The sequence below is a fragment of the Hydra vulgaris genome, chromosome 01, assembly GCF_038396675.1.
Source record: "Hydra vulgaris chromosome 01, alternate assembly HydraT2T_AEP".
Taxonomy (NCBI): domain Eukaryota; kingdom Metazoa; phylum Cnidaria; class Hydrozoa; order Anthoathecata; family Hydridae; genus Hydra; species Hydra vulgaris.
In genome coordinates this window covers 42110385-42182473 of record NC_088920.1, presented here as the reverse complement: position 1 = coordinate 42182473, position 72089 = coordinate 42110385, and the positions used below count along the sequence as shown (strand labels likewise).

Here is a 72089-nt window from a genome sequence, read left to right as displayed (position 1 = left end):
CACGCATTAAATGGTCAACCTATAGTCCAATATATAATCTTACTTATATTTGTAGATCTTTATTCTTTTATTTTCAGTTTTTATGCGTTTTCTCAGTTTGAGGTTTTTCAATATGCCGGCCAAAATTCCAAGAGAACCGCTTGAGCGTTTTATCTGAAATTTTTAACAAATTTTCCTTTTTATAAAAGCTGTGTTTTAAACGGAACAGAATTTTTAAATACTTATGAATAAAACAGTATGGCTAATTTAATTTTTCAAAAAATGTACTTTTTTTTATTGTCAACTTTAGAGCACAAGTCTTCAGGCCCAGAACCTTTTTTAAAAAATCTGTTCTGTTTAAAACACTCATAAACCTATTCTAATTGTGTTTCCAAAGTTTCATTCAGCCTTTTTTTATTAGTTTTTGCTAAAACTTGGCCAGCGCAAATCTTATTTTTTGCTTATTTTGGGGGTTTTTTACTGTTACTACAGCAACCGTTGACCAATTTTTTTAATTTTCTACATTTAGGCTATGGTTAATCATTTTATGTCAAAATTTGTTATTTATTGTCAATATTTTAAAATGGGGGAGTATACCCCTTAATACGACTTGGTTTTGGTTTGAATGTTGCACCGATGATCATGAAATCCGTTGTGAACGTTATCTTTGATCAAGACGAGTTGGTTAAGAAAATAACGTCCCCCTACGTGAATGACATATTTATCAATAAGATCGTGGTGAGTCTCAATTATGTCAAGAGACATTTTGAAAAATATGGTTTGGAGGGTGAACAGATTAACGATAACGGGGTCGGTGTTTTGGGATTATGTGTACGCAAAGCTGGTAACAAACTGACATGGTCAAGAGGAAATCGAGTTGAAAAAATCCCGAAAAAGTTAACCACACAGTAAATAAAAAAACCGTTTTATTTTTAAAAAACACAGCGGGAGTTTTCCTCGCACATAACGGTTAATTGCCGTCATGTTTAATACTTAATATGTATGAAAATAACATAACGGTTTTAGCGTTATGCTTTTTCATAGCAAAACTGCCTTGAACATAACGGTTACATAACGCCAATTAGCCGTTATGTGAGAGGAAAACTCCCGTTATATAACGCGTATTTTACCATTATGTTTAAAACCTGATATAACGGGTATATATCCGTAATGTTACCCGTTATGTCAAATTATAATTATTTATTTTAAAGTAGGTTTTTTGGAACGCATGATTAATAGCAGAAACTGCTAAATAAACAAACTAACCTTGAACATTTTTTACGTTTATAAAAGTTAAATTAAAAAATAAAACAAACTTATGCAGTTTAATTTCCTAATATATTTATTTTAAATTATGTTTCATTATCGTGAAAATTATTTACAAAATAATTGAAGAAATTAACTTATTAACATTTATTAATTCAAAAATACTTCACATTGCTGTGAAAAGATTGCAAAAGAAAAATGCATTTTTTAGATAGTAAAGCCGATTGTCCAAAGCCGCAAATATCTTGCAAACAACCCAGAAGCTGCCCAAAACAAGAAGGATATGTCAAATCTAGCAAATAATAAACGGTCATCAAAACAGCCACCATTTCACATGTACTGATCAAGGGCTGGACATCCATATCGAACACATTTAAATCAATGCTAAGTTTATATTTTATAGAACTGGCTTAATACCAAATAAAAAAACAAATAAAACATACATCAACTTTCATAAACAACTTATCAGTTGTCTTCTTAGAAATAAGTGATTTCTGGAGCAGCATTAAACTTTCAGTATGGGTTTGCGAATCAGGAGAAATCTAAACTAACATCTTTTGAATCTTAAGAGACGAGTCTTTAAAAATAGGGTACAAACGAATCGCTTCTTCCAGCATCAATCCTGGAGCATATGTAACTCTTTTTGGAAATACACTATAAGTCTCGTTATTAAAAAGATGTCTGTTTAGAATAGACAGTTTTGAAAGCGATGGCTTTTTCTTATTAAATTCATTCTAGGTGAAAGAAAGAATTATATACATTCTTTATTTTACAGCTATTTAATAAAATAAAGTAACGAGCTGACACTTAATATTAATTATAATATTTCTAAATTTTTTGCATCTAAGTTTACTTAATTAGACTATAATTTCTGATATTAGAAATCATTTTTATACAAAAATTAATAAACACTGAAAAAATCTTACTACAACATCTTATAATAGCTGTTCTTTATCTACAATCGGACAAATTTGGATTTACTGCTCGGCTGCTATTATTGATGGAAATATTTACAACAGAAAAATGAGGAATTCGCTTTACCTTTAAACTATGACCTTTACTAAATTGTCTTAGTCGATAATTATTAGGCAACTTTTTGAACAAGAAATCCTAATAGAAAATTAGAAAATTAAATAAATTGAATCAAACAACTTATGTATGCAGCAGCAAATTTGAAAATCTGAAGTAAAATATAGAAACGATGGAAAAGGAAGGAGATCAAAAAAGTATATTAAAATAATAAACATTACAAATTTTAATAAAAAAAATAAATTATAATATCAAAGACGCGATTCTTACCCATTTATGGCTGTAAGAAGGATATAAATAAATGCAAGTAGACTTTAACTTTGAAAAGAATATTTTTCGTAACAATATTCTATTTTTGATATTACTATGATAAGGCACATGCGAACAACAAAAAGCAAATAAATAAGACATTAGCTTTCTAGATATCACCTTATCTTCAATAGAAAACTTGCTGCTCAGAAATAGTTTTATGTAAGGTGGAAAAAAATCAATGAGAGTTTGTTTAATTTCACCATCAAAAGGGATTCTGTTAATCTAAAAATTTATTATTAAGGTCAATATTAAAAACATAAAAAGAATAATAAAAAAACATTTAGTTTCATCTTGTGAAACTAAATGTTTTTTTAAACTAAATGACTAAATAAAACATATACAACTACTAAAGCCTACTACTACATAAAAACTACTAAAGTGGTGTACACTGGATTTTTAGATGTTTGAGTTTTGATACTTACAGGAATTGTGCAAACTCCAAACTTTTGTATGTTTATGCTTATATAAAAAAAGAATGTTTTGCAAAGAATTGGGGTGAATTGAGCTTGGAAACAAAAAAACCTTAATTTTTAGGCCCACCCGGCCCTTAACGTGGGAGCAACGAGTTTATAAAACATTTTCTTCACAATTTTCATCTAAATTTATATTCATCAACAAATTTTAAATTTCATGCAATAATCTCTTATTTTTCAAAAACTACGACAATATAAAGTTTTATCCCCCAAAAATTTGAGGTGGCTGTAAACATTGCAGGGTTATAAAAACTGAACACTAAGAGATTATTGCATGAAATTTGAAATTTGTTGATGAATATGAATTTAGATAAAAATCGTAAAGAAAATATTTTATAAACTCATTGCTTCCACATTAAGGGTTGGGTGGGCCCAAAAATAGGGGTTTTTTGTTCCCAAGCTCCAATCACCTCAATTCTTTGGAAAACATTATTTTTGATATAAGCATAAACATACAAAAGTTTAGAGTTTGCAAAATGCCTGTAAGTGACAAAACTCAAACATCTAAAAATCCAGTGTACACCACTGGAAGTTGACAAAATAAATAAAACAAATTAGACTAAAGCAACCATATTTATTGCAAATAGTATAAACTTTTTATAAAATTAGTTTTCTTTCAATGTAACTATATGATAAGGACTGGCAATGCTGGGGGTACAACATAGAAAATATTCCCTTCTTTAAAATAAAATGTTGGCCAAGGAAAAGCTAAGCCTTCAGCTGCAATAGTTTTAAAAGGAACTGTGTTGTCCTCAACAGCAGTAAAAAAACCTCGTAACACATTGTAAGTAAGGCACTGAAGCTGGAAGGTAATAAATACTGTTTTTTCTCCTTTTACTTGTATTTCTTTAATAATATAAGCAGAAGATTGAAAACCATCATGAAACCATAAACACGATTCAGGACAATATTTAATACCATTAATCCGGATGCAGGTAACAATATTTTTTTTTAAAGTAACTTGATTTAATTCACAAAGAACTCCATTACTAATTTCTCCAAAAGAATTATAAAAAGATGTAACAGTGTTTAAAACCATACTCTTCATAGCACTATAAGGCATATTTTTGAAGTTAAAATGCCTAATATTTTTTATTACTTGGTGTTTCCTCTCAAAAGCCATACACATGTGGTATCGTAGTGGACCAAACTGTCTGGATTGCTGAGGATAATGAATAAGAAAATGAAGCTTTGGTATAAACTTATCTGGATATAAATTCATAAAAAGAGTACGATGGACTGCAATTACTTCTTCTAAAGAGATAAGTAAGCCTCAGTGGTAACTGGGGAGAGACACATTTGAAGAATATACAGCAGCTTAATAAAACACAAGAAATGACAATCAATAGTGATACTTCTTAAAAAATTGGTAAAATACAACAAATAGAAAGAACTTGAGCACTGCCAAATTTCCCCTTAATAACCAAATCTACTATTACAGGTGGTTTTTCACTGTCTTTTGGGTATTGAAACAATTTTACAAAATCGTTTAAGCTATCTATTGTAAAAAAACCTTTCAAAACCCCATGATTCAAGTAAAGTTCCAACTGCAAAGGTAATAACACCTTCTAACAAATCATGCATTGGATCAAAAAGAACTTACTTTGTCACATCAAATTCCTTAATTTCAAATAAAATACTGTTAGATTGAACGCCATATAGTTTTGACCATTTTTAACATTCAACTCTGGGAAGACTAGGATTTTCTAGTTTTTTGACTCTCATCTTGTGTTCCTCTAAACTCCTTACTTTACACTGAGAATGTTTATTATAAACTAACATTTTTGACTTGGTCGAATTACACACTCTAAACCCACTTTAAAACCAGCAATTGCATTGCAAGTTAATGAATCTCCAATAAAGTGTTTTAACTTTACAATGGATTTTTTACCATTAAATTTTTTAGCATTAGTTAAAGTTGAGCAATCAATCAATGATAGTTCATTAAGAGATTGTACCAAGTCAAGAAGAAGAGATTTCATAAAGCTTTTTACCTTAACAGATTTAGAACCAGTTATTGCTAAAGAGAATATTGAGAAAGATTTACTTAAACAGCATCGCGGAATGTTTAACAACTGAAAATATAAAACCCACAACTTGTGTTTTCCTCTAGATTTGCCTATTAGATTAGTTACACCTAAATCATCTGAATACAATGAGATAGATGTTTCTGAAAAATACTCTAGAAACTTATCATATTCATTTGATGTAAAAATAAACTGAAGTATTTCTTTAAATGGAATAAAACATCCATGTAAACTATTTTGGATACTAACTGAATTTGTGGCATTTTAAAAGCAGTTTGAAAATATCTTGTTCTAAGATGTTCCATTGATAGTTGTTTACAAATTGTAGAAATCTCTTCGTTTTGTGATTTATTATTAAAAATATTCTGCAAGTTTGAAAAAATAATGTTGACCACATTTTCAGAGCATCGATATTTTCCTCGCAAATGAAGAGCTAATGCAGCAAGTTGATTATTTCTATTCTCATTCAAAAATTGAAAATCCGGTTTTTCAATATTAAAATCAATATTATTATTAATTACTTCAATTTCAGTATCAAAAGGAGCAAAACAGTTTTTATTGTGAAGTTTAACTCTTTTAAATTTTGAAAAACAGTTTTCACACACAACTGAACCTTCCTGACCATGTAATTTAAGATGTGATATAATTACATATTGTTTACTTGTTTGAAAACTACAATTAGAACAAGATAAAATTACTTTTTGAGATGCAGGTGGTTCAGCACTTGATTTTGGTGGTTCAGCAACTTGTGCAGCAGTTGATAATAAACTTGAATTTTGCGATTTTGAAGACACATCTAAATCCTCAAATAAATCTTCTTCATAATTGGAGTCTTGGTATAATGTAGATTCAGTTGGAAGTTGAGGAATAATGGATTGTTGGTTGTGAAAATCAAATGAAACAGGATCAGAGCGACTATCTGCGGCAGAAAAAACAGCTTTAACAGGAGAAAATCCCTTTAAACTTTGAACAAAAGTGCTGAGCTCATTATTTTTTGCACTTTATCAACTTCCACTTCCAGATTTAAAATGGCAACAAATGTTTCAAAATTGACTTCACATCCATTCCTCATGATGCCACTTATATCACTGTCACCAAACTTTTTAGAAGCTAAAAAAGTATAATTTTGAATTAAATAGCTCAACCATTGATTTTGGCATATGTAATATTTTGAAAATTATGAAGACAAAAATGAACTGTGAAGAACTTGAAGATTGATTACAAAAAATGAAGATTGAATAAACAAAGAATGTGCATTAAAAAATAAGCTTACCATTAGTTAAAAAGTCTGCAATATTGCTATTACTAGCAAGAACAATTTTTGTTTCACCAAGATACTTGACAACAATAGCCTTTATCATTTTGAACTATTAATTATTGTAGAAATCAGTAATTATTACTTAGTAATAGTAATGGTAAAGTAATAATAACTTAGCAGTTATTATTACTTAGAAAACTTAAATTATACAAATAGTATATTTAACATTATTTAACACTTGAAATATAAAATAAAATTAATTTTAAGAATAGTAATATGCAACAAATAGTAAGTATTAAATAAATAGTAGTAAAGAACATTATTAAGCAACATACAAATACAGTGAACTCCCAATATCTTGAAGCCTCCAAGGGACCAAGAAAATAGTTGAAATAGCAATATTATTATATATATTTAATAATCGAAATACAATATCTATATCTATCTATCTATCTATCTATCTATCTATCTATCTATCTATATATATATATATATATATATATATATATATATATATATATATATATATATATATATATATATATATATATATATATATATATATATATATATATATATTTGTAAAAAACACTTATCTAACTTTTTTCTTCAACTTTAAATTCACTAAATCTCAAAAAAAATTCAATTTATAGAAAAAAATATTTTACAAGAAGTTATAAATTATTATAACTAAAAATAAAAATAAAAAAATTTTTCAATTACTATTTTTTAGATTTAGTAACTCTTCCTGATGATCCAGCAATGGTGAAACTTAAAGTTGAAGAAAAAAGTTAGATAAATTTTTTTTACTAATTTATTATTGCTCTGTTCTTTAAGAACATTGAGCACTCTATTTGTAAAATACACCAACATATATATATATATATATATATATATATATATATATATATATATATATATATATATATATATATATATATATATATATATATATATATATATATATATATATATATATATATATATATATATATATATATATATATATATATATATATATATATATATATATATATATATAGGAATCTTAGGAAATATAAGGAATCTTCCTTAATTAACATGTCCTTTAATACCAAGAAAACTGTATGTATGGTGTTTAATCCAACTCAAAAATCAAAAGTTATATCAAACTCCTTCCCAGAATTATGCATGTCAGGATGTGAAATTGCTTTTGTTGAATCTTTCAAATACCTTAGTCATATAATTAAAAATGACCTTACCGATGATCTTGATATAATCAAAGAGGTGAAGGGCCTTTACACACGTACAAATATCTTAATTAGACGCTTTCATTTATATTCCACCAGAGTGAAGATTAAACTGTTTAAAGCATATTGCATTTGTTTATATGGTGTTCCTTTGTGGCAAAATTATAATGATAAAACAATGGCACGCCTTCAGTGTTGCTACAACAAATGTGCTCAAATGTTTTTCGGATACAACAAATATGATAGTATATCTTACATGCTTTTAGAGTTCAGATTACCATCTTTTCATACATTTATCTTAAACTATAGACATGCTTTTCGTAAACAGTTGATGGCTTGTACCTTGGTGAACCACTCTATGAATTCAGTTAATCAAAGTTTAAAATAATACTTTTCTTTTTTAAAAAAAAAAAAAAAACTATGGACCTGGCACCTAATTTGTACATGCCTGTTGTCTGAAATATATTTCATTTATTTATTTATTTATTTATATATATATATATATATATATATATATATATATATATATATATATATATATATATATATATATATATATATATATATATATATATACGTGTTGATATATATGATATATATATATGATGATTCGAAGAAGAATAAGCGTACTGCAACAACAAGTATATATATACATATATATATATATATATATATATATATATATATATATATATATATATATATATATATATATATATATATATATATATATATATATATATATATATATATATATATATATATATATATATATATATATATATATATATATACAGGCCCTTTCAGAGACTGAGTAAGGCCACAAATTTTGAGGCCCTTACCATAAAATAACTTCCATTGCATAATAAATAAAAAAACAGCAAATTAGTAATAATTTTTATTTTAAAAATGCTTTTCTTGCTTTTGCTTTTGCAAATGCACTGACAACTGTTGAAAAATCGAGTTTTCTTGCAATATCACAGTTAATATTCAACATTGCAACTCCATTCAAGCGTTCTTGTCCCATGGTTGAACGGTGATAGTTCTTTACTTGTTTCAACACATTGAAAGACCTTTCTCCTGAAGCCACTGAGACAGGCAAACTGATAAAAATTCGCAAAGCAATTGATATGTTAGGAAAAACACCAGACAGTCCAAGTTCTAATATTTCTTGAAACAATTCTTTTGGTTTGCAATCTGATGTAAAGTTTGTGGAGTAAATTTGTTTCAGAAAGATTATCTTATCAGAAATATCAGACAGTATTTCCTTGTGGTACTTTTTTTGAAAGTTTGTTGTGGCACTGAGTAGTTCTTCATTGCTCATCTTGTTGAAGTGCCAAAGAAATCCAAAAATACTACAAATTTGTTGTTGTGACTCAAATCGACGTTTAAGACCTGCTAGAATAGAGCCAATTATTACATAAAATACATTGATTTTATAGTGCTGTTCTGAATCAAATTGTGTTTTCAACTTTCGAGTGGTAGAAAATTCTGGTGAAATGTCAATATTCATTGCAATTAATTTTGACTCACTCAGAACAGCATCCCATTTTTCACGAATCTGTTGAATGCTGTCCATGAGATTTTTAATGTTTTCCATTTCAACATCTAGAGTTGCATTTCTTGCCTCAATTATAAGATTGGTTTGGTGAATCATTGTGAGGAGCTTCATCCATAAAGATGACATTACAATGCATTCAAATTTTGACAAATACTTTTGAATGGACTGAAGTTCTGACTGAGCTGATACTGTGAGATTGAGAGATTGCAGCTCTTTTAAAGATGTTCTCAGTGAATTCAAGTGACGGGCAACTGGTTTTACTGCTTCAATCCTTGCTGACCATCGGGTCTTGGAAATACCATGTAGTGAAGCAGGTACATGTTGCTTGAGAATTTCCCACCTTTGTGGACTACTGCTGAAGAAATTGTACATTTGCTGCACAATTCCAAAGTAAAGAATTGCTTCTTTGCATGATTCAGCACAGTCAACACCAACAAGGTTTAAAGTGTGATTTCCACAGCTGGCAAACATACAGTTTGGGTTTTCTTCTTGCAAAACTGCTTGCACACCTTTGTATTTTCCAGCCATATTTGGACCATTGTCATATGCCTGACCAGTACACAGTTTAAAATCTATGTTCAACAAAGTTAGAACGTGAAGAATCCTTGCTGCAATTTCTTTTCCAGTATTTTTTGAGTAATCGTCAAAATAGAGAAACCATTCTTCAATGGAAAATTTAGATCCATCAATTTTAATATAACGGATAATGAAAGTTGTTTGCTCCTTGTGAGAGCAGTCTGGTGTTGCATCAACAACAATTGAAAAATATTTGGTGTTTTGAATCTCTTCAATAATTTTGGTTTGAACAAAAGATCCACAGAGTTCAATAAATTCATTTTGAATCCGGGTGGACAGATAATGAACTTGTAAGCGCTTTTTGTTCAGTTGAGATTCATGGACCTTTTTCACATGCTCTGATAAAATTGGATTATATTTGCTGAGGAGCTCAATTATTCCGAGAAAGTTTCCATTGTCAGGGTCATAAATGTGTTGACTGGAACCAAATAAAGCAAGCCCACGTTCAGAAAGAAAAAGAATGACGTTCAAAAGGCGCTCAAGAAGTTTTATCCAATTACTGGTTTCAGTTGACAATTCTGTTATTAGTAAATTATCAATAGAACTTTTTCTGATGGCTGCTCTACTGGCTGATTTCCATTTGACATTTGTGTAATGGCTGATTTCCATTTTGTTTGTGTAATACAGACATTTCATGTGCTGGTATTCGGTCTTTCAACTTTCTCCAACCCCTGGTAATATTCCAACCTAACTGTTCTGAAAAGGTGGATACCTTGGAATCACTATTGTTCAAAAGAAAGCAGGGTGCACAATAGAATGACTGTTGCACATCACTCCAGCAAAGCCAATCTCTTGTGCATATCTCACCATTGGGAAGAATTTTTGATCTCAGACGAGTAGGAAAGGCGTGATTATAAGAATCTCGTGGAATATTGTTTGGAATTAAAAAGTTTGTTTGGAAACTTTCTTGCATTTGAATAATATTTCGTTTGTCAACAGTGCCAATGTCAGACACAATCAATTTTGATATATTAGAACAATCTGATTCACATTTTTGGTCCAAACTTTCTGAATATGAAATTTCAGAATCAGAGATGCAATTATCATTTGAGATGGCTTGCAAATTTGTTTCCCTCTGCTGACTATTGCTTTGGTGAATCAATGAATTTTCACAATTTAATTCCAAGCTTTCCAAATCCGTAACTCCAGATTCAGAGACACAAGTTGTATTTGAGATGTCTTGCACATTTGTATCTATCTGGGGATTTTTGTTTTGTTGTAACATTGATTTTTCAGAAGATGTAGTTCCGGATATTTCAATATCTGATTTACCGTGTGTTGGATTGGCTTGATTTTCCAGTGGTCTTAGATATGATGTTATTGACTTTAGGCTCTTTGTTTCTTCTTCAATTTTTTGTCTTTTTCGCCTTTTGGATGCACCACTTTCAAATTTTCTCTTCATGTTTAAATTTAGCAATGACATTAGTTTAAAAAGTTTTCGATCTTGCTGCAAACAACGATTATTAATGACTGAATTAAAATAAATATCAGAACAAACTTAATACAACACAAATAATTTAATTAAAATAATAATTATGTGTATTAATAATCAACTAATTAAGTATATTAAAATATTGTCTCAACATTGATTAAAATTTTATGTAATTGCTCATGTTATCACAATTTAATAAAAATATATTAAATTTCCGAAAAAATTTAGAGGCCCCTATTTAGGTCGAGGCCTAGGCCAAATGGCCCGTGTGGCCCCCCCCCCCTCTGATAGGGCCTGTATATATATATATATATGTAATATTATATATATATATATATATATATATATATATTATATAATATATATATATATATATATAATATTATATATATATATATATATATATATATATATATATATATATATATATATAATATATATATATATATATATATATATATATATATATATATATATATATATAATATAATATATATATATATATATATATAAATATATATATATATATATATATATATATATATATATATATATATATATACACTTGTTGTTGTTTAAATGATTGAGTAAATAAAATAAGAAAACTAAAATAATAAAGACCTTTAAAACAAAAATTGCAAAGATTCTTTAGATTCGCGCTATTTTTCACTGTTAGAATAATCTGTTTAACATAATGGTTAAACATAAATTTACAAATGTATATATTACCATACTAATGATTTAGGCGTTATAACACTTATACAACAATTATAACATAATTTTAATTTAAAAACGGTTAACATAACGCCAAAATTTTCGTTTACCGTTATGTAATCGTGATTTTAGCGTTGTTTTTTGCTGTGCAGAAGAGTAGTGTTTTCAGTTTGTGGACAGTTGTGTGCTTGGTTACGAGTTGTTTGTAGTCTGTTAAAACGAAGAGTATTCAGTTTGACGAAGGGCTAGGACGATGAAAGTAGTGATGAAAATATGAAATGTGTACTTAGAGAAGTTTATGATGAGGTTGAAAGTTGGGAGCCAACTTGTGGGGATTGGGGTGTGGATGGAAATGAGAGAAAGGTGTGGGTTGATGCAAGTTCTTTAGCTATGGGTGCAATAGTTAAAATTGGTAATACGATTTCGGAAGAGGCAACATGGCTGCGAAAAAAAAAAGTCGGACAAGTTAGACGCAGTGCTACGAGGAATAAATATGACTTTGACATGGAAACTGAAAAAAATGACAGTTTTTACAGAATCTGCAGCAGTATTCCACTAGATTTCTGACGCACTTACTGGAAAATCAAAGTAGAAGTCAAAAGTCACTGGTGAAATGTTGATTCGAAGAAGAATAAGCGTACTGCAACAACAAATTGAAGAATACGATTTGAAAGTTAACTTAAATCTTGTTCCATCGGAAGATTGTTTAGGTGATGCATTAACGAAAGTTCGCAGCAGATGGTTAAATAAGTTGACACGAAATTAGCTTGTAAAAAATTGTATTGAAGTTGTAGTTGCGGAACCTGAATCCATCTTGAGTATACACAAGAAAACTGGACATTTTGGAGTGAGTAGAACATTGAACTTTGTTTGTGAAGTACTTCCAAATGCAACTAAAAACGAAGTTCAAGTGGTATTAAAAAATTGTGAGCCGTGTCAGTCAATAGATCCAGCACCTGAACAGTGGTCAAAAGGTATCTTAAATGTTAAAGAAAATTGGGAAAGATTGGCCATGGATATTACGTATTATGGAACTGACAAATTTCTGAATAATCGATTGCGGACCTTCAAGATATGCTTTGTGGCGACAACTGTAAAATTCATACGGAAGTGTTGCTATAGTTCGAATTCTCTGTCTTATCTTTTGTGAACGAGGAGCGCCATCCGAAATATTAATAGATAATGAGGCAACGTTTAAGACTGAAGAAATGAGGAGTTTTCTTGAAAGTTGGGAGTGCGTATCACGTTTCGGGTCGCTTATTAACCTTTGGGGAACGGAATTGTGGAAAGAAACCATAATACAATAAAAAAAATAGCTGAGCGATCTAAGATATCAATACCGGAAGCAGTATATTGCACCCAATGCAAAGTGCTATACCAAGTGGAAGCTAGCGACAGTAACCAAAGACGGGTGGGAACAAGTTGTTGAAGTGAATGGGGTTCCACGCCACGTGAAAAATATTAGATCTCGATGTGAAATTCAGCCCTAATGCTTCATTCTGGATGTGGAAAGAGATATGGGCAATAATTGCAAAGAAGTTGTTGAAAACAATGAGGACCAAGTTAAAGGAATTGCTGACGTGAACGAAGTGGACATCGAGGTTGAGGGTAGACCCCAGGAAATAGACATGCGTTTGCAAAGAAGTGCTTGAGAGCAATGCATGCCAAAAAAATTTATTGATTACTGTTTATATGACCCTTAAGGGTCAAGGAGGGGTTTAATTATATTACGTTATATGTTACAGTATTCCGTGACGTCAAGTGGTTTGTAATTAAAGTGCGTTAATATTGGATAATTGTTGTTAATATGTTTGTACGGTTTTGGTTGTAATTGCTAATGTGTTTACATGGTTAATTTGAAATTGTAAATATGTTTATGTGGGTTGTAATGGTAATATTTAAGGTATATGATTTAGTTTAAATTGTGATTATAATTTTGTTAAAGACAAGTTCTCATTGAGTAATGAAAAGAAATCATCTTGACTTAATGTTATATTTCTGAGAGAAAACTACACTCATCAACACCAGAGATTTTAAAAATAAAAGATGAAGTATTAAATAAAAAAAAGGAAAAAATTGTCCTTCCAAAATCAAAGAAAGTGAAGAAAACTTATTACGCAAATCAAGCAGTGACCTTGATGTAGATGTCAACAAAAAAACAAACAATGTTTCTGCTAACTGCTTCTAGAGTTTGAAGAAGAATTGGAAACGGTTTCTTTTGGCATTATTCAAAATGTGAGTGTCAGTGATTATGTTCTTTGTGAGGTTTTTAGTAAAAACAACATTTCTTATTATGTAGGCATAGTGCAGAAAGAAATAGACAAAAACTTTGATGTAGAGGTAAGCCTCCTTGAATGCCAAAATAAGAAAGCTTTTAAGTTTGTCAAACCTAAAATTAATGACATTCGTTGTGTGAATATTAATGATATAAAAGCAGTTCTGCCTCAACCGCTTGCTAGAACGACATCAAAAATAAAAGCTAAAATCATTTTCTATGTGAACTTTGACACATTAAATGTGAAATAACTTTTTCCTTTTTTTAACAAATAAATTTCAATTCCTAATATGTAATCTTAATTTAATGGAAAAGTGGGTTGATGCATTGACTTTTTTGTTTTTTTCGAATTAAACTTAACTTTAAAATCAAAATTTGCTCAAATTAATATCTAACTAGTATTTAAGTCGTTTTTATATAGCCACGTCTCCTCCAAATGCCCCACCTCTCCCGCTCACTTGTCGAGGTTAACCCATACTTTTCCCACTTTACCCCAATATCAGGGCTCCTCAAAAACAAAAAAAAATGCATATTTTATTAAAATATGCAATCAATCTTAGGAGGTGAAATCGGTGTCCCAAATACTGCTTTATTTGTTAAGACTTGTTTGGTTCACTTCATACATTAAAAAAAAAAATACGGACACCGTAAAAAAAATTTTCGTGTCCCACTTCTCCCTACTCTCCCATATATAGTTTTGTTTTTGGTATAAATTTTATATATTAACTTTAAGTTATTAAATTGGTTAACAAATTTAAAAAATAAAAAACTTCACTCAAATTTATAAACTTGACAAATTTTTACGCATTTAAAAATTGCAAATGTTTCTAAAAGTCTCTTTTATCTTTTGTTAACAGAAAACCTGCTAAAAATGAGCCCATTCGCATGCTAATATGTTACCATTACCTATTAGTAAAACTTACGACCACCTGTTTGGAACAATTAACATGATATTAACATTTGAGGTCTATCAAAAGATGATAAGTTGTTTTTTGGTAAAAAAAAAAAAGAGTTATTCCCCTTTTAATATAATATAATGAAAATGTTGCAAAAGTACTAAAAAATAATTAGATTTGTTTGATTTCTTTAAAATCAGTTTAACATGACTAAGCAAATTTGGAAAATTCACTCCTCGTTTGTTTTTATATATAGTTTACAGCAGACATTTTTTATTAAATGTGAGAAAAATAATTATTAAATGTGAGAAATAATATTTAATAATTATTAAATGTGAGAAAAATAATTAGTATGCAGAGTTAATATTGTTAAGAAGTTTTCCTAAATAAACTCTTGCCCATTCCATTACAGTAGATTCTTTTAATGCCTCAAAATTCATAGATAGCATAATTTTTTTAACTCCTTGTAGTGATGTGTTATCTAGTATAGAGCAAAGAAAAGGATTTTCTGATTCTATGCTTTGATTGTAGATTTGTTCATCGAATGCTAATAGAGAATCTAGCACAGATGCTCTACATCTAGCCTTGAATTTATCAAAGGCAGATAAAAATAGATATCCAGCTTCTTTATTGTAACAATCATTAGTGTCTATGTGATAGAATAAAGATCTTGTATAGCGGAGTAACTCCCAAATAGAAATATAGTTACGCTGTTTGTAGATATGTTTTAAGTTTAATTTTCCATTAGTTTTATCAATTTGTGGGTGGAATACTTTACTTTTAAATTGCAGCAGTGGTCTTGTTTCTGGATAACTATCTTGAAAAATAATACTGAAATGAAATATTCCTTCATCGTATGGTCCTTCTTTCACAAAAATTACACCAAACCATACTTGCAGAGACGTGTATGATGGTACTACATGGATTCCATCTTGTGAATTTAAAAAAGTTAGTTTAAGTTCGTCCTGTATAAGTTTGTCTCTATGATGTTTGTAAAAACACTCAAATGGATTTTTAGGAGATCTATCAAAATCTTTTTCCAAGATAGTATCATTTGGCGTTGTTACATCTTCAATTATTACTGTTGGAGGTATGAAGGTTCTTGCAACTAGTTCACGACTTTCGAGATTTAAATTAAGCCTTGACTTCATTGCTTTTAATTGAAGACTAATATTTGTAAATGAATTTTTTGTTGTAGCATTTTCCGAGGGATTTAGTGGTGTAGTGTTTGTCGATAAACTTGGCGACTTATTTGCCGATAAACTTAGTAACGTCGTGCTAGATGTCGAAAAAGACCGCGTAGTACTTGGCGATAAATTTTGCGGTTTAATATTATTCAATAAATTTTGCTTTGTATCACATGTTTCGTCGTTCCTAATTTTAACTTCGGATAAGTTTTTTATTTCTAAATCAAAAGACATCTTATTAAAAATCAGTAAAATGTGTTTTTTAAAGAAAATTTTTAAATATACACATTTTCAGCACATAACTAATGAAGCACAACATTTCAGCATTTTTAACTTCTAAACTTAATTAGTGTAAAATTAAAATTATCATTAAAACTAAGTTAAAATAAACTTTTATAAAATAAAATTTTATTCTCCAAATAAGAGAGCAATGAGCATATAACAAAAAAATTTTTATTAACTAAACTTATATTTATCAACACAATTCAAATTTCATACCTGAGTTGAAAATGTTTCAGGTAGTACAGTTAAAATCTGTGAAATATTTGGCGGGAGAATCTTTAAACTTCTGCCTCAATCAGTTGTTATCCTCGCTCCATTAGCGGCCGATCCCGGAATTTAACTTTCGATACAGAATGTTTTGAAAGCCGTAGATAATAAGAAGGCGGAAGCTGTTGGTGACCGCCGTCAGAAAATATTTTTGTGGCTACATGATTTAGAGGCCACCTCCAGTGGCTTTTGCTTCCTAACTTGTTATTGGCTTTTTTTAAAATCAATTTTACATAAAGTTGTTTCTTTAAATGTTAACAATTATCTCTTAACCTTTAAAGAATAATCAGTCCTTTTTTAAGATTACATTTTTAATTTTTAAATGCGTAAAAATTTGTCAAGTTTATAAATTTGAGTAAATAATTTATGCAAAAATACATTGTTTTTTAATTATATAAATATTTTAAAAACTATCGCCTTAAAACATTATCTCCCTAACTAATGATCCGTTTATACTGATGATAAAATACGTTTATTTTTAAAAGCGTTTTATATTTTAATTGCGTATTGTATTGCTAATCATTTGTAAAAAGCTGTATAAAAATACAATAAGATAATACTGCAAAGTTGTTTTCGTCAATATAAAAAGTTTATATTGATATAAAACAACTTTCTTATGTTGTTTCATTGCTGTTTTATAGATTTTATAACATTAAAAACATAAAACGCGTTTAAAATGAAGCGTTTTTTATTGTCACTATGAACGTTATATGTGAATATAAAAAAAGCAATTGCTTTGGTCGGGTGGCTAAAAAATTGGCCGGGTGAATAAAAAAAAGCAATTGCTTTTACTAAACGTTTTTGGAGTAACTGCTCAGCTTTACGTGAACAAAAATATTACCAAAATTGCTCAAGTTTTTGTTTACGTAAAACTGACTAATTACAATTAAAAAGCAATTGCTTGTTTTATTCACCCGGCCTATTAAGTTGTATACAGTGGCGGATCCAGCAATTTTTCATTTTTGAGATAGCTAACTTCCAGACATGGAGCAAACTCCAAACATTTATATGTTTATACTTATGTCAAATAAAGATGCTTTGCACAAAATTGCGATGATTGGAGCTTAGGAACAAAAAAGCCCCAAAAATTTAGCCCTACCTGCCCCAAACGTGAGAGCAACAAGTTGATGAAATATTTTTTGTATTATTTTCAACTAGACTTATATTCATCGATAAATTTTAAATATCATAGTAAAATATTTTAACGTTCAAAAATTATGACCATATAAAGTTTAAACCCCCCTCAATTTGAAGGGGTTGCAAATTTTATATTGTCATAATTTTTGAACGCTAAAATATTTTACTATGATATTTTAAATTTATCGATGAACAAAATTCTAGTTAAAAATAGTACAAAAAATATTTCATCAACTTGTTGCTCTCACGTTTGGGGCAGGTAGGGCTAAATTTTTAGGGCTTTTTTGTTCCTAAGCTCCAATCATCGCAATTTTTTGCAAAGCATCCTTATTTGACATAAGTATAAACATATAAATATTTGGAGTTTGCTCCATGTCTGGAAGTTAGCTATCTCAAAAATGAAAAATTGCTGGATCCGCCACTGGTTGTATATGCTGTTTTATCTACTGTTATGTATCAATTTTTTATATGCTATAGTTTACTCACATTTTTATATTAGTTCAGAAATTAGTTGATTTTGTTAATATACCAAAACGTGCAACAAAAGTTAAATTTTTAAAGAAGGTTCTTTACAGCGATTATAAATACTCTTTTGCAAGAAACGTTTTATGTTCTAATAGTGCTTTCAACAAGTAGTAACTGAAAGTACCTTTACTAGTTTAAGATCAAGTAATTTATGTAAAAAAGTACTAGTTTAAGACCAATGAATTCATGTAAAAAAGTGTATGTATTTCTTGAGATGAGTCTCGCATGTTGAAACTTTTCAGAACTACACTGGCAGGTACACTGGCAGGTACACTGACTAGGTATTATTCTTATTTAAAAAAAAAAAAAGAAAAAAGCCAACCCGTGATATATTAAATATATCCCTGGTTGGCTTATAGGATTATAATATATATACCTTTTTTTCCTTGATAATTAACAATATTATTATTCGAATGCCGTAATATAACTCATTTTCGACATTTTTTTACTTATTTTCCCTTTCCTTTTCAACACAGATTTCTATTTATCATTATTTGAAAAATTTTTACTTCGTCAAATTGATGTTTTTAATTTATATTTATATATTAAACGAGATACACCAATCCACATATAAATAAAATATATAAATATAAATAAATAAATTTTTTATGTATGTTTAGTTTAAATACATCGAGGATTCTCATTTTAAAAATATTGAAGAATGTTAGAACCGATCCGTAGAATTAATTAAACGGATTGCCTGTTTCTGATGCCGATAATTTATATATATATATATATATATATATATATATATATATATATATATATATATATATATATAAATTATGTCATGTAGTTTATATAAGAATATGGACGCCCACAACGTCCCAAACATCCGAATCGGCGCCTAATTAAGTCAAAAAGGGTCTTGAAAAGTCCCTGATTTTCTTTCTTTATCTCTTGGCTTTTAATATAAAATCATTGCTATATACCACACAACCGGGATCTTAATAAGAAAAAAAAGGAAATTTTGTTGTTAATAAAAATATTTTCTAAACAAAGTAGAAAGCATGAAACTGATACAATAACACAAAACATGATACAATAACACAATACATGATTTATACAATTTTTGCAAGAATCTTTAGACCGCGACTATAGTTAAAGTTGTGTGTAAAGTTGTGTGTACAGAGTAAATGAATCACTATTATGAGAACACCTTTTAACAATTCTTTTTTGAATTAGTTACAATGATTAACAATAAGTTAAATGATTACATCAACTGTTTTCTACTGAAAATACTGAATAATTAATAGTCAAAAAGTATTATTACCCTCTATATGTAAATAAATGTTTTTATTATTAATTTTATTTTTAGATAAGTGGAGAGAAAAGTTACAAGTAACTGTACATAGTTGTTTTATCAACACATAAAAGTTAAAAGAATTTTTTGATTTAACGAAATTTTTATTTTACATGTAATGCGTTCTACAAGTATTCTCAACGATGCTATTATTTAAATGCTCATGAATTCTTAAAGATGTTTTTTTTTCAGTACCATCTTTACTTAGCTGTAGCTTTTCGTTAAAAAAGATGGTATATTTAATTTAAAGTTTGTTGTTTGAAAAAAGTAATATGGCAAACCCATGATTTGCATAAAAATGAACCATTTTCATACCATTGTTAATTATAAAAGGAACTCGATTATACAACAATTTCTTTGTCAGAAATCCATTATGAAGTTGACTTATAAAAGTTATTCTAATAGTGAAATACCTATCTTTTATTAGTTACATGATGTAAGTGAAGACTAAAGAACTTTGCTGTCTACGTAATGAAGGTTTCTGATAAAAGAGTTCAGTGCAATCAGTAATGCATTTTGTTGAAAAAAATGTCATCACAAAGTTTTCTAGCATAAACTTATCAACTTGTTCCGGTGAAGGCTAATAAGATCACTTCCCAATAAAAGATATAAAATATTTGTCCGCGTTATTTAATAAAGCAAATTTTGTAATTTTTGTGTTTAGCCACACTAAAAAACATATATAACTGATCTTCTATGCCTAAATTTGCTTTCGGACCAGATTTTTCTTCATTTACTAAAATAAGTATATTTTTGGATAGTGCTGAATTGTGTTATTTAATATTTTCTTCATTTTTTTCTTGCCTTTAAAAAAACTTGCATAAATCAATAAGCTTTTCGTGTTCAATACCAGTATACTTTTGGAACATCTTTTTGTCTGTTGACTAAAGATGTGCCGGAACAAGTTTATGCCAAGTACCCGATTCCTGGAAGGAATAACCGGGTGTGAGTCCGGGTACCCGGAACCGACTCCATTTTAAAAAAGTTGGAATAAAAGCTTGTGAAATCTCTTGCGAATTGTTTTTACAAAATAATGCTGAATAATTTGCGCGAATTAAATTTGTCTGAATGTATCAAGTTTCTTTTTAATAAACATTAATAAATATTTACACTCGACGTCACAAATTAAAATTACGCAACTTAAGTGCAAACTCGATGTCCGTAAATATTCTTTCTTCCTTAGGGCTGTTAATATTTGGAATAACTAGTCTTCTGACATCGTTAATGCCAAAAACATCAAGAACTTTAAAATTAACTCAATCAACTTCGAAAAATACTCTTCCGGCTTACTAATTTTCGTTTTATAATTGTGGTTAAGATTATTATTATTTTTTAATTATTATTAAAGATAAGTATCGCATTAACGTATTATTATCGTGCAAAAATATTGATTTTATCGATTCATAACCGATTTAGACAATTAAATAACATTTTTTACTTTATCAATTTTATTCTCGTTAAAAAAGCATTTTAAAATACACGTAAATACAAAAATAAAAAATATTACTTAAAAGTAATGAATTTGGTCTTTTTTGGAATTTTGGTATTATAAGATCATCTTCTAAAAATTCATCTTCGTATTCATCGTAATCATCAACACCATTATCATAAACATCTTTGTCGTCATCAGAAGTGTTCTCTCACTTTGAGCAGTTACATAGTTCTGAACACTTTAAAGATTTTACACAAGAACAGCGTTTGATATCACAACCTGTCGTACAGTTACATTTTACGAAGTTCAGATTACTGTCTGGCGCTACTGGATTCATCAGCCATTCAATAGCAATTCCTGATTCACTAATTAACCATCCATGGTTTTGGAGATCTAATTTAGATTCTAGAATCTAAATTATGAATAGGCCTAGTTGTATTTCGCCATATGTATGATTGTTAATAAACTCGTTTTATATGACATCTAATAGAATCTAAAGTTGGTGGGAGCAGTTCTTCGTCATATATTCCGGATTTAAACAATTGAAACCTCATTTCGTTTACAGAATCACAAGTAGAATTCTTTTGATACATATTGCAGACAAACTTTTCCAGACAACTCATAACACTTTCTGAAATTATAAAGGAATCGCCTAATTGCCTAAATGTATCAAGAAATTTAGTATGCTCAAAGAGGACCTTAGGGGTTTCCCTTTATGGGTTTCCCTTTACCTTTTCTCATGAAAGAGCTTGTTGTGTCACAACCTAAAAATTTTATATATTGTAGAGAAATGCAAGTTATATACAATTTTATAACATATATCCTGTTGCATAACAAGGAAATAAAAAATCCGGTCATCTCATTGGCAAATGACCCCTAGGGTTCGAACCTGGAGAATTGCGTTTCAAACTCAAAGTACTAACCTACTAGTTCCTACTAATATATAATCAATCATAAGAAAACCAATATAAATACCAATAACTCGATTAATAAAAAATACCTGTAAATGTATTAATAAATAAATATCTGAAACGAATTACTTAAGCTTATTACAAACACATCAGTATTTGGACTTTGAATGATGATATTTTTAAATCCGTTGGTGATGGCATGTTCAACATGAGCTAAAAGGCGTGTATCTGGTTCTTCATGATTGCTGTGCAAAGCAGCTACTTCGTTCACAGCAACCGTTTTTAATAAAGGGACAAATTGATGACAAAATTGACTGTGTTTATGTGTACTGGAATTCCACGAAACAAACTAGGATCGCTCAACTTCCAGCTTTAATATAAAAAGTCTACCAAATCTTCTTTGTCGCTTCCAACACACATGTATTTTTTCCACTGCTTTGGAACTTTTTGATTTGGGTTTATAACCTTGATTGTCTGGCTTCCCAGTGAAGCTCTTTTGTCTCATTCGAGATCTTTTATACTAAATTCGGGATATCTGTCACAAAATCAATACGAGATGATCCAAAAGAGTTTCTCATAGAAATGACTGTACACAGAATAAAATCAGATAACTCTTTAAATGTCGGAGTGATAATTTTCAATGTTCGTAGTAAAACCATAGCATTAATCATCAAAGCACTACCTTTTTCAACAGCATCAACATCTGGAGATTCAATTAAACTGATTAATTTTTTTTTTGTGCTTTTACTAAGCCACCAGCTGTTGTAGCAAATGGGATTGGATATGGACGAAGAGGATACTTTAAAACTTCTCTCATCTCAACATTTCTGGATTTGGCAATTAGAATTAGTTTTGAAAACAAATTATTTGTGTTTTTTACAGTAATTAAGTCCCCATTTGAGGTTTTAACTGATTACTTTTTTACCACACTGGAAAATGTTACAATTTTTGATTTCGGTATGGATGAGTGTAAATCTTGTTCATTAGATAATATTCTAGTATTAATAAATGATATAACTTTCTCTTTGCCTGCATGCAACATGTTTCTCATATCTGCAGCCAATGGAACAGTTGTAACTACTGTAGATAAATAAATAAGGACAGTTATTTCTAAATCAAATGGGTTTGCCATGGCTTTAATTGTTGATAGAACATCAAGAACATTTTTTGTCCTTTTTGATCCTACTAACGTCAAAATCTTTCTTCTGCCTACATGAAATAATTGAATATATTGCTAACTAATACTCTAAACACAGTAAGCAATACAGTGTGAAGCTATGATAGTATAAAGAGCCTTGATTACTTTATTAAAATCAAGCAAAAAGTAAGAGAATAAAATTACCTTGTTTGAGATTTACTACCCAAAATAATTTTACATTGTTGAAATATAGCACAGCGTTGGTGTTGAGCCATGATCCAATGATGAACATTTGATCGTTTTGGAGTAAACCCAACAATACCTCCTTGTGTTTTCGAGTCTCTATTAAATGTTTGCTCAATTGTCTGGTCACATGCAATTCTAGAAAACCCAAATTGTTCTTGTGATTGAGAAGTCCAGTTATTGCGAATTTCATCATTAACAGCTAAAATATAATACATTCAAATTGGCTGGAGTAAAAGATATTTTTTCTGATATTGAAATTATACTATTTATATTAAATAATCTAAATTATATAGCTGCATTTTGCATTACCTATCAACACACTACACATTGTCTTAACACAAAGGAAGATTACCCATTATTTATTATAAAGCTGAATTTATTAAATATACCTGGATGAGTTATTGCTAATCTCTTCGTTTCCATCCAGTATGAAGAAGCATATCGCGCATGATTCACTCTATCTGTAATAAAAAACCATGGAAGCATTGACCTAACAGCTGATAAATGTAATGCCCAATCCCCAGTGCGTGTAGCTCATATGTGTAAAAGCAAAATTTGGATCATATCTATGTAATTATATCAAAAGTTGAATGTAGCATTTTTCTGGCACTGTACGTCAACAAAATCTTCGTACAGTAGACACAGATTCTCAAATTTTGGGCTCTCAATATAATCCTGAAAAAAAATTACCATATACATTTTGGTTGATTGGATTCATACTTATGTTTAACAAGATCCATTTAATTTCCTTTTATAAGAAATAATATACATATTTACAGTAAATATTGTATTTTGTATCACTATATATTTATGGCAGTAAAGTACTACCATAAATATATAGTGTTAAATAGTTTAAAAAGTTTAGTATACTATAATTTAAGAAAAAATTGTGCAAGATGTTTTTTGTTGTTTTTACCTTAAAGTGTTTTTTAAATAGCCTTAAAAGGAAAAAAAATTTTCATTAAAATACCTTATAATTATAACAAAAATAGTCATTATTTTCTCTGACACTAAATTCTCTCATAGCAGAAACAAACTCAATGATATCACAATTTTCATTATTCTCCAATGAATCCAAAAATGATTGAAAGCAGAGGCGTTGAAGCGCTTCATATAATGTTTTATGACAACGCACAGATCGATTGTACTGTTTTCCTGATAGAACCCCGTTAATGGAACCAGATGCCACACTTCCAGATTCAATAAATATATTCTATTAAATTTAATAACTATTTATGCCAAATTATAAAATTATTTCATTTATTTTGTTGTTACTGTGTTGTAAATAAATTTCAAACCAATATATAAAATAGTTACGTAAAATACATTAAATAATTACTTTTACAATAAGTTATGTTAATGTTTAAAAATTTTGAAAACATTACCTGCACTCCTGCATCATCATAAATCTTTGAGATTCCACTACAATATGACATTAACATATGGAAATCACCAAGACGTACTACAATACGACTTGAGTATTCTTCAGTCTTCCATCAAATAATTGTATTTTTGAGTACAACACAATATGCTTTAGCTCAAGCGTGTTTGCAATTGTAAGCGCTTGTTTCATTGATAGTTGATATTTCAGTTACAGGTGCATCAATAACTGGTAAGTAAGATATAGTAGTTAGCGTATTTTTGTCAGACATTATTGCGTTTAAACCTGTTCATGAAGGTAGAGTTTCTGAGCTTATAGTTGGTAACTTAATAAAACAGTAGGCAAGACCATATTTAATAGAAAGCCATTGTTCTTTGAGATTTGTGGAAGGTATCAAATCAAATAGATTATTTTGTGTAAAATAACTTTGGCTATCATTTAAAACACTAAAAGAAGGTTTTTTCTCTAAATGATATGTTTGAACCACTTGTTTTGGTTTTGGCACAGTTTTTAATCTTCTGCTAACTAGAATCGAGTTGCCAAAATTGCAATTGTACTTTTCTTGAATACAAATTCCATGAGTAACATGAGTTGTTCCAGATCCAGAGAGCGTTTTTTCAAAAAAATCAGCATTATCATATATTAGAGTTGTGAACTTTTTTTTTGCTACATTACATGGAACAATCGTATTATTCATCAAATTCAATGTTGCTAATGCAGATTCATGACGAATGACAGTCGAACTTGATACACAATGACCAAAAACATTTAAAATGTCAATGAGATTGTTGGACCCAGTAAGTTGCAACCCTCAAAATTAGGGTCGGCATTCGGCAATGCCAACCTGAAAGTATTTGAGATCGGCAAAAAATTGCCGACTTTGTTTCTATGTTTTATGGTTAGACCTTTGTATCAAATAATTTTTGCCGACGTGATGTCGACCTCAAAAAGATTGAGGTCGGCAAATTATTGCCAACCTCATTTTTCCTAATTCCGAGGGTTGAATTGTCTGACTGTCATACCAAGTGCAAGATGTTTGTATGTACTCGTTCACCCTTTTGACGAAACATAAATAAGATCTTGTGTAATTGAAATAGCTCTAAGCATAAGTGGTGTTTTTATAGAATGACGTTGATTATAAAGATAGGGTTCATCAGAAAAACTAAGAACAAGACATAAAAAGTTGTATAGTCCTATGGGGACACTTTCAACAGTAAACAAATGTGAAACCGGAGGCCAAATCCCAGCGAAATTAGCTATTCCTTTAATAACGTTTCTTAACTCTAATGCCAGCGTGTAAAAATGGACTAATTCTAAACTATTTTGATTAGAAATTTCTTTTGTGTTGTCATCATGACTACAACTATAACTTTCATCTGTATTTTCAGTTGAACTGTTATCAATAAAAGATTCTGCAGCAAATCCTACATTACAGTCCGATATATAAACAATTTCACTTTCAGATCTATTGCTTGGTTTATGAAATACTAAACTAGGGTATTTAGGAACAAATCTGTTCTTTATTCCTACTGCAACACAGTCTTTATCTTTTATCTGCAAGAGTATACGCTAGGGTGTCCTAAAAAATAAAATTTTTGAAAAATATATGAAGAGACCCCCTTAATGTGTTCTATCTAATACAAAAACACTAGATTAAAAATTTTTTTGAATAAAAAATATTTTAAGGGGTCCATTAAGACCCTCGAATATTTAATGGGTCCCGAATATTTTCAAAAAAAAAGTTTTTTAAAAGTATGTCAACCTGGTACTTAAATGAAGCAAAATTATATAAAAATTTCAAAAATAATATTTAATTTTGAATAATTTTAACTTATTTATCAAAATTGTCATAAAAATACATAAAAAATGCATTTTTTTGTTTTTTGTTAAAAAACGTAATTTTTCATGTAATAAAACCAAAAATAACAATTCCTTATTTGAAATCTATATTATTTTTGAAATTTTTATATAATTTCGCTTCATTTGAGTACCAGGTTAACATATTTTTGAAAAAATTTTTTTTGAAAATATTAGGGACCCATTCGAGGGTCTTGAGGGACCCCTTAAAATATTTTTTATTCAAAAAATTTTTAAATCTAGTGTTTTTGTATTAGATAGAACACATTAAAGTGGTCTCTGCATATATTTTTCAAAAATGTTGTTTTTTGGGACACCCTAGTATACGCTCATCATTTTTTTGCTCTGCAGATTCACGAAGTAACCCTGCATCTTTTGTTTCTGCTAGACTTAAATATTGCTAAGATCGCTTTAGCTGCACCTAATAAAAAATATTAAAATATTAGTATATCTATATATATATATATATATATATATATATATATATATATATATATATATATATATATATATATATATATATATATATATATATATATATAGTATATCTATCTATCTATATATATATATATAGTATATCTATCTATATATATATATATATATATATATATATATATATATATATATATATATATATATATATATATATATATATATATATATATATATATATCATATATATATATATATATATATATATATATATATATATATATATATATATATATATATATATATATATATATATATATATATATATATTAAAAACATTCTGGTCAATAAAATTGACGTACTTGTTGACAAAGAACTATTTTTTACCTTCCGTACTCCCAAATGCAACAATTTATAGAACTATATATATATATATATATATATATATATATATATATATATATATATATATATATATATATATATATATATATATATATAGTTCTATAAATTATTGCATTTGGGAGTACGGAAGGTAAAAAATAGTTCTTTTGTCAACAAGTACGTCAATTTTATTGACCAGAATGTTTTTAATATATATATATATATATATATATATATATATATATATATATATATATATTAAAAACTTGTTTGTACCTTGACTAATTCTTTGTCCATCAAAGCCCAAATAGTTCGATCAGATTTAAATCTTATGATCAAGCTGGGCAGGATAATAAGTCTACTTTGTTTTCTTTCATTCATGTTTCTACTGTTCGAGCTGTGTGGACAGGCTCCGAATCCTGTTGAAATTGCCACCATTCGTTTCAATCAATCAGTATGTCCACTGATGAAACCACGCAGTTCTCTAACGTCTCTATATATGTATGTTAGTTGATTCGGTGTGCATAAATGTTACACACATCTACTCCATTAAAATTAAAGCAGCCCTAAGTATCCTCACTCCCGCCGCCACTTTACAACAAAATAATTACTATACTTTTACAATTTGAATCTTTTTACATGACTTTTGCTTGATCTTGTGAGTTGATCTCTGGTCGTCAGTATAGATTTTCTAACAGCTGTATAAGCACCTTTTTTTTTCCTTAGTAAAATATTTCTAAATTTATTTGTGATACTTTTTTCATGGTTTTCGTTAAATGTGTTTGTAAGCTCACAACCACTTTACCTTGGATTGGCTCTTACTTGACAAAATATAAGACTATTTTACACGCTCAGTAGATCTTTTCAACCTTCCTGATTCTGCATGACGTAGGATCCCACATGTTGTTCTAAATTTCTTTAGAGCATATCTGACGCAATTCTCTGAAATTTTTCAATTTTTTTGCTATTTCTCTATTATTGATCATTGAGCCATTGTTTCATAGCTATTGTTTGCCACTTTCTTGCTTCGCTTACTGCTTTTCGACTCATTTCTATGTGTCTTATTTTTTAGGTCTAATTATAATATTTAAAAAAACTTTAAATGCGACTAAACAGGTCATCATAAGAAAATTTATCCAACTTTTTATACGAAATTGTCTAATTAACATATAAAATAATAAAATAGTTATGAATTACCGTCGGTTTGAGAAGAAACTTATAAATAACAGTTGTGTTGAGATTTTAGTGTGTAAGACTTTAGTATGTGTACTTCATTTTATCATTAAAGATATTAAATTATCAACAAATATTGGCAGAAAATCACTAAAATAGGAAACTATCTATTGATTCCCGTCTTTTTTTAAATTTATAAAGCTATAATTTTTTATTTATAAAATTGATGTAGAAAAAAAGGTTCTTCTAGAATTGAAACTTCTTGAAAATTTTGAGAACGTTTCAAAAATTAAAAAAGAAAAGACATTAAAAATAATAACAAACTACAATTAGTTGACTTTGAGGTTGACAGCAGTCTAAAAAGCAGCTGTAATGGTGTTGACATAACTACATAAAATTGATTTAATGAAAAAAGAAAAACAAAAACTTATAGCATTTCACTCAAAATAATAGAAAAATCATCTTAACCAATGTAAATTAAATATATTCAAAGTTATGAAAATGTCAACAGCTGTGATGTAACCTGTTCGGACCCGGAAACCCGGTAATTTGGCTGTTTTCCCATGGACCCAGAATCGGCCATTTTACTGCAATACCCGACACCGGGTATCTTATAAGAAATTTTTAAATAAAATTAACCTTAAGTGCTGTAACTATTTTTTTAAGTGGTACTTTAAATTCTGTCGAAATATTGTTAACAGGATTGCTTTTAGTTTAAACTTCAACCAATAAACTTGATATAAGTCTAAAAGTGTCATGGAGTTGATAACTACAAATCTGTATTTACCGTATTTAGGTAAGCCTAATGCTTTTACAACATCATTGAACAAAAAGTTTTTTTTAATTGATTAGATGGAATCAAGTGACTTAAAAGTGACTTGAGTGGCTTTAACTTACAAAATTATAATAAATTGCTACTGGTTCAAGAACTACTAATTGCAACTTCCATCAGTTAATAAAGTAAACTTTTACTATTCTGAACTTCCAATTGCAGAAGAACTATTTCTAACTAGAGCAACTGAGAAGAAATATTTCCGGTATATATATATGATGAAACCCATTTGCAAAATTTTAAACAGCAATTTTGAAAAATGTTGGGCGGCTGGGACACCCTAATATATATATATATATATATATATATATATATATATATATATATATATATATATATATATATATATATATATATATATATATATATATATATATATATATATTTATATATATATATATATATATATATATATATATATTGGTTTTAATTTCTAGACTCTCATTTTTTAAATTTTAATTTCTGCCAAAAAAACAACTTACCTAGCTAAAAAAAATAACAACATTGTTGGTAGATATAATTAAGACTGCTGTGTAAATTTTAAGATTCCGTTGAATGAAGCTTTTAATTATTATCAAATAATTTCAAATGTTTTAAACAACTATTTTTCTAATACTTTTATTATCAAAATCATAACAGAAAAGTTCTTTTAAATAATGTAAAAAAGTTTTATTTTGTATTGATGTAAATTTCCTTTTACTATAATGCATTTCAATAACCTGCAGCTTCCCCTTGTTTTCTCGGATCTGACTTTGCATAAATTTTACTATCTTTAACGTAAATCCCTTGAATCACAGAATGTCCGGTTGAATCTTTAAACTTATGTCCTTTTTTTTTCAGACCTTCCATCAGATTAATTGGTATTTTAAAATTTAAGGTTGTCTCTGATTGGATATAGCTCGGTGAAAAGGTGTGATACACCCGTACATCATTGACTGCATCCTCCAAGCTGTAACCAAGCCAAAGAACTTTCATAATGACCTAATAAAGTTTCAAGATTGTTTTATTTAATTCATTTGATAATTTGTTTTTTAAATTTTATTTTTTTTAAAAAAGGACATACCCACGCAGTTGATAGTGTTATCTTAGTTCCTCCAGATCCACCCACTATCATTACTACATTTCCTTCGTTGTTAACAATTATTGTCGGACAAGTTGATGATAAAGGACGTTTACCTGGTCCGGGAAAATTTGCTGCTGTAGTTGGATAATTCTCACTAACATTGGATTTAATAAAGAAATCAGCGAGTTCGTTGTTAAAGCAAATACCAGACGTCACCGAACAAAACTTCGCACCGAAACTGAAAATGAAAATAGTAATAAGATAAAAATTGTTCTTCAAAAATGTAGAATAATTTGTCAAGAGCATTATTAGAAACAGATGAGAAAAAATTCTAAACAAACTTATTGCATTTTTGTTGTTCTTAAAATAGTTAAGGTTATAGGTTCCTATAAATTCATTGACGCCCACAGGATTTTTTGATGTTTCAGATATGACACTTTCACGTATTGTGCTAACTCCAAAATTAAGAGGTTTTGCAAAAAATTGAGGCGATGAAGGCCTGGGAACAAAAATACCCTAATATTTTAGTCCTCCCTGGCCCAAAGGTGAGGGCTAAATTTAAATTTATTGACAGATTTTAAATTTCATTTTAAAATATTCTAAATTACAAAAGTTATAACCATGCAAACTTTTTGACCCTCCCAAAATGAGGGGGTTGTAATTTTTGCATGGTAATAACTTTTGTAATTTAGATTATTTTTAAATAAAATTTAAAAACTGTTAATGAATTTAAATTTAGTATAAAGTAAAAAAGTTTAAACTTTTACTACATAATTGCTTTCACCTTTGGGTAAGGGGGCTAAAATTTAAGAGCTGTTTGTTCCTAGGCCTCTATAATCGCAATTTTTGAAAAACCTCCTCATTTGGCATAGGCATGAACATACTTAAGTTTGGAGTTTGCATAATACGTCAAAGTGTCATATCTGAAACATCAAAAAATCCTGTGGGCCGCCCTGTATAAACTGCGTTTTATTTTCCAATCTTGATTGGCAAATTTGCAAAATATAGATAACTAAGTTACTGTTAATTATACAAATGATTTAAAAAAAAAATAAAACATAACAGCTCCTAATCATAATAACTTATTTATGTATTTAAATTTAAAAAAATCTAAATACATAAAATAAACAAATTTAAGTACATAAATAAATTTTACATGCAAAGTTCTTTTATGTTTGAATTCATTTAATTATATGCATACATACGTGAAAAAGCTTTATTCATACTTTACTTACGCATAATTTATTGTATCTGTAGCCGAAACTGCATTTCCTTCTTTATCTATGACTGAAACATGTGTAGTTCCCGAATCTTGAGTTTTTGTAAAAAACTGACTGTAAAACTTATTTTCTCGTGTGACGGAATCATTAATTTTTAATCGTTTTTGTTCTGCATAATTATCATCCAAAATATCAGCAATTAACTAAAAACAAGTATTTTAAACAATTAACATTTGTTTAGAGTTCTTCCACAAAATAAGTCATGCAATGAATAAAGAAGAGGGGTTAGTGATTTTGTGATGATTTATTCATCATACATTATACATTATTTTATTATTACACGGGGGAAGAATTATCTTAATTTTTGACACAACTTATTTTTTTATAGTTTTAAAACTAGAAAAACTTTCTTTTGATTAAAAGAATGTCCAGCAAAATATAAACCTTCAGTTGATGTACGTACACTCTGTTTCCAATTATTATTCCAATATTTAATTATTACAAAATTAAAACATCAACCTTCATTTTTTAAACCCGGATTCTCCGAATTCGCTGGATTGATCCACGGCAATTCAATAACTCAATAGTTATATAAATCAAATATCTTGAGAGGTTATTTGTCCGTTTGAGTCATTGTTACTTTACAAAACTTTATATGGAACTATACAGAGGCGTAGAAAGAATTTTTTGGTGTTCGAGATAGGTAACTTCCAGACATGGAGCAAACTCCAAACATTTATATGTTTATACTTATGTCAAATAATGAGGGTTTGCAAAAAATTGCGATGATTGGAGGCTGGGAACAAAAAAGCCCCAACATTTTCGCCCCCCCTGCCCCAAACGTGAGAGCAACAAGTTGATGAAGTATTTTTTGTACTATTCTTAACTAGACTTATATTCATCGATAAATTTTAAGTTTCATAGTATTATCTATTAGCGTTTAAAAATTATTACTATATAAAATGTGCAACCCCCTCAAATTGAGGGGGGTTTAAACTTTATATGGTCATAATTTTTGAACGCTAAAATATTTTTAAATGAAATCTAAAATTTATCGATGAATATAAGTCTAGTTAAGAATAGTACAAATAATACTTCATCAACTTGTTGCTCTCACGTTTGGGGCAGGGGGGCGAAAATTTTGATGCATTTTTGTTCCCAGCCTCCAATCATCGCAATTTTTTGCAAACACTCATTATTTGACATAAGTATAAACATATAAATGTTTGGAGTTTGCTCCATGTCTGGAAGTTACCTATCTGGAACACCAAAAAATTCTTTCTACGCCTCTGGAACTATAGAAGTACAAAAAATAGTATTAAATAATAATAATTAAAACTATATGCATTAAAATGTATAAGTTAATCTATTTTTTGTTTTATAAGAATAAGCCAAAGTTTTTAAATATCAAAATGTATTGGTTAAGGTAGTACAACACCAAATTTAAAAAAATTAATAAGTTATTAGGTTCTATCCGGATTTTAATAATTTTTTGACGTTTTAATTAAAGATGTAAAAATTATCAACAAAAGTTCATCTGTTAAATGTTTTTTTTAAGATACAAGAACACTAATTCTTGCACCAAGATAGATTTTTATTAAAAAAAACTAATGATCTTCATCAAAAGATCCAATGTCTGTAGGATGAAAACCTTTTTCGTTACATAAAACTAATAATTGCTTTCTGTGGCTGATCAGAAAATTAATGTATTAAATGAACAACTGGTTTTTCCCGGTTCAGTAAGAATTTATGAATTTTTCAGTGTTCAGTACAAATGTATGAATTAACTAAACAAGTGAGTCAGTATGAGCAATACAACTTGGTATTCAGTATATTTTAAGATTTTATTGTTTCATAATATTGTTTGATAATAATATTTAGTATAATGATAATAACAAAGAAAAATATTTTAATTTATTTAGTAAAAAAAAAAAAAGAGTTTGTCAAAAAATATGATCATCAAAAAAATTTTGTTAAAATTTTGATGCAATTAATTTTCTTTGAAACCTAAAAGTTTAACATTTTAGTTAAACAATGTTAGCTACTTTTGAAATTAGTTGTGATTTGAATCAAAAATTTTTTTTATTTAATCAAAACAGAAAAAAAAGAAAAGAAACTAAAATATTTTCACTTCTTACCTTGTTAAAAGCAGTTCGATTAACTGAAGGAATTTTATCTGGATCGCCTAAGAATGGTCGCGCTGCGTAACTGAACTTAAAAGCTTCCACCATACGATGGTAGTTTAAAACCTTTTTATCAAATGTTGTAAAATCTTCTTTTGTCCAATTGAAACCTGCAAATTTAAATCTGCACTTCTAAGGTTTTGCTTTCTCAAATCAAAAATAATTTAACGCAACGAGTTAATTCATAAGTTTTTTTTTTAACTTGTTTGTTAAACAAAATGTTGTAAGTAATGATAACCTCCACCCTTACCAGTGCATACATTAACTGATAAAGTGATGAGTGTAAATAAATGTACACACATCGACTGACATGTTAAAATAGGCACAACTAAATGTACATAAACTTAAAGTTATATTTAGGGTTAGGGTTCGAGAGCTGTTAGACACTAATGGGTGTTAGAATAACAAAGTTTAATTTGAAACTGTTTATAATTATAAATGAGTGTTAAAAAAAAAGGAAGCACATAAAATAGTTAAAACAGCGCGGATTGATGTTTAGTGTCGTGGATGGACAAAAAAAATTAGTAGGGGGCGACAAGGGTTAGAAGGAGCTTATTAATTCCCAAAAAGACCCTGGTTTGAGTTTACTAAGTTTTTTTTAGTTCACAATTATAGTTAATAAAAAAAGAAACATTTATATCATCTAAATGGTTTTGTTATTTGAAATGTATTTAGATTAGGCATGTTACTAAAAACAAGAATTAAGAAATTTACTTTTTTAATAGCTTATACAATTTTTTTCTAAAGCAAAACAATTTATTGGCAATTCAAAATCAATGCTCTCAGCACGTTCAGTTCAGTTCACGTTCACGTTCAGTTGAACTTGGTGCCAATCCAGAATGGACTTTGTCTGTCATTATTGATCGCAGGTATTTTTTGATAGCCTTTAGTCTACTGAAACTTTTCTCATAGTTAGCAGATGCAACAAGAAGAGTCAACTAGGTTTTGCAGAATATAGACAAATTAGGATCACATGGTGTCATCTGTCTCTAAATTAAAATTAGAAGTACCTCTTTCATTTGTAGTTTCATGGAGATATTGACGAAAAGACATCTTTGAAAGTACCATAAAATACGACTGCTTTTTCAATATTTATGTCGTTACTGTAAATTTTACAGAAATTATACAGAAGTTTCTAAATGAATTTAGAAGCTATTAAAATCAGCTAATAGATTTAAGCCATTTGTCCAATTTAAATCGAAATATTGAAGGAGGTTTCGAATTCAAATATTGAACGAGGTTTCGAATTTAAAACGTGTAGTTAAACATAACAAAGTTCTCTTGTCGTGCATTTTTTTTAATTAAAATTAAATGATGCCAACAGTTGCATTATATATATTACCTAGGGTATTCTCAAAATTTAAAAATATTTTTAACACAAAAAAAAAACTACTGCACAATGTTGACAGTAGTTAATTATAAATTTTAATTTAAAAAAAAAAAAAAAAGATAATCCCCATTTTCGAAGTCATTGTAGTTTTATGAACCGTCACGATATCCGTCGCTGTACAGTTACAGGTAGTTCTGATAAATCAAACTATGTTAAAAATGCATTTACTGTGTCCATTATAATTATATGAGATATTTTCTTAAAAACTAACATCGTTTTGTGTGTCCATTTACCGTGTCCATTATAATTATATGAGATATTTTCTTAAAAACTAACCGTTTTGTTTTCTGTTGTAAATGTGGGCACATTTGCAATGCAGGCATTCATAATAAATGCAGGCATTCATAATAAATGTAATGCAGAAATTAAACAATTGTTTGTTGTTGCCTAGTTTACTATTACCGTTTAAAAATTTTGTAATGAAAAACTTACATAAAAAGTGAAATTGAATAACTTATGGGGGGGGGGGGGGGGAGGGCAGTTGACTGTTTTAGGAAACGTGTGTGTGTGTGGGGAGGGGACGAAAACCTTGCTCCCCACGTTGCTGAAATTGCCACTGGTTATCAAGATATTGAAAAAAAGTAATTTTTAGAAATTTTAACATCAGAGAACTTTCCTTAAATTTTTAGATTTATGTTTTATAAGCTTCTTAAAATTCTCTATCATGATAATCAATCGTAGCGCAGTGGTTAGAGTTTAGAACTAAAAGGTCCAAGGTTTAAAACCAAAAGGTCTGAGGTGTTAAAAATTGTTTTTTTGCAAAATGATACTTTGAGCGCTCATTTTGCAAGATCCGACAACCGAAAAGTTACTCTAGATATTTGTGAGATCTCAAGCATTTTTATGTTATTTGAAAGAATTAAAGAAAAAACCATGGTTAATATGTTTCACAATGTGTGTGAAAGTTTTCTACTTTTTTGATTATGTCCATTAACTAAAAATTATCAAGAAGAACTAGATAAAAAAATCCAGAGTTACAATTTAAAAGTGACCAAATTATGATAGCTAAGTAGAGTGACTTTAAATGTGTCCTTGATTTTGATAAAGATCAGCTATTTAATAAAACTAAATTTTTTAGCAATACATCCACCTAGTGGACATGCGTCATCCGGGTATGTTCGTAAGACGTTTGACGGTCGTCCCCCGGACAACGCATGCCCACTGGGCAAAACTCATAGACAAAAAGTCTTATAAAACGATTATGTCCATTAACTAAAAATTATCAAGAAGAACTAGATAAAAAAATCCAGAGTTACAATTTAAAAGTGACCAAATTATGATAGCTAAGTAGAGTGACTTTAAATGTGTCCTTGATTTTGATAAAGATCAGCTATTTAATAAAACTAAATTTTTTAGCAATACATCCACCTAGTGGACATGCGTCATCCGGGTATGTTCGTAAGACGTTTGACGGTCGTCCCCCGGACAACGCATGCCCACTGGGCAAAACTCATAGACAAAAAGTCTTATAAAACGAGTTCTGAACCATCTTGTTCTGTGTGTTCCAGACCCCAATAGAAAAAAAATATCGTAAAAAAAAAGTGAATTAAAAAACAAAATCTCTATAAAAACAGTATGCATTTGAATTTAAAAAGTTGCAATATTTATGCCGACATAAACCAGGTTGTCTAATAAAAAAAAAAGATTTTTTCTAAACTTTTCATTTTTTAAGTACAAGTTTTTAAGTATTTTCAGGTACATTTTAAAAAGACGCAAAAAACAGTTTATCATGAATCAAGTCAAGGGTTCTTAAGGGTTCAATTCCAGGGCCATTTGTTTTTAAATTATATCAATGATATGTATAGGTTGTCATCTATAGTGTTTTTTATAATGTATGCTCATAATACGACTTTTATTTACAACCATAATAATTTAAAATTGATGTTTGCCGCAATGAATACTGAACTGAAAAACTTTAACTTATGATTAACCCTTTAACAGCCCCCCCCCCCCCCACCGTGTTTTTTTTTTTTAATATGGTTGCTATTAGTTCAGCTTTTTTTTTTGAAGTGGTTTCTAAATGTCCGGTGTTTTTTAAAAACATCGTGATTTTTTACTAATAGAATAAATCAAGTTTTTTAATATTTTTAACATTATTAAACACTAAAAAATGTTATTATTCAAGTTTAAGAATATATAAATCTACATAAACACAAAATTTTAAAATTTTTTAGAATCTACACATTCATATTTTGAATCTTTTCGAATTTTGTGTTTGTAACATACCTCGCACCTTTTTTTTCCAGCATTAATCTTTTATTTTCATTTTCAATAATCATTCATCAAATATATATTTTCATTATTGATTCATTAAATGCATAACTTTCTATCTTTTCGTGAGTAATATTTAGTTTTTGATAATCATTTTTGCACTGAAAGAACTTCCTTAATTGTCATATTTAAAATTAAAGTGAACACGTGTAAACGTGAATTAATGAAATAAAAGCTCTGTAATTGTGTAGTAATAAATTTTGTGACAAGTAGACCTATAATTACTGAGGAACAAGAATAAAGTATAAGGAGATGTATAAAACCATAATATTACGATATGGACAATTGGAAACCACTTTAAGTTTGCGTAATAATACGGCATAGACTGTTAACGGGTTAAGACCCAATAAACTATTTTTAAACTTTTAAATAACAAGTTGCATTTTTTTCGTAAATCTTAAAAAATTCCCGAGTTGCTCATTAATCATCAAACAATAAAACGAGAAAAATATACAAAGTTTCTTAGTGTGCAAATAGATAAACAATTTTCATGGAGAAATATTATAGGCCAAATTAAGTAAAAAATATCGTCTACAATAGGCAGGCGATATTTTTCTCGATCACTTTTTGATTTTAGTTTACGATGAAAACATTATTTTAGTCTAATCCATAATCATCTTTTATATGCTAATATGTTATAGGAAAATACACACAAAAAAAGAAAAATTAATTAAATTACCAAGTTTGTAAAACCATGCGTGAACGAGCTTAAAAAATCAAACTTTAAAAGATTTAAATGGGCTATCATCGTTTACAAGGCAAACGAAGTTACATATTCTTAATTTTTTTAAAAAAAGCTCTAAAAAATAAAAACATAAAATAAAAAATGCAACACTTAAATCTAAGCTAAAAGTCATATTACGTTAATTGGTGAATTTACGAAAAGATTTTTTTTGGAGTTACCAAAAATGCTAACTCTTCTTTGGTTTCCTTCTATAAATATTATCACAAGTCTAGTTATTTTTGAAAAAAATAAATTCAACATTGTATTAAAAATTTCTGATTGAAATATTATTATAATCAAAATATCGAAATATTATATGTATAAGTTAAATTATATACATATATTTTGTTGATATAAATTTCATGATAAAATCAATCATAAATAAAAAAAAAAGAGCAAAGAGGGAGAAAAAAGTTCATCTTGCGCCCAGCAAACATATTCAGTTAGCATAAAATGAATTTGATTGAATGTGCAAACTGCAATTATAACAAAAAATGTTAAAAGATAAGCAAAGTTATGATATAGTAAATATCTTAATTCTTCACAAACGTAAACATGTCGCTTTTTAAATGTTATGACAAGTCATCACACTTTTTATATATGATAAAGGTCAACACTTAGGTAGTGATCCTTGCTTTTAAAGATTGAGTTGATACCACACTAAAAGGAATGTTGCGAAAAATCAAACTAGGTTCTGTTTCTGTTTTCCTATTGACTTTATTTTATAAAATATATGTTTAAAAATATTCTTTAGGGAAATATGTTTTTAAATAAATTAGATACATTTCTGTAAAGATTTTACAAAAAAAAGTTATTTGACTAACCATTTTTTTTCTTAATTGTAGCAAAGCTTAAAAACATTCCCTTTTAGTGTCATAGTTTTCTGTGCATCTAGGAATACAAAAATACGGCTGAAGTAAAATTTAATTTTCAAATGTCCGCCCCCAGTCAAAAATACGGATTCACGAAGGGTAAACTTAGTGGTGGATTGAGGTTTAGCGTCGGTGAGGGGCTAGGGGAATGAGTAAAAAAAAAAAGAAACGTTTAATATAATTGCAATGGTTTGGTTATTTAAAAAAATATTCACACTGTATATGTATTACGGAAAGCAAGCATTAAGAAAGAAATTTCCTGTTAGTTTATCAAAAAAATTTTTTTGCGAGATTTTATTTCCAGCGGATACAGAGCGTTCGTTGGATGTCTTAAGAACATCATATGGGCTCGTGACGTCTATAAATGCTTTGTATAAACGTCTTACGGACGTCTGTGTCCGCTGGGTTGAAGCAAAATGATTTATTGATAATTCAAAGTCAATGCTCTCAGCAAGCTCACATTCGAATAAAATTAATGTCGATCCAAAAAGATATTGTTGGTCACAGACAATTTTTAATCTTTAGTCTACTGAAACTACTCTCATCATAAACAGTTGTAAAGGGAAGAGTCAATTTTGTAGAGTATAGACAAGTTAGGAAAACATGATGTCATTATTTCTCTTTTAAAAATGGATGTACATCTGTCATTTGATGTTCCGTTGACATTGCTGGAGATATTAATGCATATACATCTTCGAATGTAGGGCCGGCGCGAGCATGTTTTAAGTAGGGAGTGGGTGCCATACGATTTTTTGCCGAAAAACATTTTAACACATAAATACAAACCTAAATTTCTCCACAATGTTGAAATCAGTTAACTTATTTTTTTGTTTTTCTACTTTAAAAAAAAAGTCGTTTACCGTTTGCAAAGCCATTGTAGTTTTGTTGAAAATCTGTCACTTTACAGTCACAGTAGTTTTAATACACCGAACTATGTTTAAAATCTGTTGATCGTACATTATGATTATAAGAGATATTTTCTTTAAACAAAACGTTTCAGTTTTTTTTTCTGCCAAAAATGCAGAAAACAAAACTGAGACGTTTTATAGAAAACTACAGACAGTCCTGTGTTACACGCCTTGATAGTAAAAGTTGCAAACACCAAATATTTTATGAAACGCCACTAATATTTCGTAAAAGCCGGATATCTGGCAACTCTAATTTTAGTAGGATTTCAAAACCTTAACTTAATTTGTGAAACAAAAATTGTTATAAAACTTTTAACAAAAATTTAATTTTTTTTAACAAAAATTTTTAAAAAGCATTGAGACCCATTATCCCCTTTTAATATCAATTTAACTATCAACCATGGATTACCATATGCAAAAATCAATCAAACTATAATATAACTAAGGCCATTAAGACATTAAAGCCATAAAGTTTTTATACAAACAAAAAATCTAAAAACTACTTGTTTACTAAACCTTTCAGAATCTTTAAAATAGACAGCAACACGGTGCCTCCACCTGGTAAAGGTGTTGTGTACAAAGTGTAATTTCCAAGCTTCATTTCAATTGGAGTTTCTTCTTTAACTTCATAGGATTTTAGATCATTAAGAGTCATATTCCCATTATGTGCAACTATATCATTTATAAACCCTTGCGAGAGCTCACCAGTATAAAGTGCGTCTGGATTGTCACGAACCTTGCGAAGTGTCTCTGCTAACTTCTTAAGAACAATAATCTCGCCTTCTTTTTTCCACAAACCATTTTTGTTCATGAGAATCTCTCTAAAAATCAAGTAAATTTACGAATATGTGTATATTTAATATATAAAAATATTTGATATATACAAATTAAAAAATCTAAACTTTAAGTAAATTTTCTTGAAAAAAAGTTAACACCACAGTTAATAACAATTAAAAATATATTGATAATAAAGTATAATCAAACCTATATCCTGGATCCAATTCTAAGTATTTTTTAGTTTCTATATCAATCATATTTTTATACATATGATTACCCATTGAAAAACCTTTTTCAGCTAACTCAATTGAAGGTGTTACAAGTCTTTTCCAGTTTAATCTTCCAAATTTTTGGTGTGCTTTGCGGAGACCACGAAGTTCACCTGGCACACCAACAGCTAAACCGCCTATAATAAAAGGTTATATAATTGAAATAATTAGTATAGATAATATAATTACAATAATAAATATCAATAAAATTTATAGACAAATAATGACTCATTTTGCTACTTAACATTTATAAGTATTTTTAATAAATAATTTTTAGCGATAAATATTTTTTAAATAACACAACATAACTATGTTTTTTAAAGTAACATTTTTGTCAAAAGCGTCAGCGCGAAGTGATCCAGGTGCTGCTTCTCTGTAGTTGTAGACGAAACTTTGTTTAAGCTTTCGATTGTAAACGCTCATAAAACCTCCACCACTTATACCAGTAGAATGTAAGTTGACTACTCCAGTACACAACAAACTGGCAATAGCAGCATCAACTGCGTGGCCTCCTTCAATAAGAACATCTCGACCAATCTATAATGTTAAAATATATGCAAATATAAATATCTTTTTTTTTTTTTTAAAGTCAACTTTCATATGCGATAGTTATGATATTACCTGCCATATAGATAAAAAAAGTACCTAATAACCCTTTTTAATAAAAATAATTTTATATTTCAAAATAAAATCTATTTAGTTCAAAGAACTTGAAACCTTTTTTTGACGCGTCTATATAAAAACCTCTCGTTAGCTAAAAACTCGGATAAGTAGAACGTTCTTTATTTTGAATGATTTTATTCTAATCGGATGTCTCAATTTTTATTTAGGAACAAAAGACATTTCTTTATATAAATTCTGCATTTTAATATAAACGGCATTTATTAAAAGAATTCTTTTATCCATCCAGTATTTTATTATTATTTATTATTATTATTTTGCAATTCCTAATGAATAACATTTATCTTTTGCAATTTGTGATAAATTTAGAAAAGTTCTTCTTATAAAATGTAAAGAGAAATAAAAAATATATTTGTGCTTTAATCTTATTTGTATAGTTGCTTTTTTAAAACAATTCGGTCAAGGGTCAACTAAACCTTGTTCTTTTCCTTTAGGAAGACTTTCAGTAGCAGCGCAAAGTATTATTAAAAAAAAAGAAAAAAACTGTTTGAACCTCTGAACACTTTAATGCGTCTGTCGCAACGGCGCCGTTTTCATAGTAATTCTTTTTCTGATGGATTTTCTTTTTTTTTCTTAACCCAAATTCAAGACCTAAGATAATTGCAAAAACAACAATGACCAAAAACGCGAAGACAGGAAGAAATCTGAAAATCAATGTTCAAAATAAAAAATAAAACAATAAATGCATAATTAATTACAAGATAGTTAAAAGTATAGTTTATGGCAATAAATACAATGATATAATTAAAGTATGTATTACATCTTAACTTTTACCATGATTTTATGTAAACTAACCTCAAAAATACATGTTAAATATAAAATGTTTAGCTATTTGTAAAATCAAAAGAATCGATAATCCAAATAATTGTTGATTAAAATAAAAACGTGAATTTAAATATTTGCTAATGACAGCAGTAATAATACTTAAGAAGACCGTAAGCTTAATGTTTCCAATCTTAAAACCTACAGTCAGATATGTTGGTTTAAAGATATTTCCTAAATTATCGTTGTTATCTTTAGTTATAATTCCGTAGTTATTTTTTAAAAAAAGATATTTGTATAATATTTTAGAAGTCAACTTTTCAGAATAGCAATTCATAATAGTTAAAATTCGAAAATTTTCTCGCGTTGAAAATTGTACTCGACTCCTGATATTGTCGAGTAAACTTTAATAGATTGTACAAGATCATGCTTAAAAATACGAGATTATGTTTATAAATACGAGATCATGTTTATAAATTCGAGATCATGTTTATAAATACGAGATCATGTTTATAAATACAACAAGGCGACAAATTGTTGCGAAGTTCAAATATTGACATCGTATTATTTTTTTGTTTACCTATTTTTATATAAGACTTTGAGTGCGTTATTGAACAGTTCGTTTTACTGAAAATATTTTAAATATTTGAATACACAATTATGATTGTCATTACCATAAATACACGTTTATTTGTCACTTTCTTTGCAAGACTTTTTGAAATTAAAATTTTTTTAAATTCAATCTTAAAAATTTTTGTATTTATATTTGTGATATAACTGTTTCATTTTAGGTATATTTTTTTAAAAAAAGTTTCGTAATTATTCTTTATGCAACTTTTGTTTATTTTTCATTTTAGCAACAGGGCCGATGACACGAGTTTCGAAGTGGAGCACATCGTCAATTTCTAAAACAATCCTTTTGAAAAAAAAAGGAGGAAGTGGAGGTCAGATCTCCCCTGGCCCCCTGCTGTCGTCGCGAAATAGCAAATGGTTGGCTAAGTAGCTTAATAAATATAAATGTTTAATAATGCGGCTTATTCAAATAAATATCGAATATTAAAAATAATCTCTAGTAGAGTACAATATAATAACAATAAATGTTTTAAGATGTAATTTATTTAAATTAATATTGAAGAATAAAAATAACTAATATTTGTAATAGCAAAAGTAAAAGAAGGAGGCATGTTATGTATTTAATATGCAGTATAAAGTAAATAGAGAAAAAACGTTATAAATATGTTTTGGTGGAAGTGCTTTGTAATATAAGTATATATTCTTATTAATATAACATGCACGATGTCAACACTAAAGTATACATACACTAAGAAGTGGATTTCTTTTATTTTTTAAAAACTATTTCAAATAATATTATACTTACCAATATTTTTGAGGGGGTTAGCTTAAAAATCAACATGGAAAAATTATTTTCAATATTAACAGCTTAAAATTTACAAACAACTCTTTAAAATCATAAGAATTTTAAAAATCGATTCTCATTTTAATTAAACTAAAGCTATAAAAGCGATTTAAAACAATCGTTATTAAATTACACGTATCGTATACGTGTAATGATTACGTTCAAAAGTGTGATTAACACATTTGAGAGTGTGTATGTGGTTGTTGTTTTTGTTTCTTTGTTTTGCTTAAATTAAAAGGTTTTTATGTCCTCGTAAAAAGAAATTCGTAAAAGCTTGGCTGAAAACAGCTTGTAAATAATAAAGATGTAAGTTATTTTTAATAAATATGTTAACGTATCTTGGTAAATTAGTGTTTAAAATTTTTTTTTTATATAAGAATATTGTTTCATAAATTGTAATTATTTCAAGTAAATAAAAAAAAAACCTTATTGTAAAAAGGTCTTTAAATAAAAAAACATTGCTGAATAAGTTAAAAACAGTTTTGCAGCAATCCCAGTGTAAGCACAAGACTTTTAATTTTAAACGTATAAAAAGCGGACTAATACGTTTTATTATATTTTTTACACGACTAAAACGCGTCTTGAATTCATTGGGATCGTAATGGGTATGCCAATAACAACTATGCAAACACATTTTTTACTTTTAAGTCTTTGTTACATTTAAAAAACAACATTCTGTTATAAATTATAAAATTTACTAGATAATGCATAAAAATCTAATTAAAAAAAAAGTAAAGACCATTAATAAAAAATTAAAGAACGCAAAAACTCGTAGAAGAACGCAAGGACTCGTAGTAGACTGTATGATTTTGCCGTCGAGAACCACTTAAAAAAAAACAAACGATTTTTCGTTTTTTTTTTTTAAGTGGTTCTCGACGTAAAATACTTGAAAGTAATTAACTATTATGTTATATATAATAGTTATATATATATATATATATATATATATATATATATATATATATATATATATATATATATATATAATGTGTTTGCATAGTTGTTATTGGCATACCCATTACGATCCCAATGAATTCAAGACGCGTTTTAGTCGTGTAAAAAATATAATAAAACGTATTAGTCCGCTCCTTAAAATCGCTGACCACCCCCTACATTAGTAAGCGACCGGGGCTATGGCCGGGGCTAGGTTTGATAACCCATGGCCGCGACCGGGGCCAGGTTTATGACCAGGGCTGCATAAATATTATTAGATCCTATAAAAATGCTATTTTTAATTAAAATGTATGATATGAGTTATAATTAAAAACAATACTTTTATAGGATCTATAAATATTAATGCAGCCCCGGTCATAAACCCGGCCGGGGCGGCATAAAAAAAATTAAATAAAAAATTAAAATTGATAAATCCTACAGAATATTGTTTTTAAATAAAATTTATGTCGTAAATTTTAATTAAAAATAACATTTTTATAGGTTCTATCAATATTTATGCAGTTCTGGTCATAAACCTGGCCCCGGTCGCGGCTATGTGTTATCAATCCTAGCCCCGGCCATAGCCCCGGTCGCTTACTACCCCCACATACTTATTTTTATAGTTATTTGGGAAAAAGACTATAAAAGTAAGTGAGGTCAAATAATAACTATATTAAATCCTCTCCCCCCATCCTCCCTATAAAAATATTTTTATATAAATGCAGAAGTAATCAATTGCAAAGAATTCATTTTATAAAAGTGTCAGCATATTTCACAAATGTGTTGAAATTTACAGTAGCTAAGACATTTATGACTTCCTGCAATTTAGTTTTTGGTATTGAAATATTTTTGTTAATTGATTTTCTACTAATTAATTATTGCTCTGTTCTTTTTGCACTCACACACATAGAGCACTCTATTTTGTTGAATACATTTTATTAAATTGTATATAAACATCCCTTTTTAAAAATAAACTTCTTGTAACCGTCATTGTAAACCAACCGACCCGTTTTGTAAACCAACCCTTTTACTTCATATAAACTGTATGCTTATATAGCAGATATGCATTAATGATTTCGCTAAATATTCGTAACGAAAGCCCATATAAAAAAAAAGTTAACTCATCCGCTTGGTGTGACGTCACTCCGTATTAAAAAGTTTTGTTTTAAAATTAGCCATCTTGAATTGGAGAAAAAAGGGTTTGTTGAGTTAATTAAAAAAAAAAAAAATGCTAAAAAGTTGTTGTGCAGTAGGTTGCACTAACAAAATAAAAAAAAAATCAAGAACTTAAGTCTTCCTAAAGGCGAAGTATTTCGATGGAAGTGGTTGAATACGATAAATCCTGCGGTAGATAGTAGTGCATGTTGCAAGTAATGTTTTTCTAAATCTTCTAAAGTTTATCTTTGTTTGGTGCACTTTATTACTGGTAGGTCACATTTAATTTACATCTTAATTTAGTATTGATAGATAAATATTGAAATATCAGTACTTTTTATACCCTAAAATAACAAAAATTATATGTAGACAGCAATGTTAGGCATCATTTTATTTAAACAGAGATTTAAAAGTATGTAAAAATAAAGTGAAATTATCTTAAATACTTATGTTATTCAGACATCTTTCCGCTGTTTATTTTGATTAACTTTCAAAGTAATTGTAGGACATAAATTTTCTTTTTAAACAACTTTTTCTTGACTTCGCTTATAAGCAAGAATAATTTTTTCTCCAACTTAATATGGTTACTTTTGATTTCGCGATATAATCGCGTGATTACGACTCGATGGATAGAATTTAAAAATTGGAATATTAAGCATAATCAGTTTTTAATTTTGACACAAAATACTTTATGAAGTTTTGATATTAAATCATATTTATATCTTTAATTAGTTAAAACAATTTCTGAACAATGTTGTTCATTAAAAATACAAAAGTTTATGCCAAAATTTTACTCATGTATACTCATTTATACCTTGGTATAGATGAGTAAAATTTTGGTGCAGTAAACTGGTGAAGTAAACTTTTAAATTTCTTATAAGTAACATTGTGGTTCTTATTAGTAGCTTTAAGATGTGAAAAATAAGAATATAGTAGTTAGAAAACTAGCGTCGAGTTTTCACTCTAACAGATCGCTCAAAAATGTACACAAGGAATAATATATTTTGTACCTCGTTATACAAGTATGCGTTAGAATAAAGTTTGTCCATATAATATAACAAACAAAATTATATGACGAACAAAATTTTTAAATACCAAATATTATTAGGTACTAAAAAATTTTATTTTTTAGATTTCGAAGGCTCGCGAGCCTTGTAAATCAAATCTAAAAGTCCACCGCGGTGGACTTTTAACACGTGCATACGTCATATTTTGTTCAAACGTTTGTAAACAGAAACGATCGCGGTTAAAAAGGAATTTCATACTAAAGTTGTATACACCTCAAACTTTAATTATCTGTCAATAATGCTAAATTATCTCTAAGAAATTATTTCGAAACAATATTTTAGGTATGGTAGGTTTTACCAAAGCTATCATTTAAATAATTTTAGGAGGAGAAAAGATGTGGAACTAAAGTGAAACTTTGTTATTTTTCTGGGAAAGTTTAACCTGTGCTTACATTATGGTCTATATTTTAAAGTTGTAAATTTTTTAGTCACTACTTTAGTTTTTTTTGAAAATATAGTAGTGTGTGAATCATTTAAAACTAAAATTATAACTAGGTTACTGTTTTTTGTTATAATTTAATGCTTTTAAAAATTGATAAGTTTTTATTTTTATTTGAAGGTTTAAAAATACTGACAGAAGTAATATTTACGCCATAACACTGCCATTTATATTCTGAAAACCCATTTGCAATGTCTGAAAACCCTTTTGCAATGTTTCATAAAATTATTTTTAAGTATCTGCAATTTTTCTCTTATACACGGAGCTTTCTGTTCATAGTTTTTCACAGAAATGTTAATCCATTATACTTTTGAGTTTACGTGTTCCTTTTATGTGCCAGTAGGTACACTTTATGCTGTTGAATTCAGCATGAATACTCTCTGCACCTTGTTTTCCATAAGTACTAAGTTTTACTCCCCATTTTCTAATGAAAGATGTATGACATTCAAGCATATGAAGCTTAGGTGTAATTGAATCATTTGGACAATTATCACGGAAGTAATTCATAAAATCTTCAATTTAATTTTCTGTAAATATATAAAAATAATAATAACAATAATGCATATACGATAATAATAATAACAACAATAATAACAATAATAACAATAATAATAATAATAATAATAATAAAAATAATAATAATAAATGTCATACCAAGATTTTGAATGTTTTCTTTTTTGAACTGCTTGCAGGAGTTAATAAGCTTGTGGCAAACCCCAAACTTATCAAATAGTTTTTAATTTGGAATGATTAGTTTACCTTTAGTATTTTGTTAACATGGTTATCAACAAAACTTTTCCCATGGTATGCTTGTCTTTGCACTCCTAATAAATTAAATACCTCGTCGAGTTTATTTACTTGTGAACCAAATGACATCTTTACATGATCAGTTTTTTTTATTATTTTCAATTCTGAGATCTATGAATATAAATGTGGTGATTGATTCTCATATAAATACAAAGTACAGATACAAATACAAAATACCAAAACATAAAAAATTAGAAGTAACATATCTATTAGGATCCGAACAAAATGTATTATTTATAATTTATATTTTTAGTGACAATAAAATTTAAAATGTTTACCTTTTCTTTTTTTTTTCTCTTTAAATTGAATTATGTGTGGTTAAAATACTAACTTCATATATCTTCATATATTCTTCATTTTCAGGGTGAGATAAAATGTGAGTTTCAAGTGCTTCTGTTATGATACATGTTTTATCTTCAAGATCCTGAGTACTTATCTGAAGTTGTTTTATTTGACGTTGCTTCTCGATACATTTGTTAAACTCTTCACAGTCAAGAGTTTGGTTGTTTACTGCCAAATTTTGCAATATTTTTTGTTTAATAACATGAAGTGCAACAGCATCATTATCCTATGTGATAACACTTTTTGAATTTAATGCAAGTATATCTGAAAGACTTATTTGTGATGATGATATTGACAAGGTTGAGGAAATTGGTATTGGAGTCTGATAAATATTTTGATAATTCATACGTTCTGACAGCTGTGGCACTTTAAATAATCTACCACAACGTTGCTTACATTCTTCTTGATTATTATTTATCATTTCAGTAACATTGCTAGAGGAGGTTAATTCATCAATTGAAATTGAAAAGGAGCATTTAGGGGATTTTGTTTTAGATAATAGTTTATTATTGATAAGCGGTAATATACATGGTGCATAAAACGAATGCCGACAGTTTTTTAAAATAACTGGTTTATACATAATACCATTAAAAATATAACAGACACAAAGATGCACATGTAGGTGAAAGTTTTGGTTAATGTCTTGCAGTTTCAGATTTAAAGTTTGTAGAGATGAAAGTTTAGCTTGTATGTTATTTATTGCTTTTCGAGTCCAAATTTTTTCATTGACAATACTTAAGGGCCTTCCCTTAACAGTTTTCTTTGGTTTCCTTCCTTTATTTGCTTTGAAGCAAACGCACTCACATTTCTTGCAATTGCTAATCCAGGTTCTTAATTTAAGATTAGTATTGGAATCTATTTCAATGTTTCTCTTTATTGAATAGCATCTGTAACACATCTTCTGTGGGTGCATCTTTGGGTCGTCCTTGTCGATTCGAATAAAAAAATGCATTTCTATTCTAATTACATGATTCGTTAAAAGAACACTATGTCCGAGATTTTCTCCACATATTTAACATAATTTTCTTAGTTTTGTTATATGAGACTCATATCTCTATTTACAGCCAAATAATAGGATTTGATGTACACTGTTTTTAAACTTAAAAAAGTAACCCAACTCTAATTTTTTTTAGTATAAAGCTAAACTCTTCTAGCTTTAAAATATTTTTGGTTTTAAAGCCCCAAAATTTGAATAAGGGCTTAATTATCCAGTTTTATTAGTATACATAGCCATAAAATCAAGTCTGAGTTTCCCGCGTATTTAGAGATACTAAAATTTAAAAACTTAAATATTGTGAAAAAACGTATTTTCCATGGTCATATTTAAATCAATTTAAATAATGGGATATCAATTAAACATCTTTATAGCAAAGCTATAAGCTATTTTTTTAGGATATGGTTGAAAAGTAATTACTAAATAAAAGCAAAATAACGATATCTTTTTTTAATAAAAGTTGCGCATGCGCATTATAAAATGTCGCGATTGTTCGATATTAAACCACCGTGAAGGCGGCATGTTTCCTCTACCAGTCAGTTTTTCCGCGCGCACTCTTGTTGTATGCCACATTAATATTTAATTTATGCATCAAGCTTAGGGGTCGTCCATAAATTACGTCAGGCAATTTTTGACCGTTTTTGACTCCCTCCCCCTTGTCACAAAATTGTAACACTCAAGAAGCAAGTTTCGTAAGAGTCGTCACAAAACCACCAAACCCCCTCCCCCTTTATAGCGTGACGTAGTTTTTGTACGACTTCTTATACAAAAGATATTTAAGCTGATATTCAGAATACTACTATCTTTTTATTTTAAATGTTTTTGTTAAAAAAATACTAAATATACTCAACACTATTTTATCCGTCTTTACGACCTTTTATAACGTATTGTGTTTTAAACTACAACAGAGACAACTAATTATAAAACAATAAATGTGCAATCAATTAAGGATTTAATAATCAGTTACGCTTTCGACAATTTATAAAGGAGTTATGAATATTTTACAAGCGCAGTGTTAATGCTAAGTATTGCAATTTAATTGCATAAATATCTTATTTGAAAAAATTAATCCACTATTTTTTGCTTAGTTCTTTGAAGAAGTATTTATTAAGATTCTGTAAAATAATAAACGTTTAAAAAATGTTGAAAACAATATTTATGAGATTGAATAATTAGAAATTTACCTGATGGCATAAAAATTATCTGAAAAGTGGAGAATCGTTAAAATATTTGAAAAAATGAAGTATAATGTCTAAAAAAAATGTTCTAAATTATTTACAAAAAGAATAGTTTTTTTTGAATTGCTTGAATAATAAGCAAATAAAATATTTTTTCTCGCACTAAAATACTGTTAATCACCTGAGTATTGAATCAAAAAATAAATCTTATAACTTGATGTATTCTTTATTGATCTTAAATTTACTTTGAGCTTGTTTTGAGAATTTTTATAAAAAAAACTTTCTTAATTTGTGCATTTTATAACACGAAACTGTGAAAATACTGATTATTTTTATTTAACTTATGTATGATTTATAGCTTTTCTATGTCTGAATCAAACAGAATTTCTTGTGGCACGTTAAAATCACTTAATACGCATTCGTTCCTGAAAGGTAATATAATATTTAAGATTATATTTTAAATAAATCTGCATTTGATTTTGCAAATATATGTGGTATTAATAATAAACTGTGTTTATATAAATATACTCTTTTATTTTACTGCAAATTATAATAGAAAAACTTTAAGCAGATTAAGAATCGTATGAAAAAAAAAAAACAGTTTAACGGAGAAGTTTTCATTAAATTCATTTTAAAATCTTAACTTTACTTTTTAATGCTTCATTAGGATAAACTTTAAAAACATTTTAAAAATTTTATAGCCATATTTTTACTGCTTAATAATGTGCCAAATAAAGTTATTATTTACTTCTAATCCAAATGTACTAACACTTGTTTTGGTATATGTTTTTAATCAGAGTTATTGTTTTACCATCTGCAATAAAGTAAAAATATTAGCACAACTCCTATATATACATATATGTAAATACACACACACACACGCACGCACGCACACACGTACACACACATATATATTTATATATACTATTGTGATGTTTAATAGATCGCCTAAATGCTATACCTAAAGTAATATACACTTCAGTCGGCTGCATTCAAAGAAATGACAAATATATTCGTCTAAAGACACTAGTCCATTATGTCAGTCTAGATCTTTACTACAATTTGTTTCATAACCCACAATATGGCGGTTTTCCTACCAAAAAGACGGAGCTTTATAAATCGTTAAAAAAATTTGAAAATAAACTTCGCCATTCTCAAGAGACTTCTATTACAGAAAATGACTGGGTAAAGTTATTTCCGGAAAATAAAAAATCAAATTCTCTAGAATTTACTATTGAACTATTTCAATTTCTAATTAAGAACTGCGTTTCGCGATTTCCTGAGATTGCAAACGTTGAAAACAACGTCAAGTTTGAAGCAAACACTTATATGATGTTAATAGAAAAGCTTCACGATACAGTAAGTAATCCTAAACTTGTTCAAACTGTAAATAGCTCACACGATACCTTTGTTTCTTTGTGGAATATTCTTCATGAAATTCTTCTGAAGTTAAATTACGATGTTAACCTTATTAAAGATTTTGAAAGTGGTGACATGGATAAGTTAACAAGTTGTCGCCACTCTCTTCTCACTATACAACTGCAGGTGCTTTTAGATGAATGTAAGGAACTTGACAAATCAACGAGTATGAATGGTCTGGCTGTCTCAAAACTGATTTCAGATTATAATGAAACAATATCCAAGCAGGAGAATGGCTTCTCTGATGATCAATTTTCTATAAAAGCAAAATCCCTTCAAGATAATATAACTTTAGTAATGCAGCTTTTATCATTAATAAAATCGAGCATCTCTGAATTAACATCGGACATTCCGTTTTGGAGGGAAAATAATATCGAAGGTGATATTATAATTTATGAAGAAAAACTTTCTAAATTAAGAAACCAAATCAATGAACAAACAAGAGAACTTGGCGAAATTTTCCATTCAACTTCTTTAGATATTGTAAAGATTAAGGAGAGGCTTCACTTTCAAGAAGATAACATTCATGTTATTCACCGACAACGGTCAACAAGTTCTCAATCATTAAAGGACACAGTAAGTTAACAAATGAGACACAGTACACAGTTAATTCTTTAATTAAATTAAAAACTTTTTAGAAACTGGTGTTGTTAAAAACTATACCTGTAAATAGATAAATGTTTTTTATTAAAAAGTTGGACTATATAAATAAATATAAATGATAAATAAATGGTTATTAGTATTATTATTTTCAAGTTTCTTTTTCGACTATATGCAAATGCGCCCTAATGATTGCTCGTTTTCGTAGATTTTTTTCTAATATATGTTTTATATGGTATAAATATTCTCAAAATGTTATAAATAATATTATTATGTTATCATTGGATATATAATGAATATAATAATATAAAACGTGTAGTAATTTATACAAGAAAATCTCAAATATACCGATGCCAATTTTAAAGATTTTTAAACGTTTCAATTTTTAACGTGTTAACAAAACCTTCAGGAAAATTATATTCTTGAATATTTTCAATGCAACGTTTTCAGGTGTTTTTCTAACGGTCAGTAAAAATAAATAGGAAAAAAGAAAAGGTATTTAATCTAAACTGAATAAAGTAAAGAAATAATTTGATAAACAAATACAAAAATGAATTAGAAAAAAGAAAAAAAAAGAAAAGGAAAAAAGAATGGGAAAAAGATCTTTTAAATTATTAATTTAAATACAACTTTCGATAAAGAAACTAAAAATATAGAAAAAAACGTTTACTAGTTTACAAAAGAATCTCGAATTCGAACCATTCAAAGAATTAATAAAAATCATAAAGAAAAAAAAAGTAAAAAAAAGAAAAAGAAGTAAAAATTGTATATTAAAATAGAAAGATTTGATTAAATATGATTTTTATTTCACTTGATTTTTTTATAACTTATTTTAATTATTTTAATTTATTTCCATTATACATTATTATAAATATATTATTGTTAGATATATTACTACTATTTTTAATTTAGTTATTAAGATATTATTTTTACTTTTATTTATTTTTATTTTATATTGTTTTTGTTTTTGTTTATAGTATATTTATAATATTAGATAAAATATTTATTTAATTTATAATTAGTTATATATTCTTATTTTTGGTTAGTGATATAATATTACTAATTATTCTATTGTTTTATTATTATAACTACTATTCATATTGTTCATTAATACTGCTTAATTTACGGCAAATATTATTATTACTATTATAATTGTTGCTATTACAATTACTATTTATAATATTGTGTCGTTATTATTTTTCATTGTTATTTTCATTATTTTTACTTTTTTATTTTCTTTTAAAACTTAACAACTTCAAGCTTTTTTCTAAGTTTTGCAAATTTTCTTCTTTTATCTTCCTCATTAGTTTTACTATGACCTCTAATTTTAGGGGAGTATAGACTGCATGTACAAAAAAAGTTAGTGTAAGTTGCCGTGCAACTTAATGTGATGTATGTTTGTTTTGGACTCATTCAAAGTGTAGCAGGCTTTATGATAATGGGTTCAATTTAACACATTCAAAACACTCACCATGGCTGTGTGTAAATTGTATCAAAGGTGTCTTTCCATTGACTGGTGTATCTGATAATGAATTTAAACTACTCTTCTCTTCAAATAAAATTATTATAACTGATGACTTGCCTTTATCAACTAAACTCTTTCCAGCATCGGGATTGAATAAAATCTATATTCAATTTAATAAATTTATTACGCCACATGCTTCAGTCTCTGATGAGGAAAACTGTTCATCTTTTGATGTAGATTGTCAATATTATGACATTAATAAATTTTGTTCTTATAACTTTGACATCACAAACTCTATGTCCTTTTTACGCTTCTTCTTGTGGTGGAATCATGTACACACCAAACTATTTAGAATCTACTTTTGTTGAAATAATTTTTCCCCAAAAGTCAAATATTATTGTTGGTTACATATAGAGACACCCTAGCATAGATGTAAACAATTTTAATAATAGAATGTCTGTCCTTCTCCAAAAAATATCTTCTGAAAATAAATCTGTCTTTCTACTTGGCGATTTTAACATGGATCTGATACAGCCAAACTCTGACTTTGCAACTTCTGAGTTTTTAAACTTACTTACTTCTTATAATATTCGCTAAGTTTATTACGCTACCGACGGGAGTTACTGACCATTCTGCTACAATCATTGACAATATTTTTTTAAATATAACCACTAACCAAATTATTTCAGGAAATGTAACAACTTCAATTTCTGACCACCTACCTAAATTTTTTGTTAAATTATTTATACCACGCAATCATAATTTATACCGCAGGAACTTTAAAAATTATAATAAAGAATTATTTAAATCTGAATTGTTAAAATTTGATTGGAGTGACATTAGCAATAAAAACAATTTTAATCCCAGTTTTGAAGCATTTATTTCTCAAACAACATTGTAGTTAGATTGTCATTTGCCACTCAAAAAAATTAGTATTAAGAGCTACAAGCGTCAATTCAAGCCATGGATTACTAAAGGAATAATAAATTTGAGTTCGAAATCTTATTCAAGAGAAAACCCAGTGGGCACAGGACCTAAATAAGACGTCTTTTGAACGTTCAAAAGACGTCCGAAACGTTTAAAAAACGTTTAAAAGACGTCTTTTTTACGCCCTGTGTCCACTGGGAATGTTAAGGATAAAAGATCCAACAAATATAGTTAAACTAAAAACTAACTTTAAACGCTATAAATATACTATAATTAACCTAATAAAACTGAGTAAAAAAATACATTTCAAAAAATTCTTTTCATAAAATATAAAAATCTTCGTGAGACCTGGAAAGGCATAAAAAGTCAAATAAATATCGAAAATGTCAATAATGTACCTCCATATTGCTTACAAGTTAGCGAAATATACATAACTAAACCAACTCTAATCTGCGAAGAATTCAACAACTTTTTCACAAATGTAGCTCATAAACTTTATTCTAAAATTCACTCATCTTATATTAGCTATAAAAAACATCTAAATCTTCACAGTTTACTGATATCTCCAACAAACCATTCTAAAACCTCATTACTTATATCTAAGTTAAAACCTTGAAAATTAATAGGTCCTAACACCATCCCCACAAACATTCTTATTGATTTTAATTCTAAATTTTCTCATATAACACTCTAATTTCCACGCTTTAATAAGTATAACCGAAAAAATAAAAAAGGCACTGGAGACTGGTCATTTCATAGGTGTTGATAAAAATATCGACTTACAAAAAGCGTTCGATACCGTTAATCATACCATTTTAATTTCTAAACTTTAACATTACGGAATCCGGGGAATAACTTGTAACTGGTTTCAATCTTATTTTTCAAATCGAAAGCAGTTTGTTAGCATTAATGGTTACAAATCAAATAACAAACATATAGTTTGTGGTGTTCCCCAGGCTTCTGTTCTTCGCCCTTTATTGTTTTTGATTTATATTAATGATTTAAATTACTCTGTCAACTTCTCATCAGTCCATCTGTTTGCTGATGATAGTAATATCTTGCATATTATTAAGTCTTACCATTTCTTGTGTAAGAATATTATATTGTGTAAGAATTAGACCTAAAAGATTTAGTTCATTGGCTAAATGCAAAAAAAAACTGAACTAATATTTTTTTTCATCTCCAAGACAAAAAGTTTTATACAACAATCATATAACTAAAATTAAAATTAAAAATAGACGTTTATATCCAACACTCGTTGTTAAATATCTTGGTATTTTTATAGATTCGAACCTCTCATAGAATTTTCATATTGATGCACTCCGTAAAAAACTTAATCAAGCTAATGGCATGCTTTCAATAATTCGCCATTATGTTGATAGAACTACCCTTAAGAATCTGTATTTTGTAATTTTTCAATCTCATATCATCTACTGTTGTCAAGTTTGGGGACAAATCGCAACTGTAATATTAATAAATTGTTATCAGCTCAGGGCCAATCAATCCGAATAATTAATTTTCAACTCCATAATACAGAAACTTCAAAATTCTTCAAGAACTTAAAACTCCTACCTTGTCAACACTAGTTAACTTTGCTAATCTTTTTTTTGTTTTTGACTCCCTTAATAAAAATTTACTTCCTCTATTACAAACTTGTTCACATAAACTCGATTTATACATTCACATTTAACTACAAACATCAATAATGGAAAACTAAATGTACAAAACTTTATAATGTACAAAATGTACAAAACTTTGAGGAATGTTAAGTATTCAATTACACATCATTGCATCAGTGAATGGAATCGAAGTCTTGTGTGCATTGTAAATGAGTTTGAAAAGTTATAATTACAAAATAATTTATCTTCATTACTTTATTTAAAACAAAATCAATGTTAGAAAATTTTAGGGCGTATCAATTGATGAAAACACCCGAAAAAATTCTTTTGAGGGGTGATAGCGCATACCAATGTGATATCATTCCAAGTATTTTTAAATTCAGGATTGGCGTTCGTGAGAGAAATTTGCATTTCAATGTTTTCCTATAATAGTCATAATAAAAACCCATATTCTTGATTGAAAAAATTTATAGAACATTGTTTTTTTCTGTATTTCATTCAAAAATTATACATTTTGCAAAAATAGCAAAACAACACATGAATAAAAGAGGCTTCTAAAGACTAGAAAAGTTTCAGAAAATAAATTAAAAATAAGCTTCTATTCGACTCTACCAAATTTTTTCTTCTTTCTGTTTGGAATGCCATTACACTAACTAAACATGCTTACTGTTAAAGTTAACAACACAGTTAAGCAAATGCTTTCCATATTCTGGGTGAGTTGTCTGCCTCTTGAACATTTGCCAGTGAGGCTTAAAATTTGAATGAAGTGCTTCTGTGGCTTGTTCACTATAATGGCCAAGACCTTTATGATTCTGAGAGATAAACTGAAACACATGAAAGAATACAGTATGAACCTTTGGTGTGATGGTTGCAGAAAGATTATGGTACGAACTTCTGAAGTTTTCAATATGTTCTTGGTAATTTTTATCAAGCTGCATTCCAAAACAAGCCACGACCACCTTTTCAAACTTTCTGAATGTATTAATGAATGTAAATGCTGCAAATGCAGCTGCAGCTTCAGCCTTTTCCTGAAGAATGTCTACATTTTTCAACAGCTTTTGGTTCCTTGAAAAGTTGAGTTGGTGCTGCTTTTCCTAAAACAAAATTAAATATTTTTTAAAAATCGAATTGTGGATTTATGAATATTGGTTTTCTAAGACAAAAACAAGAAAATAATAATTTCTAAACTAATCAAATGGACATACCAAGTTTGAGTGGTAATTTAGGACCTTCACTTGCTTGGCTAAGTTGCACAGTACCATTGGGTGATGAATCATGTGTTTTCAACACAGAAGAAGCCACAACCTCTGCACCTTCGGTGTCTTCTTTTGCTAGCCTTAGTAGGTTGACTCGTCTTGTAGCAGGGGTACAATGATGTGGTAATCCTGGCCCAACTATTGTCAGACAATGTGAACATCTCTTATGAACTGTGGGAGGGTTTCTCTCTGGGACAACATTGCTGGTCATTGGTAATGGTGTTTTTCCATTGGTTTTTTCAATTTTGCAAATGATGCAGTTGCAAACAGGTGAATTTCGTGTGGGTTGTTTCACTAGGATGGAGGAAAAGTCATAGAGGTTAGGAAAAGGCTTTGTAGTCTTTCCTTTATCAATTTTCTGAAGATGGAAACGACAGTTTGTGCCATGTGGAAGTCTATCATCATTTAAGTCTAAAGATTCTGGTGAATGTTTTGTCAGTCTGCTTATCAGAAAGGGTGTCAGTGATCGGTCACTTTTTGACATGCAAAGAATGCAAACATAGTTTCGGCACTCAGTGTGAGATTTTGCTTTGTTTGGCATTTCAAAACTTTAATTTCTTCACTTAAATTTTTTTCAAAATAATTAAAAACACAAAAAATTCAAGTTTAACCGTAACAGAAAACAATAACAATTTTGACAAATTTTAAGCTGTAGGGCTGTAGCAAATAACAAAAAAACACTCAATTTTTATCAAGTGTATTTTAATGCTCATCTGTTTCAAAATAAACCTTAAGAAATGCAGTATTTGGTTAATTAATTCATATTTTTTCAAGCAATGATGATTTCATTTTTTTCTGTTTTAAGCAAATATTTAAATGCAAATTTCTCTAGCGAATGCCAATCCTGGATTTTAAAAATACTTGGAATGATATCACATTGGTATGAACTATCACCCTTCAAAAGGATTTTTCCGGGTGTTTTCATCAATGGTAGACCCTAAAATTTTCTAACAGTGAAATAAATTTAAACAAATTCTAAAAAAAATTTTATTTTAATTTTTTATCATTATTTTATTATAAATTTTATAGAAATTTTATTGTTTTTGTCATTAATATTCATTACTTTCATTACTGCTGTTTTTATTATTACTATCATTATTACAATTATTATAAATGCTATTATTTTTGCTGTTACTTTTGCTCTATTAATGAATAAATTTATTATTGTTATTATTATTTTAAAATTAATACTATTGACATAATTATTTGGTGTCACTCCTTTGATCAGTATTCTGCATGAGTGACTCCTTCTTCAATCAATTATTTATATTTATTCTTAATAATTATATTTTGATTTTATTATTTATAATATTATACATATTCATATTCTTATTATTTTTATTATTATTGTTATTGTTATTATTGTTATTAGTATTATTGTTATTATTATCATTATTATTATTATTAATAATAAATCATTGTAATTATATGATTGTAAATTTTGAGGAAAATAAATATCTTGTTCTGTTCTGTTCTGAATAAATATTTATTTGAAATTTCTTCAATAAATTATTAGGTGAAAAACTTGGACCCAAATAACACAGATCAAAAACGTTAAAATACCTAAAATTTATCTTTACACAAATAAAAAGATTTTTTAGACAACATTATTTTTATTAATAACTTAATCATAAGTTAATAACATCATTTTAAAATAATTAATTGCATAGAGCCTACTGTTCACGGTTATCATGGATTCTGATGATAACAACCTAGCTGATCCAAAAACGCAACTTATATGGAAAGATAGCGTACACATCAAGGTAAACTGTGGTACAAATTTTAAAATCTTTTAATTTTTCGCAGTTGATTGCCTTTCAAATGACATTGCTAAAAAGCTTAGCAACAACCCCGCCAGAAAAGACTTAAAGCTAGATTTTATTGGGTCCAGTGTTTGCAAGCTTCCAGATTTTGCAAGACACTTGTATTTGACGTCATATCATATACTTGAATGGGTTTGAGGACCACAAATTATGTTTGCAACTTTCCCATCACAAACCAAAATTAGTTTAAATCTATTTTCATTAATCAGTAACCATGTTTGTTCAATATTGGAGTGAGTTTCTTTAGATATTATGCTGCTGCAACAAGAATTTTTCTTTTAACTCCGGTTTCTTCGCCAGTCTTTTGAGTGAGAGGTTGTTTTTGTGGAGGTTAGCTGGTTTCATCACTTAACGCAGTATCGACAGTGCTTAGACAAAAATTGAAAAACCTTTTGCAATTCCTAGCTTAACAAAATAGGAAACAGAAATTTTTCGAATTTGAATAACATTGTTTACAAGACTTGATAAATCATTGCAGTGAGCACTAACCCGAACTGTACTACAATCTTCTTTTCCGTCAGTGATTTTTAAGTTACTGCAGGTCAAGAAATTACTCAAGTGTTTAACTGGTCTTAGAAGGTTTATACAAAAATTTGGCTCTACCATTTGCTGCTTAATGTTTGGCCTACAGTTCTGACAAGTTTTTTAATTTGTTGTTTGACAGGCCCGTATTTAATTGGACATTTACAATAATGATTTTATTTTTATAACAAACTTTGTTTAGAAAGTTTTTGTGAAACTTTTTTAAAAAAAGTTATTCGTTTTTAAAGAGATTAGAAACTTGTCAAAAATATTTTTTTTAAAGGATATTTTTCTTACAGCTTTGAACGACCGATTTGGCAGATTAGGCAACAACAGATTATGCCTCTTGTTTCACTTGTATGGGCTTGAAATCATAAAAAAGGGGAATACAACTTCTTTCTCCTCTTGTCTCCAGTGCAAAGCAGTTCTGCACGATTTGCAGATAAATAGTTCTTGACTAATCCTTTCTAAGTAAAAAATAACTATTTAGATTAATGATATGTCGCACTTAATGATAATTTAGATGAGATCTTGATGACTTCTTCTTTTGATAAAGATTTATTGTTTTCCATTATGGTATTATAAGCAATTAGGTATGATTTAAAACCAGATTAACTTTAATTTTTGATGCTAAATTTGTGCCTGAGTTTACAAATGCATCTTTAATAATTTCGCAATCATAAGTTTTTTTGGAAGACTATTAAAATTTACATTTTTTTTTACCTATAACGTCCTTTAACTATGCGCCATGTTTTTTGTAACTTGTTTTTAAATTTTATTAATTGGTTTGCATAGTACGACTTTGAAAACTTTATATTTGATTCAAAAAGTCGTTTGTAAGGTTTGTAATTTAACTCAATTTGAAAAGTTCTTTTTCAATAAATTTTTCATAGAGGCGTTGTTTTTTTTTTAATGATTTTATGGTACCTGGTATTATCCAAGGATTTTAAAATAAATAATAAATAGTGGTTTTGAAATATCTGACTATTTTTAGTTATCAGGACAGGTTCCCAATCTGTGGAAGATAGAAGGTTTTTAAAATGTACGAAGGAAGTGTCATTAATTATTCGTTTAGTAATGTTTACTTTGTCGGAAATTTATTAATTTTTTGTTTTATTGATATTGTAAAGACTGAAAAATGGTCTGAGATGTCTGTTACAAATATTCTAGTTTTAATTTTTTTAGTTTAGTTAGCGAAATCGTTAGTTATAACTTGATCCATTAAAGTGGAGCTACCTTTTGTAACTCTACACCTTTTCAAGATGTAATTGAAAACAGGAAAGTTGTAATTAAGAATATGAAATATGTAATTGAGAAACACAAAATGTAAATAAGAAATCGTAATATGTAAATGAAAACTCATAATTTGTAATTGCAAATTCACAATATAAGCTCAAAGATCATTATTAAAAGGTTTTCTGAAACATGAATTTGAATAAGTTAATAATATCAAATTAGGCATTTGTATGCACCAGTAATAATAATGGAATTGAAAGATTGTTGTGTTATTTGTCAATACACTATGACCCGAAAGTCTGCTGCTAAATTGAATCCGTGTCAACATTTATTTCTCCAAATTGTTTACATCCGCTTCTGGAACAACCAGAACCAACGTGTCCAATTTGTCGGTGTTAAATACGTACAAACAAACAAGTTGAAAGAAAACGTTACGTTTTATCTTCACCGAATGACAGAAGAAGAGTTGCTGAATATGTTGAGCGAAATTACAATTGAGTGACTCTGGGGCAAAATTTAGGGGTCAAATGTAAGTTAGCTTTCAATTGAGTTCACTGCAGAAATTCAAATTTTATCGGAAGAGGTGATTTTAAGCCAAAAAAATTTAATGGTTATTTAATCCAGAGGATTTGGTCATCGTAACATACAATGCTTCATGTTGTTCTCGTTTGGAAAGGTTGTTTAAAAATTCTCCAGCTCCGTAGTAACGTTTAGGACCCTATAGTCCAATGTTAAACGTGGAAATAATTTGGCCTAAAATTAAAAGTAACCTTGAAAATGCGATTCGCATTCCATCTGTTTTCGGTGCTAGGGCTGTGGAACAATAAATGCAGTATTTGGAAAGAATTGGTACTAGGTGTGGCAAAAAAAATAAAAATAAAAACAGGAGGTGATTGTGCACGCGCTGCTCAACATACTACGAAGCATTACGCAACAATTTTAAACATGGAAGATGCCCAAGTTTAACTGTGTTTTAACTGAATATTACAATGATTTGGTTATGATTTCATTTCAATGAGGTGTTTAACTGAATATTACAACAATTTTTAATGATATTGTTTAAATTCAATTTAAATCTTTATATTTTTTTGTAAATAAATTATTTTTGTTAAATTTATTATTCATCTGATTTCTCTTATGAATTTTTCACAAACAAAATAAAAAAAGAAAGCTCTAACTAACCTTTTTTCCAGGTACCGTCAAAACCACCTATGCTTTTTTTATCACGTTTTTATTTTATTGATAACATATTTTTATATTATTTATTGGAAACCAACCCATATGGCCGCCTTAGCCAAATTAAGGTTCAACCTTAAATTACAAGGTAAACTAAGGCAATAAAATTAAAAATACAAACAACTTCTTTCTTATAATCTGTATTATAAACTTTTCTCAATTACATCTTTCGATTTCTTATTTACAACTTTCATGTTCTAAATTACATGTTTCTTAATTACAACTTTCATCTTCTCAATTACATCTTACGTTTCATAATTATAACTTTTAAGTTCTCAATTACATCTTGAATAGGTGTAGTTATTTTATAGTTGAAATAAAACTGTTTTAATATACAATATTAAAGAAATTTCTAACGTTTTTATTTGCGTCACATTCCAGCACTTTCAAGTTAAAATCCCCCACAAAGTGCGTGCATTTCAAATATCTTTTGTAATGTCAAATGTCAAATTTCAAATGTCTTTGTTTGGAATTAAACTTTTAAATTGTTTAATAAATGTTTTTATATTGCCAGAATTAAAATACTCGTATCAACTTCCGACATCTAAACTTGTATTCTTAAGCTTAGATCTAATAGATCACACGATTCCTGCAGAATTACTGCAGATTATCTTAAATACTCCTAAAACAACAAAAACAAAAGTTTTATAACAATATCTTCAATAATAGAGCGGTGCCGGAGTACCAATCAACATCCATAATTGTTGCAGTCGTAAAATCCTATAAAAAAATCTCGGAATTAGTACCATGCCTATTTTAACAAAGCTCTTTGAATAAATTTATATAGAAAAATGTCCGGAAATATCAGATTGTCACTCTCATCAAATTGGTTTCAAGCACAATAAAAAAGCTCCACTCTTCATGCAGAGTTCCTTTTAAGTGAAACAATAAAGTATTACAATAATAATAACTGATCAATATGTTTTTGTAATTTAGATGCAAATAAGGCTTTCGATATTTGCAACTGGGATTTGTTGTTTGAAAAACTTTATTACTACAAAAAGTTACTGCTATCAGTAGTTCGTGCACTACAATCACTATACTTACCGGGTATTGGTAATATATCGTACCTTGGGCATAAATCAAATCATTTCCACTTTTCTCAAGGCGTGTGACAAGGATTAAATTTATCACCACATTTATATAATATATACACTAATAGTATATTAAATCGAATTGTTTCAGACTGCAAAGTTGGAACAACAGTAAGTGGTGCATACACTGGTATTATTGCTTATGCAGACAATATAATCCTACAAAGTCCTACTCTTTCTGGTTTACATGAATTAGTTAATAAAGTTCAGTCACAATGCCAAAACCTATATATTAAACTAAACACTGGAAGAACAGAGTTTATTATGTTCGGTAAAAGTTTAATTACAAAAATTACCATTCAAATAAACGACGCTTCCCAGCAAAACCTACCTGAATCCCTTCTTTAATATTTATGACATATCTACCATCCTCATTCGAAACAAATTGAATCTGTTTATCAGACTACTGAACAACCCGACTTATTTTTCCCTAATTTTGAATCAGAAATATGTTGTTACTAAAGATAAACTATTTATCAACGAAGTAATAAAAACTTGCAATCAACTTAAGCTAAACTTTGTCCTGTGTTTGATAGAGGGAAAAAAAGTAACGATTAAGCGTTGCTACGATGACTTAGGAGATGATATAGCGGCAATTTTGAAACATTCCTTTGAACTCTGGAATATCAGAGAGCAAAGACTAATACTTACAAATTTGATGGAGGAAAATATTCCAAGAAGAATTTAAATTAGACTTTAGACTGAAAGTATAAACTATTAGTTTTATACACTTTGTTTGTTTTACTTGTAATTTGGGTGATAAAAAGAATAAATAAATACGAAAATTGTAAAAATAATATTTATACTCTATTCAAGAGGAAGAAAAAAAAATTGTTACACCTTATTTTAATTGATGTCATTTCCTTTATCAAACCATTAATTCTATCGTTTCTTAGCTTAAGATTTCCACTAATTATGTTGAGAATATCCTTTTGATGTTTTTCAAACATTTTTTGAAAAATTTCGTATTCTAATTATATATATATATATATATATATATATATATATATATATATATATATATATATATATATATATATATATATATATATATATATATATATATATATATATATATATATATATATATATATATATATATATATATATATATATATATATATATATATGTATATATACATATATATATATATATATTTTTTTTCTTTTCTTTTTTTTTTTCCTTCAAAAATTTTATATTTATATATACTTTTTTAATATATATATATATTTTTTTTTTTTTTACTTTCAAAATGCGATCTAAACACATAAATTCGCATTGAAACCACAAACATTAGGCTTTATCTTGTCTTAAAGTTAAAGCAAGATTTTTCATTGTTCTTTGTAGCGTCCTCCATGCATTATTTCCACTTAGAATAGTTTCGGGAGGTGGTGGCGGATGGAGGTGGCACACCGAGAAACTTCCCGGTTTCCTGGTGGGCCAGTCCACGCCTGTAACAGATTACTTACGTCCCACTATTTTCTACTAAAACAGCTGCTTCATCTATTAATTTATTTCTGACCACTCTTGATTATTGTTGAAAAGAAGAAATAATGGGTGATGCGGAAGTTATCAGACAAATCCTAATTTCATTATTTGAGCATAATAATTAGTTTTTGTGGTTTTATGCGTAGGCATAAACGTTCTATAAAATATATACTTTATTATTTGAAACACAATTATTTAAAATAAGGTTAAATGGAGCTGAACGAGAATCTTTTCGAATGCGAATAAAAATGTTTTTTGTAAATAAACCTAATATAAAAAAAAAAAAATCGTAAATCATTTTGAAAAGGAAAGATTTACTCGAAGTACAATATATGATAATCTAAAAAAACTTGAAACTATTCAATCGTTTTCTAATAGAAAGCACCCTGGTCGTCCGACATCCTGGGCTAGAGAAAAGAAAGCCGAATTAACGAGACTTGTCAACAATCGAAAAGGGGTCAGTCAGAGAAAAATAGGTATTAAATTCGGTGTAAATCAATCGACAATTGGTCGTCCAAAATACACTATAGAACAACAAATAAAGGCAAAGAACAGAAGCAGGAAACTAGTTAACCAACTCTATAACACAAAATCGCTTCTAGTCATCGATGACGAAAAATACTTTTGTTTTGCAGGGGACAACATGCCTGGAAATTCTGGATACTACACAAACAACAAAAAGACATCCGATAACTTCCGCATCACCCGTTATAACGGGTGATGCGGAAGTTATCGGACAAAATAAAAACGTCAATAACTTATTTATAAATAAAAAAACAAACTACTATTATATTTTTTTTAAATGAAGCTTTTATCTTTTAATAAAAATATATTATTTTTTATATGAAAAAACACCACCATCTGCAATTGATCTCAATTTTGCTCTGACGCCTTTTATATGCGACTGTAAAAAGTTTAAATCAATTTCTTGTAGTTTTAGTTTAATGCGATCAATCAAAACTTGCTCTGTTGAAGCTTGCCAATCTCCCTCGTCAACCTTCTGTGCCAAATGTCCCCAAAAATTTTCAATTGGTTGTGCTTGAGGCACATTTGGGGGATTGGATTCTTTATCAACTTAATAGACATATTGGTCCATCCAATTTAGAGAATCTTTAGAACCATGAGAACTTGCTAAATCTGGCCAAAATAAATAGTTAAAGTCTCCATGATACTTGTAAATAAATGGAAGAAGTTGTTTTTATAAACATTCATTAATATAGATTGATGAATTGATCGCTACAGCCTTGGAAGTGCGAAACAATGGCTCGGACATACCACATATCTTTTTGTTGTTTGTGTAGTATCCAGAATTTCCAGGCATGTTGTCCCCTGCAAAACAAAAGTATTTTTCGTCACCGATGACTAGAAGCGATTTTGTGTTATAGAGTTGGTTAACTAGTTTCCTGCTTCTGTTCTTTGCCTTTATTTGTTGTTCTATAGTGTATTTTGGAGTCTTTTCACGTTTTCTATATTTAATATTCATTTTTTTAACTGACGACCAATTGTCGATTGATTTACACCGAATTTAATACCTATTTTTCTCTGACTGACCCCTTTTCGATTGTTGACAAGTCTCGTTAATTCGGCTTTCTTTTCTCTAGCCCAGGATGTCGGACGACCAGGGTGCTTTCTATCAGAAAACGATTGAATAGTTTCAAGTCTTTTGAGATTATCATATATTGTACTTCGAACAAATCCTTCCTTTTCAATATGATTTACAAATATTTTTTTTTATATTAGGTTTATTTACAAAAAACATTTTTATTCGCATTCGAAAAGATTTTCGTTCAGCTCCATTTAACCTTATTTTAAATGATTGTGTTTCAAATAATAAATTTTATATTTTATAGAACGTTTATGCCTACGCATAAAACCACAAAAACTAATTATTATGCTCAAATAATGAAATTAGGATTTGTCCGATAACTTCCGCATCACCCGTTAGGAGTTTTATGGGGGAAAATGCCTATTTAATAGGTGTCACTGCATGTGTTTCTTGATGTTTTTCTGATGTGAATCTCCCAGCACTATTTTAAGTGCTTATTCTGAACCTTCTCTAATAATTTTTCTTCTCTGATATTTCTTCTTCTCTAAAAGCTTTCCTTCTCTGACAGCTATCCTTCTCTGAGTTTTCCTATAGAAATATTCGTATTTGACACCTTGAGTTAATACTTTATTGATATACTGATTTGGGTATACAACCCTAACCTGATTTTATTCCACCTGATTCTATTAGCAGTTTAGCAGTATTGGTAAAATACTCAATGAAGTTGTCTTTATTTGAGTGGTTTTGGTTTGTCATTTACTATATGAAGCATTAAAAATAACCTAAGGCCTTTTAATTAAGTTTTATTTTTAGCCCGGCTCAGTGACGGCCTTAGCCTATATATATATATATATATATATATATATATATATATATATATATATATATATATATATATATATATATATATATATATATATATATATATATATATATATATATATATACATATATATATATATATATATATATACATATATATATATATAGATCAGTTATCTTCTTACCTTCCGTACCTGTTACAAGCTTTACCATATTTTACAGTGAAAATTAGTTTTTGGAGCACCAAAAGTTTTTGGCAGTCTTTTACTTAAAACTATTTTTGAAAGATTCGGAAAAAAAAGCATCAGAAAATAAATTGGATTTTTTTTAAATGAAACTTTATTTTAAAGTAAAGAATTAGTAAGCGAAGTAGTTATGACATTTTTAAAATAAAGTTTATATAAAAGAGTTGAATAATTTTTCTTGGTATCCAAAATCTCTTATCCTTTCGTGAGTAATTGTGTGTAAAGGTAAAAGTGAGTTATAAACATGAATAATTTTGGCAGAGTATTTATCGAGCATTAAAACAAGTCCTCACTTATCAAAATATCTTGCTTCGTTTGAAAGTTTTGAAAAACTTTCGGTTTAAAATAAAAAACTTTTCAAACGTTTTTCATTCTTCAAAGCAAAAAAATTGTTTTGCAAAAATTTAGAAAGATTTTAAAATTTCTTAGTGAAAATTTAGGAAGATTTGAAAAATTCTTTTTTAGCAGATGGTATTCTACTGAGATTTTACTGAAATACTCTACTGAATATACAAAAAATAACAAATAATATTAAAATAGATTTTATGAATGGTTATATACTACCTTCTTATCTTTATGGTATTAATTTGATACAAAATTTGACCAATCAATTGCTGTAAATGACCTCTTCCAACCTTCTAAAAAATAATTAGAGGTTGTGACTGAATATTAAAGATAATGAACTTATAATAAGGGTTCTTCTTGTAGGTTTGGGAAATAGCGTACCGTTTTGATGAGAATGCGAACTGTATATAAATTACGGTTGATATATGTAAACAATAATTCGCAGTCAGATTATAATAAAATAACAATAAATAAACAAGTGAAATCATTGGCGTCTCAAGAAAATTTATAATAATTCCCCACACTTAGAGGTAGCAACCCAAACCAGGACATATAAAGGAACTTACAAATAAGCAAAAATGGAACCAGATAAATTTACGAGAGAGAGAGATCAACATGATAAAGATTAACATTAAATGAGTAGAACTAAACGCAATGAATAACAATGGTTTTGGTACTGAAAATGTTAACAAACTTATTGACAAGATTTGAAATGGCGAATAACGAACTGATCAGGAAAGTGTTGGACATCGGTGAAAACGTTGATTCGGTAGGGAAATCATTCTCAAAACCAGTAATAGAAATTAAAGCGGCAATTGAGATTAAAAACAAAATGTTAGATAAATTAAACAAAGTTGTAAAAAAATGGGAGTTTGAAAAAAACTATGTGAAAAGCTACATTGCGGAAATCTTTTAGAATTAAAAACGAAACTACGCAAACTGCAAAGTAAACGGTGAAAAAGTGAACATATTGGATACGCTGGAAGTTCATACATATGTGCGAATTTGTTAACTAAACTGAAGTTAAAACTTACTCAAAAAGAACAGAAAAAAATTGAACAGCTAAATGGAACGATGATCAAGCATGTAGAATTATATAACGTTGCGCTAGAATCAATAACGGTGAAGTACTTCGATTATCCGACACAAACAGTAAATCAATGTTCCACCAAGATTTTAGAGTAAACTTCTCCAAACCAACGAAGGATATTATGAAACTAGAATGCCCTGGAAAAAGGATGTTGTCAAAAAATAGGGATCTGGCTATTAAATAGTTTAAAACTATAACAACTCGATTGCAAAAATTAAAAAAATCTAGAAGAATAATGATGGAATAAATCAATGAAGGAATATTGAAAATAGTACCAGAAAAACCTACGGGAAAGATCATTCACTACATTCTTCATCAAGCGGTAATCAAAGAAAATGCTGAATAAACAAAAATAAGGGTTGTTTATGATTGTTCAGCTTAAAAAGACGCTTAATCACCTTCATTAAACGATTGCCTGGACTATTTCTGCAGCCAATAATATTTGATATTCTTATAAGAAATCGAATGAACAAACTCTGCTTATTAGCAGACATACAGAAAGTATTTCTTCAAATTTGAATTCACAAAATGGATCAAGACATACAGTGATTAATTTGGTATAGGGACTTAAAAAAAACCTAAAGGACGGTTCACAAGGGTTATTTGTGGCTACAGTTCAAGTCCAAACAGTCTCAGTGCTACCATTAAAAAACATATATCAAAATATAAGGATATCTATCTATTTGGAAATGTCGCGGAAGAGTCTCCGGGTATAATTCGATATTTATATCGAAAAGTTTCCAGCCAACTCAAAGAATAAAAATCAAAATACCGAGTTGGAGAGTTGCCGTAAAAAAGGTCATTCGTGAATGTAGTTTGTGTAAAAAATACAGAGCGTGGTAACATTTCTATTGTTGGTGGTAACAACTGTTACTACCAACAATAGAAATGTTACCACGCTTTACAACTGAGAATATAGAACCATTTGTGGTTACTCGTACCGATTTTGTCGTTCCATTTATATACAAAGAGCCAGATAAATCAGTTGGAAAATGTTACGTCGCACTGTTTACATGCGCAGATACAAGAGTTGTCTACTTTAAACTTTGTCATAATCTATCGGCAAAAAAATTTTAGAGGGTTTTAAAATGGTTCGTTGTATGGAAAGGACCACCTAAGATAATGATTAGTGATAATGCAAAAACATTTGTAGCAACTTGGAATTATTACGTACGCTTATGAGGAACGGAAATCTCGCAAACTATCGAGCAAAGCAAGTCATGAAATAAGGGTTTAATCTAATTTAAAGCTCCTTTGTGGGGCGGTTTGTTTTAATGGTTAATCGGAATAATGAAGAAAAGCTTATCAAAAACAATTGGAAAGGGTATGCTAAGTTTCAATGAATTAGAGGAAGTACTGTTGGATGTTGAGTGCATTATGATCATCAGACCACTTTATTATCATACGCATTGATGAGACGAAAACCTTCAATATTGCTTGAAGAAGATTTTGATTCAATAACAAAAGAGGATTGGATAAAAAGAAAAAAAAAGTTTGTAAAAGGTTGTAAAGAATACCTAAGAAAAAGATGGATGAGTGAATACGTGCATGCAATAGAAGAACGGCAACAAGCCAGGGAAAAGAAAAGCGACGTAAAACTGCCAGAGATTGGAAGCTTAGGGCTTTTTAAAGATGATGCGATGAACAAGGCACTTCTCAATATTGGACAAATTAAAAGCAAAATTAAATTTAAAGAGGGAGTCACACGTGGTTCGGGAAACGGTTATGTGATTGAACGACCGATTCAATTAGTGTGCGACCTGGAAATCGATTATGAGGTAAAACTCGTAATTGAACCAAAAGACAGGGTGGAAAGTCAAGTAAAAGCAGAAATCTTGAGGAATAATGGCCAAAATTGAACGCGATACAAAAGGTCATTTGCATCAAGGAAAACGAAATGGTTGATTAAACGCAAAGTCTCAGCTTTAATCGGGGTAGGTTTTGTAAATGTTTTCCAAGTTTCTAATATAGTATTACTAGATGAAAATACTTGAAATGTTTAGAAATAAAGTGTTTAGTTGAATTTCGTTGATCAAAGATTTTTACTAAGTGAATTATTGATCTTTGCTCCAATTTGTATTCCTTGATTACATTTCAATTATTTACCATCATTAGTAAAATTTTATCCAAATGATCATTTAAAAGTCGATTTGATAGAAATTTTCACCAAAATAAAAAGTTGAAATGACTAATCTTTGGATAACAACCACTATGTATTAAATTAAAGTTTTTTATTTTAAAAAAATACTTGTAAGTTTTTGCTTTTTACTGATTTATTTGTTGTTCTAAAATTTGCTTTAGACAAATTTTATGTACAAAATCCTATACGCTTCAATAGCATATTTGATTAGGGTTAGTTAAATCTGCAAAACAAACAAACATTATAGAC

General features: G+C 28.5%; 3 protein-coding genes across 4 annotated transcripts; 1 reads left to right on the top strand and 2 right to left on the bottom strand.

Moving 5' to 3' along the window:
• Positions 1-15358: 15358 nt before the first annotated feature.
• On the bottom strand, positions 15359-16482 carry LOC105844305 (AKT-interacting protein). The gene has a single exon (XM_065788214.1). It carries the CDS (start codon positions 16446-16448, stop codon positions 15375-15377), a length of 1074 nt encoding a protein of 357 aa, XP_065644286.1. The 5' UTR covers positions 16449-16482; the 3' UTR covers positions 15359-15374.
• Positions 16483-30105: 13623 nt separating this feature from the next.
• LOC100215758 (glutathione hydrolase 1 proenzyme) lies at positions 30106-42755 on the bottom strand. Its single transcript, XM_065786735.1, has 9 exons — positions 42633-42755; positions 42366-42516; positions 41468-41728; positions 41130-41332; positions 40662-40966; positions 33936-34090; positions 31813-32000; positions 30578-30815; positions 30106-30495 (listed from the first exon to the last, which is right to left on the bottom strand). Exons 1-9 carry the CDS (start codon positions 42647-42649, stop codon positions 30226-30228), a joined length of 1788 nt encoding a protein of 595 aa, XP_065642807.1. The 5' UTR covers positions 42650-42755; the 3' UTR covers positions 30106-30225.
• A 1453-nt stretch (positions 42756-44208) lies between these two features.
• On the top strand, positions 44209-53133 carry LOC100212135 (uncharacterized). Of its 2 annotated transcripts, XM_065788212.1 has the most exons (3): positions 44209-44357; positions 51325-51398; positions 51910-53133. In XM_065788212.1, exons 2-3 carry the CDS (start codon positions 51332-51334, stop codon positions 52968-52970), a joined length of 1128 nt encoding a protein of 375 aa, XP_065644284.1. In that variant the 5' UTR covers positions 44209-44357; positions 51325-51331; the 3' UTR covers positions 52971-53133. The 2 variants fall into 2 exon arrangements, with proteins under 2 accessions (XP_065644284.1, XP_065644285.1); XM_065788213.1 differs by lacking the exon at positions 44209-44357 and having other exon boundaries at positions 51139-51398.
• Positions 53134-72089: the final 18956 nt, after the last annotated feature.

Coding starts and splice junctions, on each gene's coding strand:
- LOC105844305 (XM_065788214.1), bottom strand. CDS start 16,448: ATGTCTTTTGATTTAGAAATAAAAAACTTATCCGAAGTTAAAATTAGG.
- LOC100215758 (XM_065786735.1), bottom strand. Junction 41,333..41,467: donor ATTTAAAAAATATTTATCGC/TAAAAATTATTT, acceptor TAACCTTTTATT/ATAGGCGGTTTAGCTGTTGG. Junction 34,091..40,661: donor TATTTTAAAGATTCTGAAAG/GTTTAGTAAACA, acceptor TTAAATTTGCAG/GTTTCAATTGGACAAAAGAA.
- LOC100212135 (XM_065788213.1), top strand. CDS start 51,314: ATGATTTATAGCTTTTCTATGTCTGAATCAAACAGAATTTCTTGTGGC. Junction 51,399..51,909: donor TACGCATTCGTTCCTGAAAG/GTAATATAATAT, acceptor GATGTTTAATAG/ATCGCCTAAATGCTATACCT.